The following is a 72,089-nucleotide window of genomic DNA, read 5'->3' on the forward strand; positions in this document are numbered from 1 at the left end:
CATGGTTTTGCTAGACTAAATTGTAGGTTTGTCTTTAATTAATTTTACAATAGTGCAATGTGTCATCTATGTAGTGGTATTATGTTATGCTATCCACTCAATTTGTGTCAATTTTATTTAGAAAGCATTATCTGGAATATAAAATTTATTTAGAACTGGTTTAGAAAATCATGACTCTAATTTTGTAATTTGAGAAATAATTTTTAAAATTAATTAAAGTCAATTAAACCCAATAAAATGAAAACGATAGTCAAACTACAATTTCACCTATTGATTCTCCTTGGAGTCCATATCTTTCTTCACTGAAATTCGATTCATCCACAAAATCTCGTTTATTATTGAACACGAGATCACAAACTGCATTTGGATGCCCGTCCAAGATTGGTGGTAATTTTTTTTATTAATCCTAAGTAAATTACTGCTTAGAACACTGCGATGTATCATTTTTTTGGTGGCACTATATTGCATTACCCACTCAACTCATATAAAGTTTATTTTAAATAAGTTAATACAAGTGTAAAACTTATTGGAACTGGATATATTGTTTCATAATGAAGTTTAAATGGTTATGAATGTTGCATTGCCAAGAAGTTGAAAAATGAAGTTCTTTATTGTGGTTTTGTTAGACTAGATTGTAGGTTTGATTTTAGTTGGATATATTATTTCATAATGAAGTTTAAATGTGTGAGTGTTTTTATTGTGGTTTTGCTAGACTAAATTGTGACTTTAATTAATTTTGTAGTAGTGCAATTGTCATTTATATGGTAGCCTATATTATGCCACCTGTTCAATTTGTGTCAGGAGTTGAAAAAACGAAGTTCTTTATTGCGGTTTTGCTAGACTAAAATGTAGGTTTGACTTTAATTAATTTTACAGAAGCGCAATTGTCATTTCTACGGTAGCTTATATTGTGCCACCTGCTCAATTTGTGTAAAATTTAAACACTATAAAAATCATGATTCTAATTTTGTAATTCGAAAAATATTTCTTTCTCAAATTGAAATTAGAATTTTATTACAACGATAAATTTTAATCTCACTCACTTTTTTAGTAAACTTTTGAATTTCAAAAGTGAGTTAAATTTAATTTTTGTGTGATTTTGACTATTTTTAGTCGATATAGAAAAATAATGACAAATCAATTCGAAATATAACATTATCATACCCATTTTAAAAACATATTATATGCGTTCTTAATTTAGTAAAGATACTATTACTTTTTTTTATTATTTCATACCTGTAATTTTGTTAGGTTTAGTAATTTATTTTTTGAAATGCATAGCTTTTTGTAAATTGCAATTATAGAAATTATTATCAATATGGTTTAAATTTTTAACAATATTAGATTTTATATGAAATTGTAATGCATAACCTAATGACATTTCATAGACTAATATTATTAGTTTTATATATATATAAGAAAAGTCTTCCCAACGTCTATAGGAGAAAATGAACAGTGATTTCGCTACCTTCATCATTGTCCAAAGTTCATCATACGGTCATGTGTACATTCGCTACCTTCATCATTGTCCAAATCGGAATGATCTGAAATTTGGAACGTGTGTACATCTTAGTGAGACGCATCTAATAAATAAATAAAAATTTACATAAAAAAAATTGATCAAAATACCCCCAAAAAAATTTACAATATATATATATATATATATATATATATATATATATATATATAACGACCCCTCAAAATACAAAGGTTCAACTTAGAAGGTGTATTTATCAAAACTATGATTATTTTTTTATTAAAAAATTATTTAAATAGATAACTTTACTATTAAGTAAGGGCAAATTCAAAATTTTCACAAAAGTACAATGGCATTTTGGAAGTTAGTGTCCTGAAACTTTATTTGTAAAGTGCCTTTGTCCTTTAGTTAAAATTTCAATTTAACCCCTTATGGAGATGACAAAAATACCTTTTGTCTTGTAGTAATATTTATAAATTTGCTCCACAAAAGTAAACTTTTTTTAAAAAATGGACAACAAAATTAAGAAATCCACCCTTTGACAACTCTTTCTATCTTGAACCTTTGTAATTTGAAGAGTTGTGAAGTTTAGAATATCCCCATATATATATATATAGAAGATACTACAAAACAACTATAAGTGAAAATGAACAGTGATTTCGCCTACCCTCACCACTGCCCAAAGTTCATCATCCGGTCATGATTGTCAAGTAGTGTTTCATTTTTCATTTTCTTTTCTACAAATCGGAATGATTTGAAATTTAGAGCATATGTACATCTTAGTGAGGTGCACCCAATAAATATATGAAAAAAATAATTCGTGTAATATAAATTGACCAAAATACCCCCATAAATTTTGAGGGTATTTTGGTTAATTTATATTATATGAATTATTTTTTTTATATTTTTATTGAGTGCACCTCACTAAGATATATACACGCTCTAGATTTCAAGTAATTTGGATTGTAGAAAAAAGATAAAAATTGAAACACTACCAAACAATTGTGATCGTGTGATGAAGTTTGGAGGGTGATGATGGTAGGTGAAATCACTATTCATTTTTGCCTATAGGCATTGGGAATAGTTTATATATATATATATATAGAAAAATCTTTCCCTATAGGCAAAATGAATAGTAATTTTGCCTACCCTCATCACCGCCTAAAGTTCATCGTACGGTCATGATTGATAGTGTTTCATTTTTCTTTTTACAGATCGAAATGATCTGAAATTTGGACATTGTGTACATGTTAGTGAGGCGTACCTAATAAAAATATAAAAAAATAATTCATAAAAAAATAATTGACCAAACTACCCGAAAACTTTTTGAGAGTATTTTTTTCAATTTATTTAATGTAAAATATTTTTTTGATATAGTTCGTAGATTCATCTATTTTTTATGAACACACGCTCGAAATTTCAGATCATTTCAATTTGTAGAAAAAAAAATAAAAAATGAAACACTACTAAACAATCGTGATCGTGCGATGAGCTTTGGACGGTGATAAGAGTAGGCGAAATCACTATTCATTTTTACCTATAGGCGTTTTGTAGTATATATATATATATATATATATATATATATATATATATATATATATACTATGGAGTAATTTATTATTGTACTCAACAAACTCTTATTTTGTACATGGTCTTTTGTTTTTTTTTTTAGCAACGGTATTTGTGGTCATTAAGAGGGGTATGACGTCATCTATATGGAGTCTGACAACACCCATATGGAACATTAAATGCGACTAGTATGAAAATGCTGGCGTAGGCCCACTAGTCGAAAACTACATACGAGCCCAACTGTCCAGATTTAATATGGGCTAATCTGACGGACACGACCTTATTTTGTATTTGAATTTTTTTTTTTTTTACATATCTAAATCACATTAAATTTTAAGCATCCATTCTTCTCATCAAGGAGTATGTAATAAAAATATTAAAAAAATAATTCATAAAATATAAATTGACCAAAATACCCCTAAAAAGTTTCAAGGGTATTTTGGTTAATTTATTTTATACAAAATATATTTTTGATACTTTTATCGGATTATCCTATTTTTATAGAATGCATGACCAAATTTCAAGTTATTTGGATTTAGCTAATAAAATTGAAATTCAAATACGAAATACATTTGTGATTATGAGATCGGCCCAAATTGAATATCGATCATTGGGCTCATATGTAGCTGTAGATTAGTGGGTCTACACCAGCATTTTCTCATATTTATATATATATTATTTTTATAGGTATATTTAAAGATAGATTCTTATTACATGACTCGATTTTTATTTTTCTTTTTCTTTTTTAAATATTGATGGTATAAATCAAAATTTTAACCGTCCATCTTTAAGAGATTTTTTTTTCATATTGTGAGTCCTGCAACGATTTACCGTCCATCTTCAATAGATTTTTTTTTATATTGTGTAGTCCTGCAACGATTTCTATTAATTTTTTTAACATTTTTGTTTTTAACTAGTTTTAATAATTTTTACTTTTGTCTCGGGCGTGTAACTAGGTTTAGGTCAGTGGTATGTTCTTTTGCTTAAGGTGATTATAAATATATCGAATAAAATAGATAAATAGCTATCAAAACCTTTTGTTAGAAAAGTATGGAAATTTTTTTCATTCATTTTAATAATGCTATTTTTTAAATTATTACTAATTATGGTTCAAAATAACAAGATTTTAATATTGTAATGTGAGAAATATTTGTTTCTCAAAGCCAAATTAGAATTTTATTACACTACATTATAAAATTTAATTTGTCATAGTTTTTAGTAAATTTTTAGTTTTAAAAGAATTAAATTACACTTTGATGCCATTTTGACTATTTAAATTAATATATAAAAATAATACAAAATTAATTTGAAAACCCATTAAAATGTCTATTTTAAACAAACTATTATGTACTTCTTTTATTATTAAAAAATACTTATAAATTGAAATTTGACTTTGTCAATTAATTAAATGTACTATTTAAATATAAATTTATTACATAATTATAATTTTGTTGAGTTTAATTACTATTTTTTAAAAAATTTGACCTTTTTCTTGAATATATGCTTATAAAAAGAAGTTCTTATTTATATACTTTAAATTTTCAAAAAAATAGTTATTTCACATAAAATCCAATTTGGTTGTGCTCCTTTTAATAATTTATAAAATTTATGAAATGTACTTTATTAAAATGGTAAAAGAGTACATTATTTTTAGTAAAACAATATTGTTTATTTTGAAAAAAGTAAAAAGTGTAATGTATGATTTTAGCAATTTATGATTTTTTACAGTGTGTGAGTTAAAATTATGGTTCATTGTGCTCCCTTGGAAGCATGTTGTATTTACAATCCTTCATGAAGTAAATGTAATAGCGTTTATGGATTTAAAAGAAATTTTAGACATGTATTTTTTTCTAAAAAAACCGAAGAAATTTTACACATGTCTGAATGTATGAGAACTTCAAAATAAAAATGTTAAAAATTATTTAAAAAAAATAAGATGAAATTTTAAGTTGAGGGATTATATAATATGTGAGTGGGGGTTAGTGACACATGTGAGATACAAAGAACGTGACATATTTCTTGTGTAACAGGTGTGCACTACCTCTTTCGTGTTTATATATACTAGCATAGTCTCTGCAAGTTGACTTGAATTCTTTTAAGGCAAATTAGAATATTTTTAATAAGATATAATTTGTATACCAACTTTAAGTAAAGTCGTTTAGAGTAGTGAAATGCTTTATGTTTGTCATGGCGATGTGTTGCGTTGCCATATCAAATTGTTTGATGGGCGTATATATCAACGCTAATACCTAGTGAAAAGCAATAGTGAAATTTTCTATTATAAGAACGAGTGAGAATAATCCATGTAACTTACATTGAATTAGAACAAATGAAACTTAAAAACTAAAATTTTATGATTTGACTGATAAATTAATATTATACTTATAAAGGTAAAAATAATTGATTAAGATTCAAAGTTAATATTCAATTAATATTAATATGAAGTGAACTACTATTTAAAACAATGAAACATGTCTTTTTCGTAGTGACATTACATTGTACTACCCGCTCAACTTATGTTAAAATCTCAATTAAACTATTGCCTAGATCAATTCATCGTTTTTGTGGTGCCATTATTTTGTACTATCCACAAATTTTTAAAGAAATTAACATAAATATAGAATTTATTTAAAAGTTTATATAGTGCCGAGGCTTTAAACAAGCAAATTAAAACCCACCTCAAAATTTCCTTCAAGAGGTTGTTTTGATGTTCAAATATCCTCAAATTAAACTATTGCCTAGAGCAATGTGTTGCTTTTGTAGTGCCATTATTCCCTACAACCCACAAATTTTTAAATAAATTAACATAATTATAAAATTTATTTAAACTGGACATTATTTTATAAAAAAGTTTATATAGAACCAATGCTCTAAACAATCAAATTAGAGCCCACATCAAAATTAGAGCCCTCAAAATTTCACTACAAGAGGTTGTTTTGATCTTCAAATATCCTCAAATTGATCATCTTGACATCTAAGTCCATGGACATGGAAAAAAAAATATCCTCAAATTTATCATCTTGACATCTAGGTGCAGGGACATGAAAAAAAACAAAAGATTTCAAGTTTTGGAAACAGTGAATCTTATAACGCATTTTTTGACAGTCAATTTTCAAGATTTTCATAGATCTGCTCAATCTAAGCTATTTTTGAAGCTTTAACTTTTACAACTAGAAACAAACATTTCTCGACTTTATTTGAAGGTTATCACAAAGATTTCCAATAGAGACGAACATTTCTCGACTATAAAATTTGTCTCCATAAAATTTTATAATTAGAGACAATTTTTTTAATAAAGTTATCACAAAGATTTTCAATAGTGAAACCACATTTCTCGACTCTATTTGAAGGTGCACTTTACTTTGGTTGTTTAGAGCTTCAGCCTTATACAAAACCGCACCCTTTATTTCAAATTTTTTTTTTGATTAAAGAGTTTAAATGGACATGTTTGCTGGATTGCCTGGAATTTAAATAATGGAATGGTAAACGTTGAATATTTAGGCCTTTTAAACCGTAGTTAGAATTTTAGGGACTAAAACATCTTGGTGAACAAAAAATCAGTTTCATTTAAAAAAGTTAGAGGAAAAAAACTGGGTCAAATATACAGAGAAGGTAAATTAAATCATAAACATTTCAAATTTGGCTAAAAAAAAAAATAGAGTGAAAAAAACCGAATATGTAAAAATGACATAATATAGGATTATGATTTACAGTTACTGAATAGATATATTAAAGCCATGAACAATAATTTTATGGCCTTAATTAGAGTAATACTTGACAAGGTATTGCCTAAATTTTAATAAATTTAACATCCAAAATGCTACGTTGCATATACCAATAAATAAAAAATAAAAACAAAAATATGAGATTAATCAAACTTCTCTATCCATAAAAGAAGCAACAACATATATGCTTACGAAATTCCACTTCCATACTAAATTTTGAGTAGCATAAATATTTAGGGCATGTTTGATTTACGTGGAAATATTCTCCAGATAATATTTTCATGTGAAAAAATTCTCCCTTACAGTTATGTGTAAAAATATTTTCACACTAATTAGCTGCAAATTAATGTGAAAAGATGCACTAAGAGCAATTGATGTGAAAATATTCCCATACTTAACCACGAACGTCTTTAAAGTGAAAATATTTCCCAAAAATTATTTTCATAAGAATCAAACATGTCCATAGTATCATTGAATCTCTCACTTGCCCTTTATAAGGGTGCTCCAAGTTTAAAGAAATTTTTTTTCTTATTTACTCTTCTCCTAACTTTGCCTATTATTTTGAGATATACGATTGTTTTAATAACTTACTTTTTGGAGAATATGTTGCATATATATGTTTTATATATCGTTAATCAAGATTCTTGATTTACTCCCACAATTAATGTGCTTATCTATAAACTAAAATTCAATAATATTAAGTTAATGAAGAAATTAAGTTATAGGGAAGAAGATTTTTCGAAAAGTTTTTTGAAAACAAATAAAATACGGATTTACATTGGTCTTATTATATATAAAAAAAGTGATTTCTTAAATTTTTTTTGAGAAACTCGGAGTTCTTAATGGATTTCAAAAAATAAAAGATTTTTTTGCAAAAAAGCGTGTTTTCAACATAGTTGCTAGCTATGTTCTAAACATGGGGGTCATTATTGCTTGAGCTTCTAGTATTTCTACTTACATCAAGGTGGTTTGGGCTGTAAGCTAAAATGTCTTTTTGAAACTCATAACCAAACGAAATTGTATACTTAAAGACCATTATTTTAGTTATAAAAAAGTTACAATTACTCCCAACCATTAGATGTCAAATTAAATGGCTTGTGTATGACACAAAGTTCAAAAAATTTCTTTGAACTTTGAGTCTAGTCAATGACACTCTTACAACAACCCGATTTGAAATCTAACAGACAAGAATGATTATGACCACCTTGTACCAAAAATGAAGGTCTCTTTATATATTTTTCCTTACAATATACCTCCACTAGTAAAAAAACGGTTGGGTATCTTTGGTAACAGGATTGCAATCACTTCTACCTTATCAAAGGGTTGAGATTTGGCTGTATCGTTTGTACTCTATGCACAGGTGCATGTCATTGCAGCTAAGGATGACTCTCCCAAACTTCACTTGCAAAACCATCCCATTAAACAGGTACTTCCAAGAACAAATAGAAAATGTAATGCCTCATGGGGCTCATCATCCACAAGCAAGGAAGGCTACACATCTTTCTTGCAATAGTCGGATTACATATTATAATAATAATAATAATAATAATGATAATGATAATGATAATGATAATGATAATGATAATGATAATAATAATAATAATAATAATAATAATAATAATAGAATTAAATCCTTTTATTCTTTTATTTTTTATATTTTATCAGAGAATACAATAGCATTAACTAAATTAGGAATATGTGAGAAAAATGAAATGAATGCACATACACTACTTGTTCTCTGAGGTCCATGGAAAAATCTCAAGCATATTCAAATATGGCACCTGTATGATTGAACCCACAAGATACATGTAATGCCTTGGCATTTTTCATGAAGTCCACTCTCGTCGGTTCAAAGTAATCAAAATCGTTTCCATGTCCCTGCCAATAGGAGGCAATCAATTGATATTATAACTGGCGCACAAGAAGGTTAAAACTATAGCCAGTGAACCAATAATGTTGCTTCTAGACCAAAATTCACACGAATAAAAATGAAGCAGCTTCTACAGAACCTTCAATATTTTGCAAATTACTAATGATAAAGATAAAGAGCATATGATCACTACAGAATAAGAAAATCGTCTCGATCAAGCTTAAAATTTACTGGCTAAACAGATTTTTGGTCTAACTGTGGGGCACTGGGTTTGAACAATAGCAGTCTACGGTATGAATCTCGTAGTAGAAATCGAGGTTACCAAAAAACAAAAACCCTCCAATTTCCTTCCTGTTTGGCATAAGTCATAATAGATAATTGTCACCATTTGGCTGGGAAAATGGTTCTGTACCTTATCTGTATCATCAGACAGGTGCTGATACAGCGCACTTGCATGTAACTCGGGTTTATGAACTTTGGGGTTGTTTTAGTATATTTTTGCATGGCACAACACTGGGAGTCAAGTGTGTCTGTATACGACATGCATTGTGTATGTAAGACACTGACGTCTAAACCATAAACACAGGTGTCTCAGAGACGTGTGTGTCCCAATCGTGAGACAGATGTTTAAGTTGGGAGACACATGTCTTTGGACAATAGCAGACATCTCAGCTGTAACACACATAGTCTCAGTTGTAATCAAGAGTTTAAATGTAATTTTTTAAATAATAGCAGTTTATAAACCAAATTCTGCTCTTCTTCATTTTGTTACTACTAATAAATAATTCTTATTTAGTAATACGTAAGTGATAACATATTTTACATTCCATTCGTAGAAAAGAAAGAAAGCAAATTAGTAATTTCCGCGCAAAGTTCACTAAATTTAATTGGAACAACCTAGGCGTAGAGCTGTTGGCCACCCGACAAATTTAGAGGAGTCTTTTAGTCCATCTGAAATCCCCGAGATCTGTATCCTTCAAGCAGCCCATCTCTCCTACAAGATTTTGACTAGCCATGAATTTCAGAATAAAGAAGTAAATCCAAATACAGGCCACGATCCGCCACAAGAGGGAGTTTGGGGGGATATGTTACAGACAGTAATCCACATTCTCTGGATCAAAAACAAGGGGATTAGCAACCGATGGTCAAGAGGACTACAAAATGCTGAAATAGAAAAGCCAATTCAAATTTTGGTTGATGAAGTCTCACACCCCAAAATATCAAAGCCGATGAAATTCACACAATTTCCACATTTAGTGGGAGTCAGAAGAGGCCCACCAAGAGCCAATTAGAATTTGCCAGCTCACACCACATCATAACTTCCTGCCACTGCAGCAATCTAATATCTCGCCCAGGGCCTTCTGGTTCCCCAAACTACCCCAGATAGATCCCTGCAACAAATTCAAATTTTCAAATTTCAAATGTCAAATGCACCAACTCTCCTAGATGTATTTTCTAGAAACATCCAAGAACCGCATCAGTTCTACATTTATGTAGCAAAATCATCTACTCGCACTGCTATTGATGCCAATCCTGGCCCAAGACAAACCTCTGCACCTGGGAACTCTACTTTTCTCACTCAATCCTCACAGAACCCCACCCGATGGATAGCATGGCTGCATCAGAAGTGTTCGATCCCCTATCCCCTAAAAATTCATCTGACGGTCGGGCTTGTGCACTGAACCTCCCACCTACCCTGGATCCCCAAATACGCATCCTTCAAATAGCACCATATACAACGTTTGTTACTTACCCCAAAAAAATCATATACTAAGTTTGTCCTTGGAGTGATGAATGAATCCTTTGAATCCGGTACCAACAGTTATCAACCCCCCAAAAGAACATTCTCTTTCAGGCCTTTCAATCAAATTCAAATGCAGAAGGCAAATGAATGGCCTCAAAAGGTCACAATGCGGTGCCTGCCCCTCAAAACAGTTGTCCATCAACCAAGCCCAGATCTGCGGTCCAGATGCAGCCTCCACACCGGCTTAACTCAAAACCAAGGCCCCCAATCCAACGGATCTCAAGGAATCTCCATTGTTGCATACCCATCCCAAGGTGTTGAAGACAACCATGCGGCTCCCCGCTTGCTCCCCTTCTACAGACTACCATCTCTGAACACCAGGATATTGTAATCCAAGAGGTACACATCAGAACCATCTAACTGTAGAGATAATCCCATGGTGGAGAACCCCATGTGTCCAGGAGCTGACTCCTTGAGCCCCCTTGTTTCTATGCAACCGTCCTCCAAAACCCTCTTTTACCCCATAAGGATCCACCACTGAACAGCACACTCCTAACTGCCAACCCTAGATCCAACAGTTAGTACAATCCCCCCTTGCCACCCTCAAATACCCTCTAATCACTTATTGAGTGTCCCGTGTTGTCCGTGAAGATCCCCACCCTGCCTAGCACATCAGCAGGATCAAGATTTCAGAGGGCAACACATCAGGTGGTGGTCCCTCCTTCTGGGCCTTACAAGCTCTGTGTAACCCTAGAAGCCAATCCTGGACCAACCCTGCCCTTCCTTTCAAGTGAAAGCAGCATCTTGTTCTTACAACCTGCCGCTTTGAAAATGTGCTCCGCTACACTTTGGTGCTCCAACTAGTCCCTTTTCAGCCACACCACCTTATTTGGACCAAGCTCCCACTCCTCTCTCTCTCTCTCTCTCTCTCTCTCTCTCTCTCTGTTCCTCTTCCCCATGTGGATCGAAGAAGATGAGCTACACTCCCACATACTTGAGTGGTATTCACCATTCTCAAAGGTGGGGTGGTCCAGTTTTAGACAAAAAAACTGCAGCTGCTGAAAAAGCCAAAGTAGAACAGTAAAGCTTCCACCAGTTCCCTAGTCCCAGGTGAATAAGGAGAGCCTTCTACAGGTAATCTCAACTCTGGACCAGGCTGAGGTCAGGGTTCTGTTCTACTCAAAAAGATCCTGAAGTATAGGAGTTAAGCAAAAATAGCTACACTGGTATCAGCATTCTAGAGACAAATGCCACATTTATTGCCAAGGTTCCATAGATGGAGGGGGCTGCAAAAATGAACGACTTACACCCTGTAAGCTCCGAAACAGCACTTGCAGGATAATTTCCAAAGTCTTGGCTAATAAGATTAAAGGAGTTTAGGCTCAGCAATACCTCCTAATCAGAGCACATTTTGAAAGATTGCCGAATCCTGGATGGTACCCTCATGGCACATGAGCTCATTCACCATAGACATCAATTGAAGTCCGTTATAGGTACCAAGACCGCACATGAGTGCATTCACTAAAGGCATTAATCGAAGTCCACTGGCCTCGTACTGAAATTGAATTTGGAGCAGGCCCACGACCATGTGGACTGTCAGGTCTTACACCATGTTCTTCAATTGATGAGGTTTGGGCATACGTGGAGAACCCGGATGCCAGTTCGCATATTTGCCATCTTTCTCTGTCTTAATCACCAAACCCTGAGGGTTACATCCATGTCTCAAAGGCCCTTTGTCAGGGTAACCCACTATCTCCCTTTTTGCTATAGTAGTGTTCGGGTATTAATTTTGACCTAACTTAAACTTTGTCATAGTACACTCATGAGAAACCCATTTTCTACTCAAGTCACTCACAGTAAGGACAAGATCCAGATTAAGTGTTGAATCTACATAAATTCAGTTCAATACTTTGGCATTCTTCTGAAAAGCCATGGATAACATCTAAAATGAACCCCTAGTCGGCATCTTTAACATTTAATAGTACTTTTGACCTTGATTTACCTTTTACGAGGCTCTCCGATGAATTTATCCATTATTTCTCCCATGCTCTGGTGCATAGAAAAACAAAATTCCCTTTTCTCATCTCAAGATTTGTTATTGACAAACATACCCTTTATTGTCCCCTTTATTGTCCTTTTCACGAGGTCCAGAGAACTGTGAACATGTTCCAAATGAAAACAGCTTTATACTTACTGAAGGAGCAAAATGGAAATATAAGCCCTTTCCTACAAGTCACTTATGATTGAAATAGTATACCCTTCTAGAACATTGTGTGGATAAGGTATGACACAACACACGTTCAAAGACTGGATGAACACTCTCGAAGAACAATAATTGTGCAAGGCCACGTGTCACTATGAAAACTAGACACGAAGACCACTATGCGCGCTACACCACAATTAATGGACACAATCACAACTGTCAAACAGAAGCGTTCGATGGTTATAAATAAGCAAAAAGAAAGATAACGAGATACACAGACAAACACACATGGTAGTGCAGAATATGCACAGTAGTAAGAAGAAACAGAAGAGCCTTGGCATACAAAGGACGTATCTTGTGTTGTATTTATCTGCAATCGATTAAATAGAGGTTTTCCGCATCTCCATTACATAAGAGAGTGAATGTAAGTTACAAGGTGGCCACATATACTTTGGAAATGCTTGACCTAGATACAAATAAAAAGCTTTGTACATGGATATACCCTATCAAAGTGATTGTTTGAAGTTTCCTTGAGTATTTTGTGCTTGCGATTCCACTGGGGAGTAGTTCACTGCTCTTCCTTTCTATCACCTGTTGAACAAGTCGAGGGAAAATGGATTCGACTGCTTCTTTCATGGTACGGACGATATGCTTCCTCTTAGTACCAAGGCTAGTCGTTCGGCTATAAGCCATACGGCTCCTTACTTACAAACTATCATCCACCAGTCTTGCAGTCCCGACCCGAAGCCTAATCGGGTGCCTAAAGGTGGCTTTGCTGCTGAAGACCTCACCATAGTGAGTGCACACATGATGACCCTTATAAGAGGTGATAAGGGCCAAGAAGCCCATATTATCACCTTCGGTGATAATAGGTTTCTCTCTCACCTTTCCCTCGACTACATAGTTGGATGGAAAGGAAAGGTTGTTAAGACGACACAGGCAGGGGGTATCTATCAACCTCTCTTGTCATCCAATTTTTAATTTGGAAGTGCATCATTAAAACCTTCATCCATGGTCAACGGCTTTTGGGACACCTTGATGGATCCTCTAAACCTCCTTTCAAACTTGTTACGGAAGAAGATGTTGATGATAATGGACAGATAATGAATGTGGTTTCTACAAACCCAATTATAAAAAATGGGTAGCTACCGACCAGAAACTCATTGGACGGCCCACTGCTATAGATTTATGGAATGTGATGCATTTTAGGTTGCAATACAGCAATGCAAGCAAGAGAAAATGATAGGTTATGAAATATTTTAAATTTTTAACAAGATCAAGGGTCTTTGCAATCAGCTGGCCATGATTCAGCAATCAGTGAATGACAAAGTATGCTATGTACTTGCTGGTTTGAGGAAAGAATACATGATTTTTTCAGTTTCCGCCGAGTATCCATTTGTGACTTTATACGAATTGCATCCTTTGCTACTTCAACATGAAACCCTCTTCTACAACAAATTAGCACCTAAAGCTGCCAAGAATTACGAACCTTATGATTGTGTTAGTCACGACCAGCAATCCTCCATCTTAAAATGGAGCAAGAGAAGGCTGTGGCCATGTTTGTGGCAATAAAGGCCGTGAAAGAAGAGGTGGAAGTTGTTCACTCCCACCTAACCAAGGGGGGTGTGGTCTTCTTCCTTCAGCTAATAAAATTTTCAATAAAATGTCACTTTTGGAAATAATGATGTGATGGTTCAAATTTGCGGTCACCAAAACCACATTGCCGTGGATTGCTACTACTGCTACAATCAAGGGGGAGATCTCGAACAATGGTGACAGTTGCTGCCCAAAAATATTGTCATTGACCTCATCTCACGATCAATTATGGATTGTTAACAGTTGGCTAGCGAACCATGTCACCGTTTATCTTGGTAAATTCTTCTCTCTTACCCCTCTTATTCTGATAATGGTTCCATAGTAACCGGAGATGAGTCCTCACTTCCTATCACCCAGGTAGAAAATGTCCTGGTAAATTCTACCAACAAGTCCAATTCTTCTAGATAATGCCTTTTTCAACCCCCAAAATCCAGCGGAACCTCATTTCTTTTTGTCCATTAACTAAGAAAAAAATGTCAAATTTCATATTTACAGTCTTTTATTTTCTTGAAGGATCCATTGTCGGGGACCATGTTCACTAGAGGGGATAGACAATGACATTTATATGTACTAGAGGATCAATTGAGAAAGATTCCATTACTTGATGTCAACGTTTTCCATCACTGTCTAGGGCATTTTAGCTATGCCAATCAATTATTATACAAAGAGGGTTCAGCCCCTCATTGCCAAAGAGTCAAACTTCATTCATTTGTCATGCTTGTCATTGGGGTAAGCATTACCAACTTCCTTTTTCTCATTCTAATAAATGAGCTTCCTCTCCTCTTGAGTTAATCCATTCCAAGGTATGGGGACCATCACCGCTTGCTTCATCTCACTCAAAATATTATGTGATAATTGTGGAGGACTTCTCATGATATACTTGGATTTACTCCTCCAAGAAAAATCTTTAGTATTTGAAACATTTTTCAATTCAAAAGATTTCTTGAAAATCATTTTTGAAACCACTGCTTTTTCCTAAAGTGTTGGAGGGGTTGAGTTCTCATCTCATGCTTTTACTTGTAGGAACTACTAAAAGAATAACAGAATAGGACAACAAATTTCGTGCCAACATACTCCACCACAAAAGGGAGTGGCAGAACGAAAATATCGGCATATTGGTGAGGTTTCCCTTGTTGTTTGAGGAGTACCAATGTAGTTATGGACTGATGGTTTTAAAAATCGCAGTCTATGTCACAAACTAGCTGCCCATAGACGTTTCGTGCCCACAGACGTTTCGAATGGCCAAAGTCCTTATGATATGTTTTCTGGTGACAATGTAGACTAAACTATTCTTTGATCTTTTGGATCCTCTTCTTGTATCCAAATAGAAAAAAGTCAAAGAAAAAAAAGCAGAAATGTCCATCTTTGGGGGGTATGACGATGGCTATAAGGGCTGCTATTATTATAGTTCTAGACTTAAATGCGCCCTCATTTCACGGTATGTTACTTTTGATGGAGGATGAGTAATCCACCTAGGGCATGTTATCTCAAGAAGAAAATTCCAACAAAGGTACAATTCAAAACACTCAAGAATCTATAATAACAAATGAATGAGCCATCTTGTTTGGATGTGCTCCTAAAATACTCATCAGCGTAACACCATTTATGAGAGTGCTTTATCACATTGGTGAAGATTTTGGGCACAGCATCCTAATGCTGTGTCCAAAGAGGCAATCGACCATTGGTACAAAACCGATGAGTAGCCCAACATTGCACCTAAGAAGGTGATTGTATATCATAGACTAAAAATAAGACATCATGATGAAAACATAGCTAGCAAGTTGGCTGAAATAGAATGAGAAAATTATGCTCATGTATACTTTGATTTACGTTATCATAGAATTCCCCTAAAATTTTAATCTATAACGCTAGTAATCTTTTTTACATATTTTTTTTTTTTTTTTCAAAATACCCCAAAATTCTTGATTTCAGATCTTCAAGATCCAAAGTCAAGACTTAAAAGTCTTTACTTAAGACCTTCCCAAGTCAAGACTAAGTCTTGACTTCGGACCATCAAGATCTGAAGCGAAGACATAAATCTCAATTTTAGATCTCGAAGATCCAATGTCAAGATACCAAGTTCTGTCAACATGAATTTGGACCTTCAAAATCCAAAGTCCACAAAACTTGACTTCGGAGGTCCAAAGTCAGAGAAAAAGAAATTGTTTACGACTACTTTCCAAAACCATTCACTTCGGCCCTCGAAGGTCCGATGTGGGGAGACTTTGGGAAAAATAATAAAAAATTTAGAAAAGGGGTACGAATGTAAAAAACAAAAATTGGGGATTCTTATAATAACATTACTTAGGTGGACATGAGTGTAAATTTCTCAAATAGAAGAGAAGCAAGATTAAAATACACCGTGTTTTTTTTTTTTGGGGGGGGTTGGGCGGTTGGTTGGCAAGTTGATGAACACAAGAAATATGGGCATTGAGTCTGGAGGACAGCACACTTACATGGAAAAGCTGCCAAGTCAATGACGATAGTGCAACATATCTAGGCATTTGCCAATCCACACATATCCGTCACTCTATCATTGATGGATAAACTATGAAAGCTTCGCACCTGGTTGTCAAGAACTTATATATGAAGCATTCAAACTAAATGACCATAGCAACTTTCATGGGATGAAGAAGAACCTGAAACAGGTTGAAGTTATGGCTTAAGAAATAAAAGCCACGTTCTTGAACAAGATGTGGGAGATTGGAAAGAGGCCAATTGAAAAGAATGTTGTGGACAACAAGCGTATATATAAGATAAAGTACAAGATGGATGGAAGTATCAAGCAATTCAAAGCTATATTAGTAGCAAAAGGTTTCAATAAACAACATGGACTAGATCGTGTTGAAACTTCCAGACTGGTTGTGAAAATCATGCCTATTCAAGTAGTTCTAGCCCTTGCTTTAACATATGATGGGCTTCTTTTCCAACTTGACATGAAGAATGCCTTTCTTCGTGGAGTTAAAAGAAGACGCATACATGAAGCAGCCCCCAAGTTTCAATGAAAAGGATCCTTCAGAGTATGTTTGTAAGTTAGGGATCCATCTATGTATTGAAGCAGGCTTCTTAATTTGGCATCTATGGATTTTTTGAAGCAGGCTTCTTAACTTGGTTTTAAAGGTCATATATTCAAGAGGACAAACAGCGGATCATTCTCTTTTCATCCATAGGAGGACCAAATATATTGTAATTATATTCCAATGACATCATCATTACAAGAAGTTCTTCAGATCGTATCGCCTACATCAAGAAATTCCTTCATGATAGATTTCAGATGAAAGACTTCAGACAATTACGGTACTTTCTGGGGGACAGAAGTGGATCACGCTCAGGATGAACTCCGAACATAAATATGCACTTGACTTAATTGAGCTTACTAACCATTAGCCACTCAATCAGCACTCAACAGAAGATTGCGAGTGAATGAAGGAAAATTACTTGAAGAACCAGAGAAGTACCGAAGCATGGAAGGCAGTTCAGTACCTCAAACTCACTCAACCCGACATCGCCTTTGCAGTAAAATAGATATGCCAGCCTATGCATGCATCCAATGATGTACACAGCAAGGCATTAAAATGCATAATCCAATATGTGAAAGGGACCATTAATCAAGACATTAGACTCCTGAAAAATCACATAGATGATGTGCATGTTGCTTTCATTTTAGGCTACTTCGGAGCTGATTGGGTAGGAGATCTTGATTCATGAAAGTCAATAACAGGATATTCCATTATTTAGATACAAATTTGATACCTTGGAGGAATAAGAAGCAAAAATCTGTGGCATGATCAAGCATGGAGGCTGAATATAGAGCATTGGCAAAACACTCTGGTAGAGATTTCTTGGAGATGAAAACTGATTGTATCACTTGGTTATGAAATAAAATAGTCAACATCTATTGTGATAATCAGTGTACCGGTTATTGCAGCTAAATCGTATTCTCCGTGACCGCACTACGCACATAGACATTGATTGTCATATTGTGAGCAAGAAGATGGAAACATAGGTGATCCGAATTGATTATATTGGCACTAAAAATCAGATTGCACACATTTTCACCAAAGGGCTCACTAGTGAATGGCATCACTCTCCAAAGACAAACTGTACATGGTTAAGCATGATGTACAATTCGCGGGTGGTGTTAGACTATAATTATGATAGTGTGTCATGTATAAGGACCATTGTTGTCATTAGTATTTGTGATTTTGTTTCACAAACAATATCACTAGATGTTAATGGAATTTATGCATTTGCACAAACCCTAACATTAGTCATGTAATACCGAATCACATGATGAAGATGTAACTCAAACATACTGATTTGGGGATCAAGGGCCCTCTCTCTTGCTCTTTTTTTATGTCTCTCTGTTTCTTCCAGGTGGCAAAAATCAAACTCACTTCAGTCTCATGTCGATTATGTACAACCTTAATGCCTCTCTACTAGCAATTTTGTATATTCCACATACTGTCAAGCAGCCACTTTCTGCAAATTTATTTTTTTCTGCCCCTTGTTTGGCCTGATTTGTCGTGTGTTTTTGTTCATAAATCAGTAGTCATGTGACACTCACCTTTGTATTAATACAATAATTGCAGTCAACTTCATCCCAAAGAAAAAAAAAAAGACAAACCCTAAAAATCTTTTCAAACAATTTTTTATAAATGTTATTTTTATGAAAATATAATATAAAGAGAAAATACCAAAAGATGCCAAATAATTAACTGGGCATATAATCCAATAACCTAAGTAACCATCTGATCAATACTCCCAATTGCCCAAAATTTTTAACTTTGGTTTTGCAATTTGAGGGCTGAGTAAGAAGCTTACCAGTTGTCCTCCTGATGAGTGACCATCTTCTGAAAAGGTACCATGAGAACCTCCCCACCCCCAAGTGAAAATATTCCCACCTGAAAATCAACATAAGAATGTATCAAGTATAAATTTCCAACCACAAATTAAAAGTTCAAAATTTAGCAGACAAGTTTAAAATGCTCTGTAACATTAATGTAAAATTATTAATACAAATCCAACAAGCAATGGAATACTAAGACATGGTACTTGTATTTCTATGTCACACACTGACACCTTTTTCAGAACGCAAACCTCCACAGTGGCCATTCTGAAGAGACACATCCATATTGAGGGAGAGTCATAAGGAATTTAATCAACTTCTAGGTAAATTATAAGCAAAATCCAGAAAAAAAGGGTAAGCAACAGTTTTTCAGTTTCTCTATTCATGTGTCTCATCTCCTTGCCGATATATGCTCAGAATCATGGGCATGCACATCCATGTTACATAGCCTCGAACAAAGGACAATGCACTTCAGAAGTACCAAACTATTAATTTTCCTCATTTGTATTAAAATTAAAGTGATGATAAATCAAACATAAAATAGCACAAGCTTCATGTTTAAAATGGACGGTATATTACTACTTTTTTTTTAAGGGTAAAATGAATGACATATAATTGCATGATGTGTACAACAAGTAGTGTTCAAAAAACCGGCTGGTCGGAACTGGAACCGGCCGATTAGCTCGCTACCGATGGGGTGGCGATTCCAGTTAGGATCGGTTTTAGTGTACTACTAAAAAACCACAGCGTCCTGAAAAAAATCGGCTAAAAAACCGGTCGGTTTGGCATTGAATCGACGACATTTTGAGAAACCGGCCGATTCTGTAAAAACCGGTCCGGTCTGGCGTTATATCGCCTGATATAACGAAATAACGGTGCACAGCAAATAACGACCGTTATTTGTAATAGTGCCCGTTATTTGAGCAGAACTCGTGATCCGCCATTTTTTGCAACTTTTTGATGCTTTTTTCTGCCGTTTTTTTTGTTTGTTTGGGCTCAATTATTGTACTATGCCTTCAAATATTTTATAAATCTATCAATATTGAATAAAAAACTCTAAGATTAGATCGATTTTGGTGATTTTTGATGCGTTCTTGAGTTTTTTTATGAAAAATCCGCCATTCCTTTAATTTTGGCTTGTTTTTTTAGTTTTTTTCAATAAAAAGTTGGGGATTTTGAAGATCACAGAGATACATATACTTCAAGACTCCTTATTTCATCGAAATAGAGAGATTTGGGGCTTGATTTTGAGATTGAAGCGGATAAGGTAAGTCTGAACCCAAATTTTTTTCTTAATTTTGCAGCTTTTTTAGGTTTTTTCAGACAATATTTGACTAGTATTATTTATTGCAATAAATAAAAGAATGATTTTTGAGCAACAAAAAAAACATTTGGAGCTCGATTTTAGGAATTAGGGTTTTTTTGTTTTTAATGTTATATATAATATATATATATATATAAATATATATATATATATATATATTTATTTATTTATAAAATATGTTTTTTGTGATGAATATGACAATATATATATAATACAATATTTGTGTGAGATTATTGATTGCATAAAATAAATGAACGCATTTTAGAACAAAAACAAAAATTTGGAGGTCAATTTTGGGAATTTCGGGGCTTTTAGGGATTTTCGGGTTTTTCGGGTTTATTGAATGAAAAATAAAATTGATATTTTTTTGTGACGATTGTTTTTAATGTTATATAATATATATATTTATAAAAATATTTTTTTGTGATGAATATGAGAATATATATAAACAATATTTGTGTGAGATTATTGATTGCATAAAATAATGAACGAATTTTAGAACAAAAACAAAAATTTGGAGGTCGATTTTAGGGTTTATTGAATGAAAAATAAAATTGATATTTTTTTTGTGAGGATCGTTTTTAATGTTATATAATATATATATATTTATAAAAATATGTTTTTTGTGATGAATATGAGAATATATATACACAATATTTGTGTGAGATTATTGATTGAGTAAAATAAATGAACGAATTTTAGAAGAAAAACAAAAATTTGGAGGTCAATTTTGGGGATTTTCAGGTTTATTGAATGAAAAATAAAATTGATATTTCTTTTGTGAGGATTGTTTTTTAATGTTATGTAATATATATATTTATAAAAATATTTTTTTGTGATGAATATGAGAATATATATAAACAATATTTGTGTGAGATTATTGATTGCATAAAATAAATGAACAAATTTTAGAACAAAAACAAAAATTTGGAGGTCGATTTTAGCGATTTTCGGGATTTTAGGGTTTATTGAATGAAAAATAAAATTGATATTTTTTTGTGAGGATTGTTTTTATTGTTATATAATATTTATATTTATAAAAATATTTTTTTGTGATGAATATGAGAATATATATAAACAATATTTTTATGAGATTATTGATTGCATAAAATAAATGAAGAACAAAAACAAAAATTTGGAGGTCGATTTTGGGGATTTTAGGGTTTATTGAATGAAAAATAAAATTGATAATTTTTTTTTGAGGATTGTTTTTAATGTTATATAATATATATATTTATAAAAATATGTTTTTTGTGATGAATATGAGAATATATATATATATATTCAATAAAACTGTTTTTGTATTCCCAATATTCTTTAAATTTTAGGAAGACATTTTTTATGAATGATTTGATTTTGTGGAGTCATTTTGATTCAAGAAACACTCAGTATTCCAAGTATTCTTTAAGTATCGGACTACCTGTTGGCTATACTTCATTATGCAATTGTGTCATAAAGCCTTAAGATTTTATATCTTTATGTCTGCAGCAATTAAGATTTTATATCTTTATGCATGCAACAATGTTATGAAAAAGGGATATATTTAGTTGTTCAACTTTAATTGTGTTTAAAGCTCATTTTTATAGAGGTTTCAGTTTTGGCAGCATATCTTATCAGATCTTCAGTTTTGATCAACATATAGAATTGATCTATTGTACTAGCTTGTAGAACTCTTTGGAGCAATGCATGCTTTATGGTTTACACTTATAGCAAGGAGTGTATTAAATTCCACTTTTGGAAAGTGGATGTATTTTTCCCTTCTAATGCATCCATTTCGAACCTTTTGAGAAATACTTTTTACCTTGAATATATATTCATGGCAAGTGTCACTATCACATGAAATGCAAACTGCTCATCAGGAATTGAGGTATCTTTATATGGATTACTTCTTGTTTAATAGGGGTTGCTGCTCTTATTCAATTTCATGGTGTACATGTGCTTTGGAAAAGGTTTGGGCACTTATTTTTCTTCATATTCCCCATTGAAGGATTTACTTGACCTTAGCCCTCTAGAAACATATTTCACCACATTTCTTAATGCATTCCCCTCATGCATGGCTTTTTCAGCTTTCATTGTCTAGAGGCACGCATGCATGTTTTTTATTGAGAAATATTAATTTAATGGCATGGTGATTCATGGTCATCTTAATTATAATTTTTTTTTCTATTGGATGTTATTGTAACTTGTTCATTTTCATGAGAAAGTAGGGCTTAAATATCCATGCTTACAAGGTCCCCTTGGTAGAGTGATTTTCCCAAATAAATATGTTTTTAATGAACTTTTATGTTCAGGAAAATTTACAATAAAATAATAAGATGAGAAGGGGAGATGTGACATGGCAGTATGGTACAAAAGTGAATGACAAAGGAAAAGTTCGATGTAATTTTTGTAACAAGGAAATGGGTGGTGGTATTTATCGCCTAAAAGAACATCTTGCTTGGGTAAAAGGTAATGTCAACGGTTTTAAAGAAGTGCCACCAGAAGTAAAACAACAAATGATAAAAAAAATTATAGAAGGAAAAAGAAAAAAAATGCAGAGAGAAAGGGATGTAGAGGAGATAGGGAGGGGGTACGAAAGTCCAATAGATGAGGAAGATGACGAAGAGGCAGAATTTGAGGCGCAAATGGAACAAGCAAGGATTGCCAGTATTCAAGAGCTTAATTATAGACAAATAGAAATTCAAGAGATGTATGGGAGAAGGGATAGTGCATCTAGTAACCGTCAACCTCAAGAACATGTAGTACTGGGTAGGGGAGGATGTGGGCCTTTGGTTAGATTCACATCTAGTATATTGAGATGTAGTTTCTCTAGTCGCCCATCCTCTTATAGTCAGTCATCTACTACTCAACGACATGAACCCATAGATGTGCCATCAATGACCCGCGAACCTTATGGACTTGATCCCCACAAGTCACAATATCATAAAAAAAAATTAAAATTTTCGTCAGCAAGTGTATTAATTGAAAAAGCGAGAAAGATGATTAGCATGTTCTGGTATGCTAATGCACTGCCATTTAATTCTGGAAGTTCAGACTTCTACCCCACAAATGGTAGCTTCTATAGCTGAGGCAGGATTAGGTGTTAGAGGTCTAATTTCGAAGGAGCTTGCAGGCCCATGTTTAGAAGCTGTTGTTCATGATGTTGATAAGCATATTGCACAGTTCAAGGTCTGCTGCCTAGGTACAGGAGTGACCATCATGACTGACGGTTGGAAGGACAAGTCCCATAGGTATCTTGTCAATTTTTTAATAGGATGCCCTAGGGGCATGGGCATTGTTTACCACTGTCGCATTGATTTATCAAAAAAGAGACATACTGGGAGACTGATATGCGCACACCTAGATAAAATTGTAGATGAGGTTGGGCCTGAAAATGTGGTCCAAGTAGTGACTGCTAATGTTGCGAATTACAAAAAAGCAGGCTTGTTGCTAATAGAGAGAAGACCCAATCTTTATTGGACTCCTTGTGCTGCCCATTGTATTAATTTGATGGTCAAGGAAATAGGGAAGCTGAAGAGGGTTAAATATTGTATTTTGAAGAGCAAGTTGAATACAAGGTTCATATACAATCACACGTATCTTCATACTTTGATGAGGGAGTATTGCATGCCAGAGATTGTTAGGGAGTCCACTACTAGATTCGCTACAACGTTCCTTACGATACAATCGATATTGGTAAACAAGGCAGAATTGAGGTCAATGATACACTCTAATGAATGGCAGACTGATAGGGCAGCAATGAGTCAACTTGGAAGGCAGGTTGAAACCACCCTTCTCGATTGGAGGTTCTGGGCTCGATGTAACCATGTTGTTTCTGTAACGGAACCTTAGTACGGGTGTTGAGGTTAAGTGACTCTGATGATAAACCCGCAATGGGGTTTCTGTTCAATACAATGAGACGTGCAAGGGAAGCTATATTTGAGAATAACATATGGAATGAAGAGATATTGGAGATCGTAGGTGCAGAGACCAACTGCACCAGGATATCCATGCAGCAGGTAATTTATGATTCACTGTTGCAATTCATGACTCTTTCTCAACTCTGAAAAAAGTTACCGTAATTAATGATATAGCAAACCATGTGTAGGGTTAATCGACAAAATTTGTACTCCAATGCCACTTTAGATGATGCAGATATCATGGAGGGGGTAAGAAACTGCATCTACATGCATGAACTTGATCTTGAAACTCAGATGGAGTGTCTGCAACAGGTAGACCTTAATCAAAATGTGCATGTAATAAACTTTCAATTTACAATAACGAATTGCATTTCTATGTAATAGTAATTTCTTGTATACGCATCTTGTTATTTCTAGCTTATCATATACATGGAAAAAAATGGGGAACTTGCATACAACAATGCCAAAAAAGCAACTGTAAAATTGCAACCAGGTTAGTTTTAAGTTAAAACTTGCAATAGTTTAGTACACTACTATTTGTGGGTTTTTTTAAATCAATTTATTTTCTATTGTTAATTATTTCTATGTTTGTCTGTGTCAGCACAATGGTGGACGATACACGAAATTCGAACAAAGCAAGTGCAAGAGTTTGCCGTTAGAATTTTGAGTCAAACCTGTGCTACCTCGGGCTGTGAGAGAAACTAGAGTACATTTCAATGGATATACGCCCCGAGACGGAATAGGTTAAAGACACAAACGCTGCACAACTTGGTGTACGTTCATTATAATTTGAAATTGAGAGAGAAACATATAAGGAGGCCACAGACTACACGCCGATCAACCTTGATTACATCTTCCGGAGGGACCTCGCCGATGAGTGGGTGTCACTAAGGACCCCACTACTAGACAAAGATTTTCTTAGTGGGGTAGTTGCCGATATGGATGATAATGTGAATGTTGCAGCATCCAATGAAGGAGACATGACAATGGACATGGATGATGATTATACACAGGATAAAGATGAGGCACAAGCTGATGAAACAGATGGGACAATGGAAAACAATTGGCAAAGAACCAGTCATCCAGGAATGTGAAGAGGCGCAACATGATGCAGTGCCTGATGAACAAGAAGATTTAATGAGATTGGCTGGGGAGGAAGTCCAAGCATTGAGGCATAGGAGTTACTCAACAAGGGAGAGACGAAGCCGTACCCGTCACCGTAACCTGGTTATTCATGATGATGACAATATTGAAGATGTTGAGGGCCATAACACAGAACAGGGTGGGGGTAACACGGAACAAGGTGGGGGTAACATAGAACAGGGTGTAGGTAACACAGAACAGGGTGGGAGAGAGTATGAAGGCTAGACGAGTCTAGGAGACTTTGGCCAAGGAGGAGAGTATGAAGGCTGGACGAGTCTAGGAGACTTTGGCCAAGGGGGTACCACAAGAAATATTCCTGACTGACAAGGGGGCACAACTGCGGCATTACAGACTCCACCAAGCCTTACTCAGATTTTTCGCCCCGTAAATCCTGATAGTGAAACACAACAATATCATGATCCCCCTCGCCACTCTCATTACTACACTCAATCTAAGCTTTTCAATTTTTTTTTAAATTTTTTTGGACGTTGTTTACCTTTTTTTTTTAAAAGAGAACTACTTGACCTGTTAAAACGGTTAACCGCCTCGGTTAGTCCAGTTCCGGTTCAAACCGCTCCCAGCCCCAAAACCGGTTAACCATTCCGGTTCGATTTTGCAAACATTGACAACAACTAAACTGATTGTTGGAAAAATCAAATAAAATAGATTTAAATGTAATAGAAAATGCTCATGATTTAGAAATAACAAGTCCCAAATATTCAACATAGACAATCTTTGAATAACGTTTTGACCAAGTGTCACAAAAAAATAGTATGGGCTCAAGACTTGGGTTAGCCTGAGCCTCAGAATTATGAACCTTTAATCAAATGTCCTTTATTTTCCAAGTTATCTAGATAAGGGTTTGAAACATTGAAGTCTTAGCAAAGGCCTGATGACTCAATCAGGAGTAACAAGAAATGGCATGTCAAAACCTGAGTCTTTCCCTACAATGTTTTATCCTATTTTCAAAACTACACTGGTGTTGGTTTGAGCCCACCAAGTGCATTCCAAGTACCTCACGTTTTTTAACGTAGATTTCAGTCATGCCGTATACCATAGAGATCAAATATAAGCAATTAAAACCCTTGGGGTTTGCAATGACTTCATTTCATATTTTGATTGTAGGTAGGTTAATAAACTTAGGGATGAGTAGATTGTAGTTGACAGATCTACAATAAATCACAAAAAATGCACAATGAAATAAGTGCAATAACCAAAAGGAGTCCTACCACTAGGCAAAGGAATGTACATAAGTTGGAATATCCTTTCATTAAGAGCTGAGTACACTAAATTTAAAGCAAGTATAAGCTCCTCTAAACAGTAACTAATATAACCACCATCGTCATCATCATTAGAGCTTTTTTCCAGCTATTTTGGGATCGGCTACACAAATCCTGATCCGTCATTCTACTCTTTCAAGGGCCACACCCTCAGTAAGGCCATAAGTCCCCATATTTTTCTCACTATTTCCAACCATGTCCTTTTGCCCTTTTTGAACCTTCCACTTGAACTAACTCGCACCTCCTAACAGGTGCTACACTGGGTCTATATTACACCTGCCCAACCCACTTAAGTCTACTTTCTCTCATCGTATCACTTATTGCAGCCACATCTAAGTTCTCTCGAATGTATTAATTTTGAATTCTATATCTTCTTGTCTTGCCACTCATCCATCTTAACATCCTCATCTCAGCTACACATATTAAAAAAAAAAAAAGGTCGCCAATATGGCCATCCAATGTAGCATCATATTGATTCAAATCCAACATCCATACATTAATAATAATCCAATGTTAATATGTTCCTTTATATCCAGTAGGAAGATGTGCGATTTGGAAAAGAAAACATATTTCAAAAGAGAACATACAAACGCACGGGTGACACACACGAACACACATACATTCAGATATGACACAAACATTGAAACAATTAGTATGGATATCATTCCAATCACAATGGATGCCAAAAGGTAACTTTGTTTACCTGAAATAGCTGCTGTATGCTTCCAGCCACATGAGACCTGCAGCAAGCTCGTAACTTCAAAACCATAAGATTGCAGTCGACATACTTCTCCATGAACAATAGTGATCCATGTTTCTCAGATACAAATTTCACATAAAAAGCAAGACTGCAGCTTAAAAGTTATGCAAAGGCATTGAAACAACCTCTGATGTGGGAAGTCCCAGCAAAGGTCCTTCGACTCGTGTTGGAGAGTAAACAGGATTTGGGTTGCTATGGTCATTGAAAATGCTTCCATTAGTTGTGACTAGAAGCACATGAAACTTGAAACAGAAAAGTTTGCAGATATAACTAATGTATACAAGAACAAACGAGAACATTCCAAAGTAAATCCTTTTCGGAAGCATACCCAAGGCCAAGGCAACCATTTTCATTTGTACCCCATGTATAAACTTCCCCACCACCTGAATGCATAGTTATAGGAAACTGTAAATATTATGCTTATCAGTATCAATAAGCCATGAAACAAAGACTTTTCTCTCGCATGGAGTTATGAGAATAATGTTCATTATACAATATGCAACTAGAATAAACAAAGATGATTCAAAATTATGAAACACTTTGGCAACTGATAAGAAGTTTACATGCAATCCCAAAAGAAAAGATGACATTTAAAAGTTTAGGGTACCAACTTGCTTGCTGAGAATCAGTCTTTTCAAAAAGAACTACAGCATTTTCTGAGAATCACGAGATGGAAAGTTGTCATATGAATGCATCTGGTGGAATTGAATATTTGTTAAGCTTGAAAAACCAACCTACAGTGTGAATCAAATGTCTACATGAGAATTTATGTCGACTTAAGAACCCTTCGTCCTTGTGCTTTACTCAACACAGGGCTGATGTGTTGACAGCAAAACCATCCTTTCCTATATTGATTTTGGTGATAAAAAGAAGTTAATGAGCACTGAGAACCTTTGGATCTGCAGAGGGTTCAAATGCTACTGCTTGATTTAAGCTTAGCGTGTTCGGTCCTACATAACTATATTTTCCTCACCTGAAAGTGAATTCAATACTTTCCAGTATTTCATGGGCCATTTGAGCATGAGTTAGCAGAGTAATCCTAGTCTGTAAATCATGTGTCAGGTAAGATGCAACTTATCAAGCCTTCAAAGTGCTTCATGTCAAATGTAAGTAGAAGAATTAAATCAGAAAGACATAAAATTTGTATATTGTAAATATATATATCGTTAATGAAGAGTGATTTCCAAAGAGTAAATAGGAAGTACTTGTTACAACACACGTATGATAACCACCACATGCCAGATCCTGAGAACATGGAATTTCATTGATCCTCGAGGGTGATGTTGAGTTTTTTTTATCTCCAAAACCCTGGCATTTCACCAAGAATGAAGAAATCAGTGCAAGTGATACTCTTTATTTATATAAAACGGCTAAGATTTTGCAACAAGGGAGTTTTAAACAAAACAAAAAATATTCCTTTGCACCTACAAGTTTATCAGATGCTTCCTCCCCAAACGTATAAACCGTGCCATTTTCTGCAGCAAGATTAAAGGGATAAGGGTATCAAAGTTTTCTTCTTCTTGTCCTTGTTCTTCTTCTTTTGCTTTCTCAAATAAGGCATCAAAGTAGTATAAACTTCATTGAAACAACACAATATAATGAGGGAACTACTTAAGAGCAGATGACTGACCATCGATGCAAGCAGAGTGCAGCAAACCAGCAGCAATTCTCTTAATCTACCGGCCAAAAATGTAATTCATGTCAGATTTTTTAAGAAACAAATAAGGAAAAGCTCATTATTCAACAACAACATCAACTACTACATCCATCATTATAAGCAGTAATCTAAAACCCTAGTCGCAATAAAGACCTTGGTTCCCTCAAATGTTTTTATGAGCCTGGGTGTATATTCACTGCAAAAGACGAATCCCATTAGCAATTTTGTCGGATTTATAGAAAAATTTTAAATACACCAAAAGAAGAAAACAAGAAAATGTTAAATACAAAATCAAGTTGTAAACCACATGACTACGTATAAATATTCCCAGGTCATTTTTTAAAAAAGGTAGTCACGACTTCATATCAAAGAGTACTGTTGGCATTGGCAGAGTCCTTTACTGACAACTAACATTTTTCTCTTTGGGAGGACAATTAAAGTTCATCAAAATCATCTCTTCCAGACAATCTATAAAACTTTCCACCATTGGAGTTCTTACATACACCCTCAGTGCATCATCATGCTCTGCAGTGGCAAATTTGCATGTAGCAATGTAGACGATTGCCATGACTGATCTTAACTTACCATTACTGACTTCAGGTGCCATGACTGATCTATGCATGTCATAGTTTTCTAATCCATCAATTTTGATGATAACAGACTACATTAAGGGCTGACAGGATCAATTATAGTCATCATCACTATCTTCAATATCAAATGTACTGTAAATGAAATACATATAATACTGTTCAACATAAGAAAGGAATACCACTAATGTACTTGCAAGTTCAAAATGCTACCAAGCAGTCTAGAACGACCCTAAAGGTCGCTCAAATGCACATCGAGATCCAGGAAACCTAATGCTTTCTTGATGGCTTCATAAGATACATCATTTGAAATCAATAAGACGCAGTGAATCCCACAAATGGAGTTGGGCAATAGAACACTTAGAAAACCTTCATCGAATGGGCCAAATAGAAGCTAATCATTGGATCAGTAAAGCCTCATGTATTCATATCCATACTCCACAAATAAAGAGAAACTAAGAAGTACACGGAAAAAAATAGAAGCAAAAATAAAGAACCAAATATAAGGTAGATAATTAGTAGAAGACAACAAAGACTGATATTCAACAATAGAGTAAAGAGACAAGAGACCTTCCATTGGGAGGGTCAACCTCTCCCAATTGAGGCACATTGTGATGCGTTTGAGTGGTCTTCACTAAACAATTGACAGATATGACATTGGCAACCAGGACACTTAAGAAGATACTTCGTAAGTGTGGCCAACCTAGACAACACAAGGAATTTGAAACTGTTTAAAAGGAAATTTTTATTTCAATATTGGGAAATATTTAGGCTGCAGATACAAAAATCGTCAAACAAATCAAAGAAGGGTGGGTTAGTGTGATATGTTTTTTTGAGATACATTTCAAGGTTTAAACTGTCGACCTCATATGAAATCGGATGTCTAAGGACCACTCACGTATTCTGTTTCAAGAAATAAGTCCATTTGGACTTCAGAATATCCAGCTAGGGCCCTAGCAATACCTCATGACCCAAAGATCAATGAAAATGTTTCTCAACGACAAGATAGGAAATTAGAAGGGTTTCAATTGCTAACTCAAAAGCTTCTGAGTTTTATTTGAGATATAGGACTTTGTCCCTTGGTGAACTTGTTTAGTTTTGAATGACTGGGCTTGCTTTATAAATGACTCTCCAAGGCCTTGGACCACAATGGAAAATGGGATCTCATCACCTTTTCAACTAGGGTGACTCATATTAGGTGCAAGTTTCACAAAGTCAAGCCTTGTCAATTGGAATCATCATAAGGCCAAGATTCATTTTTGGAGCAAGTTACATGCTTATATTTGTGGACACCTAGATCAGGAGTGATAAAAAGGAAGTTTTTATAGCTTGATTCTAGTTTTATCAATAATAGTTGTAATACAGTCTAATAGGGCATTTTGTCATATGCATAATATTTGTTGTAATTGTCTAGTCCAGTGGGGTTAGAGCTGCCAATGAGACGGGTGGCCTGGCCCTAAAAAACTAGGGCATGGGCTGGCCCGGTCCAGGCTCGACCTATTGCCAGCCCTTAGTGGGGCATTAAGTCATAGAACTTATGCCCTTTGCCTCATGGCAACCATTTTTTAGCCTGATTGGGGTCACCAAGAATTGATTTATCCTCTCCTAGTTTGCAACCAAAGTTTTTCAGAAATGGCAGGAGACTAATGTCAGCAGAGATTGACTATGATGTAGCTAGGGTTTTTTTATTTTTTTAATTTATTATTTTTTAGGAGACTGAAATTGAGTTTGAGTGATTAGGTTTTCTAGCTTTTCTCTTTACTTTTTTAGGGTGCTTATGTCCTTTTGTTGTAGAGAATTAAGGGGTAGAAGTGGAAAGTTAATTTTGAGAAGTTGAAGAGTGAAGATATAATAGTGGTTAGGGCTTGTTATGGGGCAAGTTTGGATCTATGGTTGCTGTTATTAATACATAAGTGCTGGTCAATAGAGAAGAAGAATAAATTTTGGTCTTCTGAAAAGATCTTAGGGTGGATTCTTTTGAAGACCTGGAGGGTGGGTATGTCTATTGGGGTATGTGGCCTTTGAAGGCCTTGAGAGCATGTAGCAATCATGGCTATAGTGTTGTACTCTAGTGGGAGTGTGGTCCATGTGGGACCAGAGAGACATGCTTCATAGTGTCCATTGACTCAGCCAGGTTGGGTGGTCTAGACTCGGGACTGGAGTCCAAAATACTTTAGCCTGAGCAAGACACAACTGTGCAGGATTTGCAGGATTAACCCTTGTTGAAGTTGGAGAGATGCCCATGGAGGTTGCTTAAGAGGTTACCGGCCTCCTATCTATGGTTGGCGCGTGAAAGGGACAGGGTCAAATCCTCAATATTACCATCGCGTGGTGTGTACATATGATAGCCATATCTATGGGAAGTGACCTGTTGGAGTAGGATGTGTGCAATGTCCGAATAAAAGCCCCTTGAACCATTTTGATAGCGTGCACATGTCGATGTGAGACATGACTTACTCTTGGGAGGAGCATATAATCCACATACTAGACCAATGTTCCCTCTATTTATTGGCCATCTTTTATAGATCAAATATTCGACCACGATAGTTAGCATACATGGAGTGCCTTAGTAATTTCACATATTCCTGACCCGATGAATTCAATTGTCTTTTAAGTAGTGATTTTTAAGTTTTAAAAAAAAATTTATAATCAAGAAAATGAATTTTTAGAGTACATTACATATTTTATTTTTGCATCATAAATTTTTAATACAAAAATAAATGTATTTTTCAACATAAAAATTTGTGGTTCATTTTAAAAATAGGAGATTAAAAAGTTATTTTGGGCATTAAAAATATATGTAACCCACGTTAACCCACGTGGGGCCCAATGGCCAAGGGCCCACATGTGGGAGGCTCACTTGGTGTGGGGTGTGGGGCCCACTATGGCTCTTAAGCCCACACACCCCTCTCCTTCCTCTCTCTTTCCAATGGATTGACCAAGTAAAGCTTGGTGGTCTCTTTCCTGATTTGTGATAAGATTGGGTAAGATCTTTTGGATATGATATTTATCCTTTGGATTCAAAGAGAATAAACTAAGGACACTGAGGGGTAAGGGCTCTAGATCCTTCCTTCTATCATGATGGCTGATTTAGGGAATGAAATGATGATATTAAAAGCCATTCTTCACCCCACAGATCATCAGAGATCGATCCAATTGAATCTCAATAAGATGGCAAACCCTAATTGGAGACACCATTATAAGTAGGGGTCTTACTTAACAAAAATTTTGTTTCATCCAGAAGAGCCTCTCTCTCTCTTTCTACCATAAGCCATCACTACTCTCTCTCTAGCCCACAAGGGGTTGCCATGCCCTACAGTAGAGAGCCTAGAATGGCATGCCCCATAGACCCCTATCTTGATCATTTTGACTTATAGTGTGAGCCATATTGTGTTGTGGTGTTCCTTTTGCAGCACATGCGTGGTCTCACAGCCCTTGTCTTCTCAGTTTGTCATAAGCTTCCCTTCTTAAGGAGATTCAGCAGGGACAGTGATTAGTAAGCCAACGGTCTAGGTGATCTAGAGTGGGGTATAGTAGTCCTTGAGAGGTGCTGTGGGGCATTTTGTTTACAGTAATTACTTCCCATGGTTCTTGCTGCTTTTCTCCTTATTGTAATTTTCTGATTTAAGATGAATGAATTGAGGTTGTTACATGGCAGTAAATGAGGTTCCTAGATTTATAATAGCTTATTTTATTGGTTTCGCAATTTAAGTGGCTCTTGTAAGTAGACTCGCCGGTATAGTTGTCAAAAAATTTTGATTACATATACCATGCATGATCTCCATCGGCACTTTTCAAGGTTAAGTAACCTTTGTTTTTATTTCTATTTTTCTGGCTTAGTTTATTTTCTTTCACAGTATCAAATCCTCAAAAGATACATTCATAAGAATGCCACCAAAACCCCCTCTAGTGATCGAGGATATACTACCACAGATCATGCAGACTGTGACTCAACAAATTAAAGAGAACATAAATCAATTCGATGGAAGATTTTTGGGCCCACATTGGTGAAATAAATCAACAATTCAATGATTAAAAAGTATTGATTGCCAAGAAGAGGTTGTTCATAATCCACTAGATCCAACACCAAATCTCAACCTCGAGCTTAATTGCACTCCACAGCTGACTTCAGAGGCTGATACATAAACATTTAGCAAGTTTTGAGGCAAGAACTACGACCTTTGGAGCATCCACATGATCTAGGTATCAACCTCATTCTCCTTGAGTTTCAAGGTAAAGTTTTATTGGATGGATAGGTTTAGTAGAATTTTTTTTTAATGGAATAAATTAAGCGAGAAGCTTGAAAGATAAACCAAGATAATGCTCGATATCCTAGAATTCCACCACAAGTTGCACATGAAGTGTTTTATTAATTGGTCCATTGAAGTGGGAAAAGTACCGAGTGGGACTCAATCACCAACTAACCAAAAGGCCCAAGAAGGATGTCTTGAATCTCCAAGCTTGAGGTTTGGCTTCTCCCAACCTCAAGAGCATGAAACAACTAGGGTTTTCTATTTTTTATTTTAATATTTTTCTAGGTGACTGAAATTGGAATTGTGGTGATTTGGTTGTTTAGTTATTAAGTGTTTGTTGCCATCTTCTTTTTTTTTTTGGTTTTTTTTAAAGAATCTAGGGGTAGAATTGAGAATTTAATTTTGAGAAGATGAAGGGCTACAATATAATCGTGACTAGGATTTCTTATGAGACAAGTTAGGAATTTAAGGTTACCAATATAAATATGTCAGTGTTGGTCAAGGAAAACATAAAGGCGAAGAATTGATTTTTTGACCCTGTGGAAAGATCTTTTGGGGTGGACACTCGCAGACCGAGGGAGAAGGTATATTATCTCAAATTTTTATTTTTTACTTTTATTTTTCTTTTCTTGTTTCTTTTATTGCTCACTCTTTCCAACATCAGACTGAGATACAAGTCAAATTGGTGCAGAAGGAATCTTCATTTTATAAAATTTATTCATGACTGTACATAGTGTTGGTACGCAGATGTGTGTGAATGCATAGATACATGCATGCACATAACATGCATATGTGTGTCTGTGCATGTATCACAAATAATGTAATGCACGCTTTCCAACCTCATGTTTCCGAAGAAACCTAACATGCTTGGCTGATGCCTATGTCCAAGTCTTCCAGATCCCCCAGCTCCCCAACTCAATACATGACCATCATCTGCATACATAAGAAAAGAAGATAAAATGGTTAATTGCAAAAAAAAAAAGGGGGAGATATTAAGAAAAAGACTATTGTCACTTCTTCACACATTTATGGTAGAGGACCACTAGACTATTTAGCTCCCACAAGGCCAAACAATTTGCTCAACTCACTTAACAAAGAAACAATATATGGCTGAGACCTTATCCAGTTCTATGTATGCTTTTTAATAAATACATCACTCAAAGGAATTTTCAAGGCTTTATTTCCAAACCTGTGATTGCAACCGAGTGTTCTGAGCCTAGAGAAATCTTTCTGATGTTGAACCCAATCAATCTTTCAACCCTTGTTGGGGTAGAAATTATATTCATTGCCTCTGCAAAACAATTCCAATATTTTGCAAATAATGATACTGACATTTCATTGTAGCAATTGAAAACATGCTTGACTGTGAGATAAGTTAAAGAAGGATGGTATTAGGCTACACTTATTGGAGATAACTTTTCTTGGTTTGTGCTTTTTTCCTTCTGTCCCTTTTTGTAGACAACTTTTTGTAATTCTGTGCAACAGGGATTTCTGAAACCCATTGCTACACTTATTGGAGATAACTTTTCTTGGTTTCTGCTTAATTCCTTCTTTTCCCTTTGTAGACAACTTTGTGTAATTCTGTGCAACAGAGATTTCTGCAACCCCTGTTAGTTCGTTCTTTTTCTTTCTTCTTCATGGACAACTTTTTGTAATTCTATGTAAGAGGGATTTCTGAAACCCATCCTATGTATGTAGGAAACTGCATGTTAAGGTTGAGGACAACTCTGGACCATTTAGTACAGTTTCCATAAATGGTGAGCTTCAAAGTACAATTCGAAACCTCAATTAAAATATGCTTCCTATTGAGAGATTGGAATCTGGATCTTTGCCAAGGCCTTGGACACCTAGACCATTCAATGAAATAGCAAACCAATGCAGTTGACGAAGATACATTCAGTCCAATTAGATGGATCGAGCCAGAGACTCTTGTTCATTTTTCAACATCCTTTCTGTTTTCTTTGCCTCAGTAAAAAATATCTATTCAAATCCGTTAGAGATGATTACTGTAAAAAAAATTTAAAAAAATAAAATGGACCCCCGTATTTCACATACCACAGTGCAAGAACAGTGGGAAATGTAGTGAAAGCCAAATGCCCTCCATTTCTAAAACTCTTCTGCACATATATTGATATTGTCATTTATCCTTTCCTTATTGGGTTTTAAGTCCTCCTCAGAAACCTTATTTATTAATAACTATAGAGAATACAGTAACAAAGAAAAATTACTGTTTCAAATGCCACAATAATAAAAGCATCTGGCCGCCAACAAGTATTGTGGTATACTATGCTATGATGTTTGTAAAAGTTGAGAATGTTACTTTTTCCAAGGCCAAGCTGCCCACTAGAATTATTTCCCCACATGTAGACTGCTCCATCAACTGCCAAAGAAATTTCAAAGCAAGAAAAAGAACGTAAAAATTCGCAACATTCCACTGCAAATATGGGTTAGGCTAATCAAGATCGTACGATGATATTTTTCTATCTCATAATATATTAAACAGGAATATACATTCATTTTTGGATCCCCATAATACTGAAACCCATGTGTGGTTATTGAAACTCAAAGCAGCATTCTTAAATGTGAAAAGTCAATCAACAGAGTTTGGCATGATGAATATCAAAGTCACATATTCTAACAATATTTGTATGTACAGAAGGTCACAATTGCTCTTTTCAACGCATTTTTGCATGTGAAGTTGTCATAATCTTTTATTACTAATACAAGCAGGTTCCTCTATATACCAACAGATGTGCCCTTCAAAGAGACTCCATGACATTAATTAAAGTCTTTTTTTTTCCTCAAATACCCAGGAGCAAGGCTGTTCATTCAAACAAATACAACGGGCTAACAGGTATCATCATCTTAAAGACTATTTTACATGGTTAATTCTTTCTCCATGTAATATGGAAGGACATTTCAAGGAATGTGTGCAATGCCAAATGTGGAAGCCCATTTACCCAAAGAAAGGTAAGAAACTAGGAAGTCAACAAAGACTACAAGCAATAATTCGCTCGAATGTAAAATGGAATTTGTCTTAAGATAGGGGAAATAAAAAAAAAACATGCCTTAGGTGAGAACAGTTGATGAGTATATGTGCAACCATTGATCTTATGTTCCTTAGTAACCCTGTATGCAAACGAGTCATTTTGGAGTGTTTCTCTATAGTGTAGAAAAAAAACATGTCCATGACAAAAATCTCTCGCTCCCTCCTTTCCCAATATTGGCTTTGTTTTCCTTAGTTCAAGTTGCCAATTCTCTATCGTATTGGCTCACCCTTTTCCTCCAATCAATTATGCAGCACCATTGACCTCAGACTCCAACACAAGGTGACAAACTTCCAATATGTGACCCTCATTATTCCTGGAAGCAGGTCATTTTTTCCTCTCTGAAGCATGTTAAATCCCAGACAAAGTCTGAGGGTCATGTGACCATCTAGAATAACATATTTATGCTTTAATGGGAAAACTTTCTAGAAATGCCTAAGTACATTAAAAACAGATTTTCTTTGGACAACCAAATTCAAATTAGTGAATTGATTAATGACACTAAGAATCATAAACACAACAAATACAGATGTCCTAGACACTACCACCCTATCAAGAATTGCATTTATCTAATGCAGTGTTTCAAAAAACACTAGGCAGTACCTAGACGGTCGGGGGAGTCCAGGCCGTCCAGCGCCTAGGCCGGCGCCCAAAACCTGGGCGGCCCAGTAAATTTTTTTTTTTTGGGGTTTTTTGAATTTTTTTTTTTTGGGGTTTTTTGCTCTCTAAAATAGTCTCTAATGGGTTTTAGGTTCATTTGAAACCTAAAACCCACAGTTTTGCCCCTTTAGTATTAAAAAAAAAGACCTAAAAATGGCCTCAACGAGAGACAGTTCCGCCCTTGGGCGGGTTCAGGAGACCCGCCTAAGCGGGCGCCCGAGGATACCAACCTAGGCCTGGGCGATGCGCCCAGGCCTTCTGGACCGCCTAGGTGGCGGTCCGCTGTTTGAAACACTGATCTCATAACCATGCAAGATAATGTGAACTTCAAGATGAGCAATGACTCAAGTGATTCCAAGAATGTGCCATACTATCACCATAATGATTCATATAGCCACTACACTATATGACATAATTCAAGAGCACACCAGAATACTTGTCACCATTTATGGGATCAGTGTTTTGCATGGCCCTTTCACAGTGCAACTTGGTTTAGACAAAAGTTCTCGAGTTGATATTGTGTCATGTTTTGAAGGATTTAGGATGAAGATTTATCAAATAATCTAGGCTTATAAAAGGCAAGGAGATTAGAACCTAGAAATTGAAATTTCTTTTTGATTTTGGGTTTGATATCGAAATAAAAAACAGTTCTTTGGGCAAGTTTCATTGTCTAATACTTTTTTAAGAACAATCTCTTCATTTTTTTCGAGTAACAATAATCTGGCACAAAAATATGCAAAATTCCCCAACACTAAAGATCGACAGAGTGGTTTTTGTACACTTTGTGGAAAACCTATTCCGTGGATATCTAGCAAAAAGGAACATCTTGTTGGTGTTCCAGGGAATGTAGGGGCACAAAAGTTCAAGCCCTGACCTATTTTGCAAAAGGCCCTCACGGTGAACCTTCTCCAGCATTGAGGGGTTCCTATCCCCAATCGCTGCGCAATGCGCCTCATGGATGAAGAAACCAACTCCCACCTTTTCATCCACTGTAAACTTGCTCACAATTTGTGGGATTCTCTGCTTCAACTCTTCGGCCTCAATTGGGTTAGTCCTCCCTCCATCCCGGCCCTTTACGTTCTCTCCATTGACATCCCGTGGCCCAAAGTAGGCAAGCCTTGTGAAAGGAGTTCATAGCAGCATTGATTTGGGTCATTTGGGTGGGGTCAAAACCGAGGTTCCTTCCCTCTTCCATAAGATAACTGCTGGAGTCATGTTCTGGGCTACAAACCACAAGCATTTCAAAGGAACCCCCTCCACGAATTTCTTGCTCCAATGGAAAAACCATATCTACAACCGCTCCCCTAACGGTTCTCGGTCTTGTGTCTGGACCCCTCCCCCTAAGGGATAGACCAAACTCAATTTCGACAGGTGCTCACTCGGTAACCCCTGGCCCGGCAAGTGTGGGTGGAACTTTTCAAGACCACCTCAAGAATATTCTCTCTTCCTTCTCCAGGACCATTGGTCACGCAGACTAACAGCTAGCTGAGTCTAAGGCACTCCTATCTGGACTCAGACTTTTCGATCCCTCTTGGGGTCAACCCCTGATCATCGAAAGAGATGCTCAAAACATCATCACTTGGGCCTCCGGCTCCTCACCTTGCCCCTGGTACCTCGCAACGATTTTTGACGAGATTACTCACATTTGCCGAGATATAGCCATTTCATGGAGGCATACCCGGAGGGAGTCCAACATCCTTGCGGATCAGCAGGCTACAGATGGAGCACTCTCAACTATCTCGTGACCCAGTGTGATTGGGATTTTTTATATGGCTTCTTTTATTATGATAGGGTTTTTGTACTTGCACTAGCCCATTTTTTGTATAGGATTACCATCTCAGTAAGTCTATTTTTTGGCAAGAGGCATGGTCAAGGGGTTTCCTCTTCAACATGATGTACTTTCTTCTTCTCCATACAATTAACATTATAAATAAAAAATGAAATTAAAAGAGAAGTCAGACTCTTTAGTATTTGGAATTTTTGCTATGTGCTACAATGTGCTTAGCTGCTAGAAGCTAATTTATTTTTTAAGTGCTTGGTGACCCTCACTTACCCAAAAAAAAGTGCTTGGTTGGCCTCATACATATTCTTTTGTGTTTGATTTAATGAATGAGTAGATTTAATTTATTTTACAAGTTATTTACATTAGAGTATAGAGACAGTAAATGTCCCAAAAGCTTTAGAGTACACTCTCTCTACATCATAACCAGTCCTCTTCTTCCTCCCCCTTCCTTTCTCCTTCCCCACGTACCATCCTTTCTTCAGCTAGTCACGCTCACCACAACTTCCCCAACCCAATCAGCTTCATTCCCCCCTCTCCTTATGGAGAGAAGGAGGTCAACCAAACCCCCTCCCTTTGTCCATCCCCAAATGAAATTTTCTCCTACTGGTTTAATCTGTCACAGAGCAGCCCTATTAATGGCAGTAACAGAAACTCAATATAATAATCGTCTTATATGGTGCCTACAACCACCACCACTTTATTACAACCACACCCATTTAATTAATCCTCGAGCCCCAGAGAAACCCACTTCATATTTCTCCGTAGCCTCCCTTCAACCCATCCATAACTACCTCGTGATGACAAAACTCTTCAAGACAGCCAAACCTAAAAAACATATACCAGAATGGAGGGGGTTCTCACATTCCAAAACAGGAGCCAGGCCACCTTTTGAGTTACGAACTCATTCAGGGGCACACTTTTACAAGCAGGAGCCAACAAAGCTGAGATCTGATTGGGCCAGAACACAGAGCTAGAAGAACGCCGGTCCTCTCTGCAGAACTGTTTGTTGGTCAAGGTCTAGTCCCAAAGAAACAACCTTAAGGGCATAAAAAAATGGCAGGAGTTCAAGCTTCAATCAGGGCCCATCCACTGTAGACCTCTACAAAATGGCAGATTTCTACTCTCATTCCCTTCCATTGGAATAGACCATTGGAGATCCTTTGGCATTCAAACCATAAATTCAATTACCATTCTAATCGAGTCCTCAAACCCCTCAAACATACCTGCCTCCAATATAATCCATTCCAGAGGCTTTGCTTTCAAAATAGAGTTATTCATGCAGTAGGAGAGAACAAACAATGTTAGCTGCCATGAGAGAGACACTACAGATCACAAAATCTCAAAAGGCGTAACCCTGGACCATAATAGAGATTAGGTATGGTGATCAGTAAGAAAACAAGAGCAATGGACAGAGACAAAACGGTCTTCAGGAGTGCACACAAGTTTTGCTCCACATTCCCAGACTTGGAGAGCCTGCACACTCCTGAGCATGCGAATAGACCCTCTTGGGCAAACCCCCACGTTCCTCAAGGTTCTAGCTCCCACTCATCATCAAAGCTTTTTCCGAACTATATAGGCTCTATCAAGGCTCTAGCTCCTACTCATCAATGCCGATCTCGAATGGGACCCATCATAATTGCAGCCCTGAGTCCTGACACCATTGAGGTAAACATAACAGAAGCCCTGCCATCCTTAATTGACGATTTGACAGCTTCTGCCCATCACCATCCCTCTTAAATGACAATTGTACCCGCAATACCCAAGCCACATCCTCCCAAACCTGATCGAAAACAATGCCCAACACCCCATCGCTACTAATTGCACTGCCTGTCCTCCTAAAAGCTTCAATACACCACCTCCTTTCTCACCATCAACTGAAAGGGCCCCCCATGAGAAAAGAGAGACAAACCCATGGGAAGTGAAGATGACGACACGCCGCCAGTCCGCATGAGCCATGTTGTACTTGGTGCCCAGTTCAAAGAGCCTTCATTAACGGGCATAGTTAATACTGAAGCATGCTTAAACCCAAAGCTAGATCCCTTCGTTCAAGCCAACCATGACCTACAATGCGAAATGGATGGATAGGATCTCCTCGACATGTTAACTCAAAAACCTTCATAAAAGGAACCCTCTTTAAATCTTTTCTCTAGCCACCATCTCATTTTTTCACACCCCGACCCTTGCCCAACCCAATCATAGATAATCTGCAGCATAGGAAGTAGGGACCATGTGAGACCTTCAGAGCAGAACCTAAGTCACCCGGATATGCTGCGTAGGCACTGCTTTAAACCTCTCATCCACGTCGATCCCGCTCCAATCCAATCGTTCCCAAACCAAACTACCAGATCAACTGCACCTGGAATCCCCCCACTTTATTGTTCTTCCCCCACTCCAGGCCCCAAGCTCAATTGCAAGTTCTTCCATTCTTCCACCCTCCCCTTCTTTTCCCTTCAATATCCCAACCTCTTTCCTTTGTCCAAATTACAGACCACCTCTCCCTATTCATGTCATACCACCGCTGCCCCTCCTAAAAGTTCCATTCTTCCACTACCCCTTACATCCAAGACCTTTACGGGCTCCAGTTCCCCCTTATTCCTTTCCCTATCTCTCTCCTGTAGTTGCTGGAAACGCTTGTGATTCTAATTCGCTTCAGGAATCAAAAGCGCAGAATCACGTGTGCCAGATGAATCTTAATCTTGGAATCGCCGCCCGTATAATGAAAATCACTAGGGGTGTGATTCTCAATAATCAGAATAACAATCCAATAAAATAGAAACCGTGATTCCCATCGGCAGGAATCGGCATCCCATCATGTTGGGATTGAGTTTCCTACCTTTTAAGAATCGCATATGACCCCACACCATTCAATGGCTTACGAAATCGCGATCCGATCAAATAGGAATCGTGATTCCTACATTATTGGAATTGTTGTCCCCATTGGTTTGGATTCAAAATTCACACCATTCATGAATCCTACACCAATCCCTTCTGGTATATGAGAGAAGTATTTTGCGAGAAAAGATTTAACTTTTTACATTTTTTACAAGCTTGAAATCTGGAGTCCGCATTTTTAGTACAATTATCAAGGGCAACCATATTATGCGGATTGACATTTTTGTTAGCGCTCCTAGATGTTTGGGCTGCCGCCCAAACATATAACCTTGAGATGGGGTTGCCACCTACTACGTGATTTATAGATTGATAAATTTATTAGGTAACTTAGCAAAGATTATTGTACATGGATTCATCTCAAAAGTTTATTAAGGCTTTTTGGCTCTCACATCACAATCCCGAAACCTAAATCATGGGTATTTAACCTTGTACAAAAATATAATATCATATGAAACGGTCCCTAAAACTCCTATAGTAACATAGAATGGACTCTTGGAGCTCCTCCGGCAACGTACAATATGTGAATGTATTTTATTCAACATTTACATTTGAATCTTGATTATGTGCCATTGGAGCTTGATTTGATGTCGATTGGAACATTGTTTAGTGCATCTACGAACCATGCCTTTTGACAATATGGATCGAGCTTCCCAAAAACATGGATTCACGATTCTTAGGAAATTGGAATCAACGTCTCGCACATGTTGAATCGCATTTTGGTGCAACTATGAATCGCAAATTCTGCAATATGGAATCTAAATTCCAAGCTTCTAGGAATCAAGATTCAAAAAATAATCTGAAATGTATATCAAGGAACTTCGAATTCCTATCTTCCAGAGTCGTGTTTCATCATGGGAACTAGGGAATCACCATTCCGAACCAGAATAACAACCTCAATATACAATTCGAGTAACTATAGCCTCTCCCTCTCTTTTTTTCTCTGATACTTCATTCCCCTTACACAAGACCAGCCTTACTTTGCCACTCTGCTGCTGCCCATGACAAAATCAGAGTATCATGCAGTCGGATCTTGATGTCCTAGTCCCCCTCCTATACAACTGAGAATGGCTCTCAATACCTTCCACCCCTCAAGTGGGGCTCTTCCCCCCTGGTTACTCGCATGCAACGCATGCCACCTGCTCCTACTCTTCCAGCCCCACCGCAGGATCAATATGTGCCTCCATGCTCCAGACAGCATAACAAACAAGATCACTGGATTCCAAAGCCTCCCAACTCAAAAAATCTAGAAGAGGACTTGAAATCTAATGAAAAGTCCTTCTTCTTAGAGAATTCTGTAGAGCTCACAAGAGGGGAGAGAGGATTACCCACTATCGATGTTATGCTTAAGTCCAGGGCTTCGTCTGCAAAGGCGAAGCAACTGATCTGAATGCAGCCTTTAGAGAGAAAGTTGGTTTTCCAGCACAGGTAATTAACAAACAAAGATTTAAAGTTAATAGGAAACTAGTTAACTTTCGTGTGATGTCAACTAATTGAAAATCTGGCTCTTTAGATAACCCCTCCCATTCTAATAGACAACCATGTAGGTCTACCCCCAAAATCTTTCTACCTGTAAGCACAAAATCCAATGACGATCATCATTTGGAATATTAGAGGTCTTTGTCACCAAACAAAAAGAAACGTGTCGGAGCCTTGGGGGTCTCCAACATCACGGTGGACATGAACTCCCAATACGAAACCAAAAACAAGGGATCAGGAGGCACGAGAGGAGCTCGCTTTCTTCGAAACGTTAAACGCCCCCATCTCAGTAAAATTTCGAGGTACAAACGAGTTCTGATGAGTACACTCTCAGGATACAGCCAGATCGAAAATAAATTCTTGAGTCCCTAAGTTGCACACTCAGAAGACCCATACAAACCGCAGTTACAAATTGCTGATGTATCTTTCCAATTGGTATGATGTTATAAACATCAATTGAAAATAAACATCCCTCTCACTACAAAATCATCATCCAATTGGTATAATTAAACATCGATTGGGTAATGAAGCACATGCATGACCATCTCGTGCCAAAATAAATAAATATAACAGAAAATGGTGCCTGAAACTTAAGCGAGGCTAGTTCTTCACTATCTCTTACTAGAGAGAGAATATGAACCTTATGAGAGACAAAACGTTCACTGTTTTCATCAAAAACCTAAAGCCTTACCCACACTTTCATTTCTGTCCTATCGTTTCTCTCACCCGTATGTCTCCTGCATCCCATTGATCTCATCACTTTCTATCTCATCCTAAAGGCCCTTTTATAAGGGAAAATGAATATTTTAATATCATGCAAGTGATGTGGCAAGAGGAGAGAGAGAAAGAGAGGCACTTGATAAGAGAGAGAGGCCAAGTGGGAAGTTACGTGGCTCAAAAGGGGAGGCTTGTGGTTAGGGTAATGTCAACATGACAAAAGGTGTAATAAATGCAAGAGAAATGTGGTGTAAAAGTTAGGTGAAAAGTGGGTGTGGTCTAACAGGACCACAAAGAACCATATATGACAACAGCCGAATAATGTTGTTTTGAAACACATTTTTAGCAAAAAGCTAACAATCCCCCACCTGTTTTAAAACAACAGATCTCTCTCACAAACATATCAAGAAAGACGAATGCATAAGTGAAGGTGTCTTTTGGACTTGAACCTTCACGTAGTATTATGCGAAACATATCTCAGAACAATGAGTGGACACACCTTGAACTGTGTTCTTTATTGATAGGCCTCCCACATACCACACATTCTCTTTAAAAAACTGTGGTTTTCTAAAGGGCTTGCGCTTTTAAGGCCCTGCGCCAATCCTGTTTTCATGAGTGCTCTAGAGAATGCCCAATTCCCATAGAAAGCGGCCTCCACTTCCACACTCATATAGGTGAATCCATGAAAGATGTCCAGCAGTGCGACACGCCATCCTAGGCCTTACATCATTCAGGCAAATGGAATCATTAAGAGTGAAGCTCAACCTCTCGATTCATTGCAGTAAATATACCACACAGCTAGGGATGGGGTAGAAATTTTATAAATTTCCATAATATAAAAATTTTGTGGAGCCCACAACCATCAGACATCACACGAGCGACTTGTTTTCCCCTTGAACCTTGGACTTGGGATCTCCTTATCCTAGGTAGGATTCCCATCATCCTGTAGCAAAAATTCATTTGGGATTAATCCCATCCCTCTAGCTTTCTTCCAGACTTGGTTCTTTGCAAGGTTTTTCTCAAAATTCTACCCAGTACTAGGTATCGCTGATATGGAGTACAACTATGACTCCATTTCAAGCATAAGTCTCAACTGATTGTGCCTCAAGTGAGTATAATTGGATTTCTCGAAGTAAATCCCTAACCATTCGCTTTGTATATAAAACTTCACAGTCACACCGTATGAGACTGCAGGCCTGGGCCATGAACAGGTGGTACGTCTACCAACAAGGTCCTTAGCCACTTAGCCTTCACACAATGGGTTCCAAGGCAATTTTCTCCAATCATTTGGAGATACAAGTCTTCCTCTTAGAATCCATAAAATACACCCCAACCACAAGTGGAGGTACACCTGAAAGTCACAGATTCATAAGAATCCTGAAAACATCACTGTACCTTCCAATACAGCGGGTTCATCCACATAATGTAGGCCATAGTTTATGGTTCCTTTGAGATAACTTAATACCCTATAGACAGCATTCCAATGATCTTGACTGCATTCCAATGATCTTGACCTGGGTTACTCGTATATCTACCCAATTTACCCACAGTAAAGGCTATATCTGGTCTAATGCATGACATTGTATACATTATACATCCAATGACTCTGGTATAGTGAAATTAGGATATAGGACCTTCACAATTCTTTCTAAGTTTAATGTGAGCATAATAAAGTGATGAAACTGGCTTGGAATCAAAGTGATCAAAGCTTTTGAGCACTTCCTCTATCTAGTGGCTCTGAGTTAAAACATAGCCAGTCGGATGTCTCACTATTTTAATTCCAAGTATCACATCTGTTAGCCCCATGTTTTTCACATTAAATTCAGAAGATAATAAGTTCTTTGTGTCCTTGATGCATGTAATATTGCTGCCTAGTATGAGAATATCATCTACACATTGGCAAATTATAACTACTGCACTATCACAAACCCTAGTGTACACACACGTATCAGCATCACTAATCTGAAATCCGTGTGATAAAATAATTCTATTTAATTTTTATGCCATTGCTTGGGTGCTTACTTCAAACGGTATAGGGATTTCACAAGTTTGCAAACTTGTGCTCTTGTTCCTTAAGGACAAACCCCTTAGGTTGATCAACATAAATTTCTTCATCTAATTCACCATGAAGAAAAAAAGTTTTGACATGGAATACAGAGTTCAAGATAAGGAGAACTCGAATGGTAGAATACAAGCAACAAGTGCATAGGTATCAAAAAGATCAACACCTGCCTTTGTTTAAACCCTTTCGCAAACAATCTTGCTTTACATGTTCAATGGTACCATCCACCTTTATTTTCCTTTTGAAAAACCATTTACAATCTAAGGGCTTAGCACCATGAGGTAAATATGTCAATATCCAAGTATCATTCTCCAATATTGATTTCATCTCATCGTTGACTACCTTCCTTCATAAAGGAGCGTCACCAAGGACATGGCCTTTTGAAAGTTTTAGGATCTTCTTCCAAAAGGTACAACTGGAAATCAGGACCAAAAACGTTGGCTTCCTGATACTCTAGCCTCTCCTGAGTTCTAAGTGCTTAGGGTTTTCACGCTCACCAACTTTACATTTACATTGTCGAGCTTCTTATTCATTATCCTGCTCACGAATGAATGTGTGTTCAGAAAATTCTGCATCCTTGGACTCTATTACCACGTTTGACTCCAGGTCCAGAAGTCTATATGCATTGTTGTGCTCAGCATAGCCCACAAAAACACACATAAGAGAACTAGGTCCAAGTTTGGGCCTCTTAAAGTTAGGAAGCCTTACTAGAAATCTAGTACCAAACATGTCTTCTAAGGCGTAAACGCAATTAAAAAAATATCTCTTGATATCGAGGGCATAAGGACCTCACCGGACGTGAATTTAATTCAATGTCCCTATGCCAAAAGTCTTAACAGTGATGGGGTAGTCCTTGTATAAGACAATGTCACCCCCACCATTCTATAGGTCCCAAAAACAAGCTTCAAAATTGAACATGTTTGGCAGCTCTTCAGATCATCCCCTACAACACGGACTTTGGAGATCATAACAAACGATATACATCAGTCACTTAAGCATAAGGCCTTTGCTTCTTTCGAAGTCTACAAAAAATCATCCAATTTATAAATAAATTGGAACCTCTGCTACCATCTTAAATGACTTGCATCTTCAGAACTGATCTGACCTTACAAAATCCTGGGTTATTACTTTTAATGATTTTCCAACAGTCATCTCGTGGATCAATACTTCAAAATTGATATGCTTAGAGATGGTGGATAACCTGACAAATGATGAATAGCCTAACAAACGGTTGATAGCCTCACTAACGATCGATGGCCAGACTGACGATCGATAGCTTAACTGATGATCAATAGCTTAACTGACGGTTGATGGCCTAACTGACGATCGATACCTTCACTGACGGTTGATAGCCTAACTGACAGTCGATAGCCTTACTGACCGTCGATGGCCTAACTGACGGTCGATAACTTGATTAACAATTGATAACCTGACTTATAATCCAAAATCTGACTTACAGTCGATAGTCTGACTTATTGTCCATAACCTGACTTATTGCCCATAATCTGACTTACAGTCGATAGTTTGACTTACGGTCGATAATCTGACTTACAGTCGATTGTCTGACCTACACTCGATAGTCTGACCTACAATTGATAGTGTGACTTTCAATCCATAGAATCTGACTTACAATCGATAAATAGCCTGAGATAAATAAGCTTAACGCACAGTCAACAATCCTCAATGCAGACTCAATAAGCCTTGATGCACAGTCAATAATCCTTGACGCATAATAGATAATTCGACACACGGTCATAATTCTAACTGATGCCCGATAAGCTAACTTACGCTTGATAGGCCTTACTTACACTTGATGAGCCTGACAGACACTTTATAAGCTTTACTTACGCTTGATGAGCCTGACTGTTGCTCCATAAGCCTTCGTTACGCTTGATGAGCCTAACAGACGCTCGATAAGCCTTACATACGCTTGATGAGCATGACCGACACTCCATAAGCCTTATTTACGCTTGATGAGCCTGACTGACGCTTGATGAGCCTGACAAACGTTCCATAAACCTTACATACGCTTGATGAGCTTGACTGTCGCTCCATAAGCCTTACATACACCTTACATACACTTAATGAGCCTGATTGTCACTTCATAAGCCTTACATACGCTTGATGAGCCTGACTGTCACTTCATAAGCCTTACATATGCTTGATGAGCCTGACTGTCGCTTTATAAGCCTTACTTATGTTTAATGAGCCTTATTGTCAGTGAATAAATCTTCACTTTCTCAATACCCGAAAAATTTATGCAGCACCTCCATTAGTCCGGGATAGTGCAAGGAAAAGAACCAAAACCTTCCTAATACAATTTAGACTCCCATAGGAATCAGAGCATGTTTCAGAGGTTATATCTGGAAACCGAAACACTCTTAGTACCGGTTTGATTCCCGTAGGAATCGGAGTAGGATTCAGAGGTAATACAAAGTGACAGTGCAAATCCAGAATCTAGTCTTACACAATCCTGGTCCTCATAATTAACGAGTCATCAATAGATATCTCCAAAAAAACTTCCGTTTAACACTTTGAAATTGTTAATAAGGGGGCCCCACCGTGGTTTACCATATGAACTCTCAATACGGAACCAAAAAACGGGGCATCTGGAGGCACGAGAGGAGCTCGTTTTCTTCGAAGTGTTAAACACCCCCGTCTCGATAAAATTCCGAGGTACAAATGGATTCCGGCGAGTATACTCCCAGTATACAACCGGATCGAAAATAAATTCTTGAGTCCTTGAGTTGCATACTCAAAAGACCTGTACAAAACCACAGTTACAAAATACTGATGTCTTTCTAACTGGTATGATACTATAAACATCAATTGAAAATAAACATCTCTCACTACAAAATCATCATCCAATCGGTATAATTAAACATTGATTGGGTAATGAAGTACATGCATGATCATCCCGCACCAAAATAAATCATAAATATAATAGAAAATGTTACCTTAAATTTACGTGAAGTTGGTGCTTCACTATCTCTTACTAGAGAGAGAATATGAACCTTATAAAAGAGAAAACATTCACTGTTTTCATCAAAAACCCAAAGCCTTACCTACACATTCATTTCTCTCCTATTGTTTCTCTCACCCATACCTCTCCTGCATCAGAATGAGAATTCATTGAAGGAAACTTGCCATTTATAGTCATTTTTAATGGTATCAACTCTACTTAGACACGGGGCCGAAGCTACCATCTAATCAAACTTTTGTGAACTACTTGTAAATGTGAGCAGCATCTTGCTGATCTCATTTAACTGTTTTCAATCAATTAAAGCTCGTTAAGGAGTGAGAGAGACATCTATTTCTTTTGAATAAGGAGAAGGTGGAGAACAACACACAGAAACTGTATTCTATCACATAGCCTACATAGAATGAAACACTTATTGCTAAGAAATTGAAGCACCACTCTAAACAATTTTCTTAGAAACCATTTACAGCAAAATAAAATGGCAATCCTCATCAAAAGTTATCGAATTTCTCCAAACGAATAAAGAGAGAATGAAGCAAATATTAGAGAGCACCAAATCTTACCTGTGATGGCAGCAGAATGATGAGAACCGGCTGATACTTGGACAGCTTTCTCAGGAATACTAACAACTTCAAGAGGTTCCTGTGCATATATAGCCAGTTCAATAAAATCTTAAAAAAGTAATTCGGACAAGCAAACCAACCACCAATTTGATAAGTGACAAAAGAAAAAGAACTATTAGACGGAAGTCAAGTTATTGGATAGGTCAACTGATAACTAGTTTGATAAGTGACAAAAGAAAAAGAAATATTAAGCTAATGCCAGCATGCAGCATAAAAATGTGTTGCAACAGCTCTAGTCAATACTTACCCAAAAAAAAAAAGAAGCTCTAGTCGATGATGTTACTATAATTAAGCACTAAGCAGGCTTGTGTAAACAGTGAACTTTCTACGACACTTGCAAGAGAGAATGTCTACTAGTACATTGCCCATGCTGGTCTGTGATTTTTTCAAATTGAAAGCTAAAGCGATATTGAACATTCAAGAATAGTTAGCAACCAAGGGTTCTAGTTCTAGGCCTACACAACTTAATTTCCGAATAAATTTTCTCCTGGTGATGATCCAAATTAGTACAAACAAACATAAAAATGCGAAGGTACAGAAAGAAAAAGCTTGCAGGATACATTTTCATAGTTATTGGTGATCCCTGAATCTTAGAAAGCCATATATCCCATATCCAGCCAATGTTTCCACACAATATTACTCAATGCAGCAGAAAACAATGATTTTTTACAATATTGCCAATGCAATTCAAAATATAAGCATATTAGGAATTGAGACCAACAATTCCTCCTTTTTTACTTCTCAAGCCAACAACATCTCTTCATTAAATCTAACTCGTGATAGAATACTTGATTCGTTGAGATGACATGTTACTCATGAGGTCAAAATATTCCCAGACATCGACATTGAGCAAACCAACATGCTGTCCTCACAAAATGAGATGTTCCTTATAGTGACACACTTAAGATACTAATAAAACAAAATGAGATATTCTTACTTATACTGGCACTCAAGACACAAATAAAACTAAGGGACGTCATCTCCAGTAAAGTTAGATCCAGCATAGTGGGCTGCAAAGGATTATTATTGCACGAAAAGGAATATTGCTGCATGAAACTAAAATGAGATACCACCAATCAAGGAGAAGCATAAACGTACAAGAGCATGGCTCACAGCCGCGGATATTCCCAACTGTCCAAAATCATTCAAACCAGTAGCAAAAACGCGCCCTGTGTCTGTTCAAGAGGGAAGATATAGCTCATAGCCTGTCCACTTTACAGAACTCAAAACAAAACCATATGCAGTGATATAGCCAGAGATACCATCTTAATGAAATCACATTGCAGCTGAATTCATGACAAAAACAAAATAAGGAACAAAATAAATCAACCAAGCATAATTTGGTTAAATTCATCCACCTATCATTCAAAAAGTGTGGAAATATCATAACAATAATAGAATGACACCATATGAGCAACTAAATAATGATGTCTAAAAGCATCTTGCTGGACCTGGACATGCCCAGTCCAGTAGTCCCCTCATTGGTGAAATCAAATACTCAATGTCAAAAGAATAAAAATATCAGTTAAAATGAGATGCCTACCTTAAAACATTCAACAATGAGACCACAATTCACATCCTAAATCAAGAATTCAGACTCCTATGGTGATCTCACTAAGCACACTAAAAACTACAAATCCTGACAAGAAAACCATCTGGTGACGCATTTTGATGGACTAGAAAAGAGAGAGAGATACCAGTTAAGAACAGAGTATGAGCCCCACCACAAGCAATAGCACATGGGTTCTCTCTTTCTAAAGCTTTGCACACAGTGGGAACCCATTGAGACATCAGAGAGCCTAAACCCAGTCTCCCATAGTCTCCATTTCCCCAAAGAGCTGCAAATCTAAGTGAATTACTAGAAAACCATCTCTTGCAATACCCAGAACCATTGAGGCGAAAACCCAATATGGGTCGCCTCAGTTTTAAGCAGCACCTCCACATTTTCGCTCAGGGTGCATGAAAATCTTCATGAGAGAGAAACCCACTTAACCAAAACTATGGAAGAGAGAAAAAAACATGGAAACCAACTTATTTATGAGCATGCTCCATTTTCCAGAAGTCTGGTTTCTTTTGAACCGTGGTTCCCCAACAAGGCTGTGTTCCTTGAAAATTTGCTGTCAAAATTATGCCCACCCCGTTCCTTCGTGTTCTTTGATGACTTTGTAGTTGGAAGCGAAATTTCGGTACAGTGTTTCGGTGAAATTCGTCCGGTTTAGCAAGAGAACCAGAAAATCTTTGATGAACGTTGCTAACGTTCGAGGGCATTCGTGCGGGACATTTAGACTTTAGAAGAAGCGGAAAGATTTGCAGCACCTCGGGGAGCATATTGTCAAGAAAAGAATTAATTTTGAGGTTTCACTTTGACATCGGGGTGGCAATGGTCCCAGGCCCGACCCGGAACCCATGGGGTTTACCCGACATGGGTTTGGGTATGGGTCCAACATTTAGACCTGGCGGGGCGGATCCGTCAAAAACCAAGACTCAAATACTATTTGGGTTTGGGTCCGATTGGACCTGGGCCATACCCTTAAACTGTTGGAGATAGAATACTTCAAATCCTATTTATTTGAATGTATTAAGGATTGTATACAATAAGAATTCGTAGTCACCTTTAGCTATTAAACAACAAATCAGATGTTTTGAAATATAATGGCGAGTGATTGTGATCTTGTTCCCAATAATATTGGTATATGATTGTAAAAAAAAAGCAAAAAAAAGAAAAAAGAAGCTCATAGTGAGGGTGGCAATAGACTCGACTAGACCTAAGACCTAACGAGTATGGGTATGGACCCAACTTTTGGACTCGAATACTATTCGGGTCTGGGTCCGAGTCAGACCCGAACTGTACCCGACCTGCTGCCACCCCTACTTTGACTTGTAAATTGCAGATAAAGCATGTATCCACCATCATCAAGCTTAACCAAGATTCTTACTCTTGGTTGCGTCAAGGTTTACCTATTTCTTCTCGTTGATGGACAGTAGAGATCATGCCTTCAAGTGTTCCATGAGTTTAAAAATCGGGGTAGCATGGGTGAACTAGCCATCTAGGAAATTAGACTGTTCGGGAAATTAGTCTGGATCTAGTAAATCAATTTGGATCAACGTACAGAGTGAATTCACCAATTAAAAATAAAAATAATAATATGGGAATTGGGGAATTCAGTTAAGCTCGATCACCTAATTCCTTGACAAAACTGGCTGGTTCTGTCAAAAAACCAGCAAGTTCTGTAGGGAGGCAGTAGATTCTTGATTTCAACCAAGAACCAGATTAATTCCACCAATTCTCTATTTTGACCAAGAACTTGATCAATTCCACTGATCTTCAATCTGGATCAGCCTAATCCAATTCAAACCAAGATCAATGTTTTTTCAAACATTAGTTCCATGCAAAGACATGGCAACATTGGCCATAGTGACTTTTTGATAAGCAAAGGGAAAATATCATTCGAGGATTCAAAATCTCTTAAAAAATCATTAGGGTCAAAAGATTAATATTAGAAATCCTTTTTCAATCATGCACTTCTTCAAAAATATTTTAAAATATCTAAATAGCCCTTGTTTATGGTTGGGAACTTTGAGCAAGTAGGTGATTATTTGAGTAAGTACCTCGAGTGAAATAAAAACTTAAAATGTAAACCCACTTATATTAATTGGAATGTCTTCATCCCCTTAATGATTCTGAAAGGGGTTGTGACCCCATATATGACATTTTCCTTTAAGACAAAAAGCCACGCCAGATCATTAGGGTTTTTAACTAAACCTTGACTCCCGCACCCAAATTGATATGATGCTTTTATCACCAAAACAAGGCTTAAAAGATAGATTATCCCTGATCATTATCTTCAAAACTCTATTGGATACTTTGCTGAAGAAATAATTAGTTGTCAACCTGGTTCAAGCAATTAAAATAAGTTGTCTCAACAATTTGACAACCAGTCTTAGAAAAGGGATAAGACCATTTACTTTTGTTACAAGAAGCCATAGTTATCCCCAACCAATAGATATAGAAATGTACATTGATCACATTAAAAGTTTAGAAAATTTATTTTTTGAATTTTGTTCATAGAAATGAGAAGCCTCGACAATTCAACTTTACAAATTACGGCTTGGGTGTGAAAGAGAAACCATATTTTTTGTATTGAACTTGTGGGAAAAGACCCTATATATGTATACAGAGATTAGGGGTGGCAATAGGTCGGGTATGGGTAGGGTCCGGCTGGACCCGAGCCAAACCCAAATAGATTTAGGTCCAGGTTAAGGACCCGGACCCTTTGGGTTAAAAAATTGGACCCATACCCATAAGGTCTCGGATCTACCCCGTCAGGTCTTGGGTCCATTGTCACCCTCATTATGAGCTTCTTCTTCTTCTTCTTTTTTCCCTTTTTTTTTTTTTACCATCATATACCCGCATTATTGGCAATAATATCACAATCACCCACTGTTAGATTTCAAGCAGTGTGATTTGTCCTTTAATAGCTAAAGGTGACTACTAGTTCTAATTATATACGATCGTTAATACACCCAAATGAATAGCGCTTAAAATAAACTATTTTACCTCTAGCAGTTTATGGGTACGGGTCGGATCTAGTCGGACCCGGACTCGGACCCGAACCTAAATAGTGTTGGGGTCCAAGTTTTGGATCCCGATCTGACCCGCCGTGTCCAAATGCTAGACACATACCCAACTCATGTCAAGTATACCCTGCAGGTCTCGGGTCAGGTCCAGGTCCATTGCCACCCCTAACAAAGATGGTATACAAAAAAGGGAAAGAAAATTATACAGCTGCATGATATACAAAAAAAAAGGTAAAAAAAATATATACAATTCCACAGTCCCCCTCAAACTCATGATGGTTAGAAGCGAATGATTGAGAGTTTGGAAACAAGGCTTAATAAACGATGAGCATTATGAGACTTCATAAAGAAGTCAACAAGTTATGCGGAAGATGAAATATATGGCAGAAAGATTGTCGCAGCTAAATATTCTTGTCGAACAAAATGATAATCTACTTTAATATGCTTGGTGTGCTCATGAAATTCTGGATTCTTAGTAATATAAATGACACTTTTATCAGCACAATATAAGGGAGTGGAAGTAGAATGTTTTACACCCAAGTCAGCTAATAACCAGCAAAACCAAACAATCTTTGTCGTTGTTTGAACCATGGCTCGGTACTTAGTTTCAGTTGTGGACTAGGTAATACGTTTTTGCTTCTTACTCTTCCAAAAAATAAGAGTCACCAAGAAAAATACAAAAACCTGATGTGGACTTCTGATCGGTAGTGCCCCACAAAATCAGAATCAATCAAGAATGGAAGATAAAGAGAACAACATAACACGATCAAGCATGTCTCAAATATAACGAATAATATGTAAAACGATTACCAAGTGTACAAAGTGAGAGGCACTCAATGTCTGATCGGGAAATAGTCAAATAAATCAAGCTTCGAATAAGTTGCTTTGCAAAATGTAGGATCAGGAAGGAGTTCACCATCTTATAATGGAGTTTGATATTCAGCTCAGTAGATATATCAACATACTTTGTGTCATTAGCTAGACGTGCTCGAGAAACAAAATTTATGGCATATTTAAGTTGAGAAAGTAAATATCCACTAGGAGAATAAGAAACTTCCAGGCCAAAAAATATTTTAAGAATCCCAAATCGTTCATCTAAAAAAGCTTGACTAACTTGGGACTTGATTAGATAAATGGTATAGGAGAATTTCACGTCCTCTAGGTGTGATTGAGATAAACATAGCAGTGTCATGATGGCTCTGTCGAAAACCTGCAAAGACAATATCATAACTAAATTTTTCAGACCAAGTACGAAGAGCTTGTTAAAGTCTATAGAGTGCGCGTCATAGTCAATAGACTCTATTGTCAGGATCGGAAATCCCAAGAGGCAGCTTCATATAAACTTCTTCTACAAGATCATCATTAAGAAATGCATTTTTTACATCAAGTTGATATAGAGATCATTGGCCAATAATAGCCACATAAATCAGAGTATGAACTGTAGTCATGTGGGCAACAAGAGCAAAGGTTCTAGCAAAATCAATCCCAAATTGTTGATTATAACCTTTAGCCACAAGTCGTACCAGCTTTAGTTTTGATTTTGTACACAACCAATGGCACTTTTGTCTTTGGGAAGATGAACAAGATCCCAAGCATGCATTATGTCAAGGTCATTCAATTTTTCTACCATAATATGTTGCCACTCAGGCTGTTTGATAGCTTCCTCATAAGTTTGTGGCTCAAAGTAAGAGTGAACATAAGCAAGAAATGTTCGATGCTTAGGCAAAAGGGTTCCATAATCAACAAAACGAGCAGGCAAGACAGGTACACGAGTATTGTGGCAGACATAAGGCACATTTACAGGAGCAGCAGGTGCAGGTGCCTGACTTGGTTCATTAACAGCAATTGAATGTTCTACAATCAAACCATCTGTAGGAGGTATGGGTAAACATTTAGACAAAGGAGAAACATCCTCAAAGAAAGGGACAAGAAAAAGAGTCAGTAGTAGGTGGAGGGGAATAAAAATGGATATGATCTGAAAATACCACTTGTTAGGATACATAAAGCTCCTTAGTCACGTGGTCATAACATCTATATCCCTTTTGGTGGTCAAGATAGCCCAAGAAACAACATTTAATTGCTTTGGTTGAAGATTTATTTCGTTCATATATTGACAACAGAGCAAAGCAAGTGCAACAAAAAACACAAAGAATATAATAGTCTAGGGGTTGAGCAAATAGTTTTTCAAAAGGGGGATATCCAGACAAGATAGCAGAAGGCATAATATGATCAGATAAATAGTTGCGTGAATAACTTCTGCCCAGAAAACCTTTAGAACCGAGGCTGACAAGAGAAGAGCTCATGCAATTTCTAAGATGTATTGATTTTTTCGTTCAGTAGTACCATTGTGTTCACGAGTATATTACAAGATCTTTGCCGTTGAATATTTTTGTCAAAAAAGAAATTTTAAAACATCCCACTAATATACTCCCCACCAGAATCTAATCATAAGGCTTTGCTTTTAGTAGAAAACTGAGTTTCAATGTACGAATAAAATTGGACAAAGATGTCATATAGTTTACTGCGGTTATTCATAAAGAAAACTTAAGTATATCTGGTGTGATCATCAATAAAAATTACATAATACCGTGATCCCCTCTTTGATGCAAGAGGAGCTGGTCCCCATACATCAGTCTTCACCAAATCAAATATAGAAGCATAAATTGAATTTATGCAGTTGAATGACAATACATGCATTTTAGAGAGTTTGCACGACTTACACTCTTTAGCAATAGAAAAGAAATAAAGTCAATGGCACTACGAGAAAATAAAAATTTAAACCAAGAGGTAGAGATATAACCCAGACGTTGATGCCACATAGATCCTTTATCAGGTATTTCAGCATAGCAGAGGTTTCAATGGGAGTTTTTAATTGAAGATGGTCCAAAAAGTAGAGAGCACCAACTTTATGCCCATTTCCAATCAGTTTTCTTGACTGTCGATCCTGCACATGACATCCAAAGGGAGTGAAAATAACGTTACAATTGGAGCGGGTAATCTGACCAACATAAAGCAGGCTCATAGCAATAGAAAGAAGATAATAAACACTAGAAACATTTAATTTACCATAAGGATAAGAGAATGTAGTAATTGAGCCAACTTTAGAAACTTTTATAACAGTACCATTAGGGGTGCAAATAATATCAAAACATGGTTTACAATCAACAAGAATTAGTTGTCATATGGCGAGAAGCATTAGAGTCTATTAACTAGGAAGTGAGAAGCACCAGAGTCTATTAACTAGGAAGTTAAAACAATATTAGTTGAAAAAGCAGGTATAGATTCTTTGAGCAATCGGGATTGTGAGAGAAGCCATCGAAGATTCCATTGTCGGAGTAATTGATGAAGAAGAAGTAACCAATAACTGATGGTGTTATACCAATTGCTTGAGTTCCAAGAGTTATGACAGATAGTTCGGGGCTGATTTGACTAGGCAGTTTATGTACTTTTTTTTTTGTTAACAAAAAGGGGAACTTGTTACTAACAACAAGATGGGTTGTCACTCCACCAAAGGCGGTCTGTCATTACATGGAGTTCCTTCACTTATAAAAAAAAACGTACTACCATTCCACCTTTGTGTAAAAGAAGAGGTACAGGTAGCAACTAAAAGAGGAGGAAACAAAAAAAAAAAAAAAAAAAGGAGATAGCAAGACCCATCAGAAAGAAGAAAAAAAAAAAGAAAACGTAGAGAGCGAAAAGAAGAGAGCCGAAGAAAAAAGGAGACAACAAAACGCAGAGACATAAAAGAAGAACAAAGCTGAGGATGCACAGACCGAGAAGCTTTAGATTAGAACTAGGAGCTTCAGATCCAGAGGTGGGTGAAGAACATCAGAGATTCAGAGCAAATTTCAGAGCGATTTTTTTTTGATCGGTTGTTTCAGATATTTTAGAGATAGAGTAAGCTTCAGAATCATCGGGTTTAGAGCGTTTTCCTATTTTTAGGGGCAGTTTTGGTGGTGGTTTTTATAGTGTTCCTTTTCAATAGGTGGTTTTGAGGCTCAAGGCAAGGATAGGCAAAGGGTTTGACCCGTCAGGTTTCAATAGATGGTTTTGAGGCTCACACAATGACGGGTGGAGGGTTCGATCCGTTAATAGAAAGGGTACATGTAAGAGACGATGGTTGATATTTGCAAATGGTTTATAATAGCATGAAGGGTTTGCAAATACGTTGGTATGCGCAATGGGGGATTTGAATGGTGCACAACGATTAATCAATTGACGGTAGAAAGTTATAAATGGTAAACAAACGTGAAATGATAGTCATAAGTTTTATCAGATGATCGTAAGGATGCCAACGAAGGGAGAGTAGTAGGAAAACCATAGAATAAACATGGTATTCCTCATAAAAAAGAGTGACGATTTAAACGAAGAAACTGTGATCGCCTGAAAAAGTTACAAGACTGATGATCGACATTGTTTTGATACCATGCGAAAGAGAAATTGTATTTTTTTGTATTAAACTTGTGGGAGAAAATCCCATATATATATATATATATATATATATATATACATACATATATGAACTAAAAAGAGAAGAGTAGTAGAAAAATGTGAAGAGAATAATAATAAATGAAATAACAGAGATATCTACTAATATCCAAGTGGTATAAGTATTATTTAATAATTTAACACAAATATTAATTTAAACTGCATGACAGTAATATAAACAATTTTTATTGATATTGCTTCAAACAGAGTACAGACAGACTGAATACAGATGCTATAGATACAGATTCAAACAAAGTACTGTAAACAGTACAGCAAACAGATACAAATTACAAACTAAATACAGACGGTGTATAACTTACAGGTTACAAAGGCAGAAACTTAAAAAGTGTTGCCATTCGTCAGGACAGAACGATGGTAACTTATGTATATTACAATCACACATTGCAAATAAAATAAAGACTAATGGAAAGATCTTACTTGCGAAAGGCTTGCCTGAAAAGTTTGTAGGGATTGGGTAAATAGGATAGAGAGCACTGAAGCTTTAGAGAGAGAGAGAGAGAGCACGCAGAGCTTTTCAGAGCAGAGAGGGAGAAGGTGAGAATTCCCGATGGCTCAACTGAAGGAGAAGAGGGGTATTTATAGGCAGGAGCGAGCATGCAAATGTGTCGAGCTGGCACTTTGATGATCGGACTTAAAGTGAAGAGAAGACAAAAATGAATCTTATCGGCGGAGTGGTGAACTGGCATTGCACTCACAGAGGTAAGCTGGCAAGATGGATAAGACAGAAAGGAAAGGGTGAGCTGGCATCGCACTAACAGAGGTAAGCTCGCAGAGGTGAGCTGGCCAGGAATCTTTAAAGATAAAGGAGATAGGACACGACTTGACGCAACCAAAAGCAAAAGAAAAAGTAACCTTTTACATGACATGACTTAAAGCAAAAGCAAAAATATTTTTTGTCGGCCATATAGTGCGGAGAGCATCTTCTGTTGTATGGTAGATGCCATCTGTCTTCCTCTTTATTTCTTTTATCTTTTTGTAGAATCTTCTAGATAGCTGTACAGGTGGCATTCAGGATGGATATACAGCTGGCTTTACATACAATAGGAGGATGTGACAAGCTTTTTGCTGGGCTGAGCTGGGCTATTCGGGGTCTTTGGCTGAAATCCTCATCAGGCTCGGATGGAGAGGAGGTAGCTTCAGAAGAGCCGTTCAAGTCGTTCAAGATACCAGAGGTTAAATAGAGTCATTATCCTACCGATAAATGGAGAATTTTATTAAAACCTTATCTAATAAAGCACTATCATCTTCTAAAAATACTCTTAGGGTAAAAAATAAAGAAGAAGTAGTCATTGAAAATGTTGAACAACATATTCAAAATTGGAACATACCAAAGGTCTCAATAACAGACGTATATAAAAAAGGAAACTTTAATCTAAAAATTGGATACGCCACAAAAACGGTCGAACAACGTCTACCTGTTCAAAAAGAACAAGAAAATCTTCAACTCTTAACAAATAAAATTATACAATCTCATAAAAATAAAGAATACCAATATCTTCACATAGGATTAATTCAAGTAGTCGTCAAGCCTTTGACAAGACTAGGATTAAATACTTCAATTCTACTATGTCTACAACATGAAAGACATAATAATTTCTCAGATTCACTTTTAGGAATAATTGAATCCAGTTTATGCAATGGACCAATTTATTTTAATTGCTTTCCTAATTATGTTATATCATTTCATGATCTTAATTTACTTAAAGTACTTACTTTAAATATTAAAACACAAGGATTTGATATGTTTCACGGATCCCAAAATATAACTATTATCTATCGAATATATTATAAGGTAATGACCACTTTATGTCCAAATGTTATACAAATAGATACAAAAGGACAAACTACTTTCTTTCAAACAAATATTGTTCTGAAGATTCAGGTTTATCTAATATTCTATTATTAGTAATTAGTTCATCAAATTCTATTTCTTCATCTTCAGATGGATTTTCAGTTAATTCATTAGTTAATTCTAATAATTTAACGCTATTTTTCAAATTATTAAGTTCAGATTTTACCTCATTCACTTCGTGCTTTAGTTCAGCAATAGTAGGTTCTTTATGATTGTTACCTTGTTGAATAATTCGTTTAAGTATTTCAGAGAAGCTATATTCTACCGGTGGTTTTATTAAGGGAGTTGGTTTATTTCTAGCTTTTGCTATTTGAATATATTGACTGATTATTGTTCGTTTATCTTCAGTATTAGGTATTTTATCTATAATTTCTATAATTAAATTGTCTTCTTTAGTAAGAGATCTACTGCCTCTTGAACCAAAACCGGAAACTTACGCAATACAATTATTCAATATGAATATCAATAATAGTAATAAAGGAAAATTGCCTATGGAAATTTTCCCGACTATATCTGACTCTCCCCTAAACTCTTATCCGCCTTTATCTCCAGCAAGATTAATCAATTACCATGAATATTCATCTCAACCGAAATCCACTCCAGTTTTCACCCCTGCATCTAGTCCCAATAAATCCAGGAACCCAAATAAATCAGTATTTGAAGAAACTGCTTTCTTGGTAGATGTTACCATTGATGACAAGCATATACATATAGACCCAAATAAACTAGCCCCTCTATGTTTACAAAACCATCTCTATCCTTCAAACGACAACAAGACCAGAGAATGGTACGAAGTTGTTCTGTTAGAAACATGATCTATTTCAATAGTTCATTTCTTCAATCCCCATACAAAAATAATTGGATATTCGAAAATACAGATTAGAAAATTATTGTCATATGATGATTGGGGATGCAGTCAATCTCAGGGCTGCAAACTTCAAGCCCATGAATTTCAATATAAATCATATCGATATACTGAATATATAGAAGCATGACATAAAGTATTTGCATATCAAAACCTAAATAATTCTCATACATAGTTTATTCAGATAAAAATGACTGTTTTTTAAATATTCCCGAGTTCGTTCCGTTACTGGTTTCTAATCTGGGGATTAGGAACTCAGATATTGCCAGATCCATTTAGAAAAGCACAAACAACATTTGCTGAATACAATGGAGTTGATGATGATATTGACTATCATCTTTATTTTATTGTTATATACCAGATACCCTGGAGAGTAAAGTGGGAATATGGGTTAAATGAGAATATTCATAATAATTTTAAATATATACCCCGTTTGGGAAAGAGAATATCGATGGTGGGATGTTTTTAGCATGGATCCAAATATGATAAAACCCAAACGAATACCTCCTGCTACTCATGACTGTCAGAATACTCCTAAATTTGATCCAAATACTTTCGCCGAATATATAAGACAAATGCGAAGACAAAACCCTAGAGCAACCAAAGATGAATTGGAAAATCAGCTATTAAAGATTATACAGGAAGAAACATTTGAAGCTACCTCCTCTCCTTCTGAGCCTGATGAGGATTTCTGCCAAAGACCCAAATAGCCCGGCTCAGCCCAGCAAAAAGCCTGTCACGTCCGCCCAATGTATGTCAAGCCAGCTGTATATCGATCTAGAATGCCACTTATACAGCTATCCAGAAGATTCTACAAAAAGACAAAAGAAATAAAGAGGAAGACAGATGACATCTGCCGAACAACAGAAGATGCTCTCCGTTCTATATGGCCGACAAAAAATATTTTTTCTTTTGCTTTAAGTCATGTCATGTAAAAGGTTGCTTTTTCTTTTGCTTTTGGTCGCGTCAAGTCGTGTCCTGTCTCCTTTATCTTTATAGATTCCTTGCCAGCTCACCTCTACGAGCTTACCTCTGTGAGTGCGATGCCAGCTCACCCTTTCCTTTCTGTCTTATACATCTTGCCAGCTTACCTCTATGAGGGCAATGCTAGTTCACCACTCCACCGATAAGATTCCTTTCTGTCTTCTCTTCACTTTAAGTCCGATCATCAAAGTGCCAGCTCGACACATTTTCTTGCTCGCTTCTGTTATAAATACCCCTCTTCTCCTTCAATTGAAGCATCGGGAATTCTCACCTTCTCCCTCTCTTCTCTGAAAAACTCTGCCTGCTCTCTCTCTCTCTAAAGCTTCAATGCTCTCTATCCTATTTACCCGATCCTTACAAACTTTCCAGGCAAGCCTTTCGCAAGTAAGATCTTTCCATTAGTCTTTATTTTATTTGCAATGTGTGACTATAATATACATAAGTTACCATCGTTCTGTCCAGATGAATGGCAACACTTTTCAAGTTTCTGCCTTTGTAATCTGTAGTTATACACCGTCTGTATTTAGTTTATAATTTGTATCAGTTTGCTGTACTGTTTACAGTACTTTGTTTGAATCTGTATCTATAGCGTCTGTATTCAGTCTGTCTCTACTCTGTTTGAAGCAATATCAATAAAAATTGTTTATATTACTGTCATGCAGTTTAAATTAATATTTAGTGTTAAATTATTAAATAATAGTTATACCACTTGGATATTAGTAGATATCTCTGTTATTTCTTTTATTATTATTCTTTTCACATTTTTCTACTACCGTTTTCTTTTTAGTTCATTATTAAACTATAGTACCATGTTCTCAATGTTATTATGATAATAGGAAATTTAAGAATTTGATAAAATTTAGATCTTGGAGCTTTTTTGTATCAAAGCCATAAGAAATTCTTAAAAGTTTACTGTTAGACTATTTTTAGCTGATTATAGTATTTATGAGATAAGATTATAATAAAATTAGCTATTTATACGGTAGTCCGAGAGTTAAGACTCATTGTCGCCCAGTCATTATAGACCATTTAGGCCAAGAAGAGCCGTTCAGGTCGTTCAAGACCTAAGAGGTTGACTAGAGTCATTATCCGTACCGATAAATGGAGAATTTTATTAAAACTTTATCTAATAAAGCACTATCATCTTCTAAAAATACTCTTAGGGTAAAAAATAAAGAAGAAGTAGTCATTGACAATGTTGAACAACATATTCAAAATTGGAACATACCAAAGGTCCCAATAACAGACGTATATAAAAAAGGAAGCTTTAATCTAAAAATTCGATACGCCATAAAAGCGGTAGAAAGTATACCTGTTCAAAATGAACAAGAAAATCTTCAACTCTTAATAAATAAAATTATACAATCTCATAAAAATAAAGAATACCAATATCTTCACATAGGATTAATTCAAGTAGCCGTCAAGCCTTTGACAAGACTAGGATTAAATACTTCAATTCTACTATGTCTACGAGATGAAAGACATAATAGTTTCTCAGATTCAGTTTTAGGAATAATTGAATCCAGTTTATGCAATGGACCAATTTATTTTAATTGCTTTCCTAATTATGCTATATCATTACATGATCCTAATTTACTTAAAGTACTTACTTTAAATATTAAAACACAAGGATTTGATATGTTACACGGATCCCAAAATATAGCTATTATCTATTGAATATATTATAAGGTAATGACCACTTTATGTCCAAATGTTATACAAATAGATACAAAAGGACAAACTACTTTCTTTCAAACAAATACTGAAAGATCAAATGTTATTATCCCTAAAACAATACCATGGTCACAGATACAACTCCCACAAGAATGGAAAATTCAGACTTCAAATCCAGCAATTAAAACCCCTCAAAATAATATTCCAAATCAAATAATTGAAAATATAGATGGAAAAGTAAAAATATTATTTAATACAAGAACTCCTTCTTTAAAAATAAAAGACGATAATTATCTTCCCTTATCAAAGAACTCAGCTAATTTCTTATGATCTAGAAGATCTGTATCTAGTATATCCAGACTTGCAACTGCATCATCTTCAGAACCTGAAATACAAGGATTAGTTAGAACTCAGGATAATATACACAAACCCATATATCACCCAATAAGTACTAATACTCCAGATCAAGATTTTCAATTATTAACATTACAAAAGGAAAATAAAATCAATAAAGATTATATAAAAAATGATTACTTAAGCGAACATAATAAAGACTTTCGAAATTGGTACCTATCTACATTCTCAAAAGAATTACTACAAATGGCTCATAAAAGATATAATAGATTCTTGAAAAAAGAAAAAATAAACTTAGGATTTTTTGAATGGCTTAAAACGACATTACTTTTAAAAGGAATAAAAACCAGTTTTGACTTTTCTCACCCGTGAATTTTTGCATGGGGGGAAGAGTTCTACTGCCTCTTCAACCAAAACCGGAAACTTACGCAATACAATTATTCAATATGAATATCAATAATAGAAATAAAGGAAAATTGCCTATGGAAATTTTCCCGACTATATCTGACTCTCCCCTAAACTCTTATTCGCCTTTATCTCTAGCAAGATCAATCAATTACCCAGAAATATTCATCTCAACCGAAATCCACTCCAGTTTTCACCCCTGCATCTAGTCCCAATAAATCCAGTAACCCAAATAAATTAGTGTTTGAAGAAATTGCCTTCTTGGTAGATGTTACCATTGATGACAAGCATATACATATAGACCCAAATAAACTAGCCCCTCAATATTTACAAAACCACCTCTATCCTTCAAACGGCAACAAAACTAGAGAATGGTACGAAGCTGTTCTTTTAGAAACAACATCTATTTCAATAGTTCATTTCTTCAATCCCAATACAAAAATAATTGGATATTCGAAAATACAAATCAGAAAATTATTGTCATATGATCATTGGGGATGCAGTCTATCTCAAGGACGGAAACTTCAAGCCCATGAATTTCAATATAAATCATATCGATATACTGAATATATAGATGCATGGCATAAAGTATTTGCATATCAAAACCTAAATAATTCTCATACATGGTTTATTCAGATAAAAATGCCTGTTTTTGAAAGATTCCCTAGTTGGTTCCGTTACTGATTTCTAATCTAGGGATCAAGAACTCAGATATTGCCAGATCCATTTAAAAAAGCTCAAACAGCAGAATACAATCGAGTTGATGATGATATTGACTATCCTCTTTATTTTCTGGCTATATACTAGATACCATGAATAGTAAGTGGGAATATGGGTTAAATGAGAATATTCATAATAATTTTAAATATATACCCTGTTTGGGAAAAAAAATATCGATTCAATGGTGGGATGTTTTTAGCATGGTCCCAAATATGATAAAACACAAACGAATACCTCCTGCTACTCATGACTGTCAGAATACTCTTAAATTTGATTAAATACTTTCGTTGAATATATAAAACAAATGCGAAGACAAAACCCTGGAGCAACCAAAGATGAACTGGCAAATCAGCTATTAAAGATTATACAGGAAGAAACATCTGAAACTACCTCCTCTCCATCCGAGTCCGATGAGGATTTCAGCCATTTCCTATTATCTTAATAACATTGAGAACATGGTACTATAGTTTAATAATGAACTAAAAAGAGAAGAGTAGTAGAAAAATGTGAAAAGAATAATAATAAAGGAAATAACAGAGATATCTACTAATATCCAAGTGGTATAAGTATTATTTAATAATTTAACACTAAATATTAATTTAAACTGCATGCTAGCAATATAAACAATTTTTATTGATATTGCTTCAAACAGAGTATAGACAGACTGAATACAGACGCTATAGATACAGATTCAAACAAAGTACTGTAAATAGTACAACAAACTGATACAAATTACAAACTAAATATAGACGGTGTATAACTTACAGATTACAAAGGCAGAAACTTGAAAAGTGTTGCCATTCGTCCGGACAGAACGATGGTAACTTATGTATATTACAGTCACTTATTGCAAATAAAATAAAGACTAATGGAAAGATTTTACTTGCGAAAGGCTTGCCTGAAAAGTTTGTTGGGATCGGGTAAATAGGATAGAGAGCACTAAAGCTTTAGGGAGAGAGAGAGCAGGCAGAGCTTTTCAGAGAAGAGAGGGAGAAGGTGAGAATTCCCGATGATTCAACTGAAGGAGAAGAGGGGTATTTATAAGCAAGAGCGAGCAAGCAAATGTTTCGAGCTGGCACTTTGATGATCAGACTTAAAGTGAAGAGAAGACAGAAAGGAATCTTATCGGTGGAGTGGTGAACTGGCATTGCACTCACAGAGGTAAGCTGGCAAGATGGATAAGACAAAAAGGAAAAGGTGAGCTGGCATCGCACTCACAGAGGTAAGCTCGCAGAGGTGAGCTGGCAAGGAATCTTTAAAGATAAAGGAGATAGGAAACGACTTGACGCGACCAAAAGCAAAAGAAATAGTAACCTTTTACATGACATGACTTAAAGCAATAGCAAAAATATTTTTTGTCGGCCATATAGTACGGAGAGCATCTTCTGTTGTACGGCAGATGCCATCTGTCTTAGTCGTTATTTCTTTTGTTTTTTTGTAGAATCTTCTAAATAGCTGTACAGGTGGTATTCTGGATAGATATACAGCTGGCTTTACATACAGTAGGAGGATGTGACAGGCTTTTTGCTGGGCTGAGCTGGGCTATTCGGGTCTTTGGCTGAAATCCTTATCAGGCTCGGAAGGAGAGGAGGTAGCTTCAGATGTTTCTTTTTGTATAATCTTTAATAGCTGATTTTTCAGTTCATCTTTAGTTGCTCTAGGGTTTTATCTTCGCATTTGTCTTATATATTCGGCGAAAGTATTTGGGTCAAATTTAGGAGTATTCTTACAGTCATGAGTAGCAGGAGGTATTCGTTTGAGTTTTATCATATTTGGGTCCATGCTTAAATATTTTTAATAAAACCTCCTATAAATTTGATTGTTATGACATTAAAATATTTTTTAAAAATATTTTTATCCTAAAAAATAGAAGATAAAGATATCAAAATTCAAAAAATAAAAAAAATGCCTCTCAACAACACGCCTAGTAGATACAAAAAGATAAATAAATAATATGATAACAAAAATGTGAGGAAGTTTTAAACTTCTTTCAAATATTAAGTATAAATATAAATGATAGATTTACGAATGTATTTTTTAGACAATTATGATTAGGTTTCAAAATTTTAAATTTTAGTTTGTATTTAAGGTTTTTCAAAATTTGGCATTCAAAAGTAAATAAATGATAGAATATTATTACATTTGAGACAACTATGTTACTAATGATATTTTATTTATATTTTTAGATATTATTTTCATCCAAATAAAATAGTAACCTCCAAGGAGGTTGTTTGTAATCCTATATATATTTATAGGGTTTATTTATCTAAAGTTAACAACCCCTCAAAATATAAAGGTTAAAGTTAGAAGAGGTTGTGATGATTGTATTAATAAAAAAGATCATTATTATTTGTTTAACAAAATATTTTAATAGGTAATTTAACCATTAAATAAAAGCAAATTTGAAATTTTTACAAAAGTACATTGTTATTTTGGAAGTTAATGTTCTGAAACTTTATTTGCAGAGTGCTTTTGTCTTTTAATAAAAAGTTTAGTTTTACCCCTTATGGAGATGACAAAAGTACCCCTTGTAGTAATCTTTACAAAATTACCCTTACTTAATGATGAAGATATCACAAAAAATAATTTTTTTTTAAAAATAGACTACAAAGTTAGTAAATCCACCCCTCACAACTCTATCTATCATTAACCTTTGTAATTTGAAGGGTTGTGAAGTTTAGATTATCCCATATTTATATAGAGAGAGAGTGAGCAAGGTGAGAGAGAGACCCCAATGGGGGTGTGCGAGGGAGAGAAACGGACATGCAATGGGAGGGAAATTTTGTACTTTTATTTTATAAATTATAGAAAAAATAAGTATTATTAATTTTAAAAAAATAAAATTTATTTGATACACTATTTCATTTTTGTAGACCTTGTATAAGCAAGAGAGAGATTATTCAAATAAATTATAAATTGGCCATTAATCCAAAAAAAACTCTCCAATCCCCCACATTTAACCCAAACCGTAGTGCAATGACCAATAGGGAACATGGGACAGATATGAAGATAATGCTCCTTCCTGGGGCTTGAGGGTTCAGCTCCAGCATGAGCCAGCTAGGCTCGTGGTGAAGATGGATAGCCCATAAAGGGTCTCTACCTCCCCAAGGCGGTTAGAACCCCCTATGGTCTATAAATAGACCCTCTCTATCGATTTTGGGGACTCTGACCTGATAATCTGCCTTTACACAAATTACCCTTTCATGCCTTAAACCCTAGGAACCCTAGTGCACTAGACCCTGCCCTAAGCTCAATAGAACCCCTGCAACTCCAACAAGCTTGATCTACCTCTCTAACCCTTAGATAAACGCTAAAGAACCTTAAAAGATTTGGCTATAGATCACCGTAGGTGCAACTTTAGACCACAATGTTCCCCACTCACCTCGAAAGGTTCTTCAACTCCCATACAACTTTACAATAGAGCATCTCCAGTTCATCACTTTGCAAGCCAATAGGATCAATCTACTCATGACAATATTACTCTAGCTCAAGCTTTAACTCCAGGTGTCAGCTCTGTGGGCCCGACTTACAAGCCGGCCCATAATGCTTTTTCCACTTTTTTCTCCTTGTTTCTTTGCCTATTTGCTTATTTTATTTCGTTCTCTTTCAAACCTCTGTCAAGATCTCCTTCCTATTTTCCAAAGTATTTCCTAAGCTTTCTTTACCAGATTTTGGTGACTTTTAACTATTTTGTACTACTCTGTGGAGTCATGAGTACTCAGGCTCGCCAGGGTGGTGAGCCCGAGTTTCACAAGCTGGATGCACCACTTGGGGCTATTACAAAATTCAAAAAAATATAAAAATATAAAAATTTAAAGAATTTATTTTGATAAATTTTTTCATGTTTTCTATCTTTTTGGTAAAGATTGAAATGGTAATGAATACTTATTTTTACATTTTCCTATCTTTTTTAGATTATTTTGAAAATATACCCAATCACAAGTTGATTTTTTAAAAATCTATTTTTATTACTACTTTTTTAATCTCATTTCATTGCGTTTTACATTTTCTATTTTTTGGATTTTTTATAAATTTTTTAACCCCCTTTTTTTTATTGCTACATTACTCAGCCCTACTCAGGCTGAGTTATTCGGACACGGGCCACGTAATCGGATCGAGCATGGGTCAAGTACTTGCCCCGAGTAGCGGTTTCGAACACTACCTTTAACAAGTGCAGCAGGTGGACCCAAAAAGAGGAGATCGAACCTTTCATGGTCTATAATTTGACAAAACGTTTTTATCTACCTCTAATAATGCAGTTGCAGCAACCAAGCAGATTGGTCTCGTGTCCTCTCGCCCCCCGTTTTGCATGTAACAGGTGAATGGTGATAGCTCCAAGAATCAATCCTGAAACCAGATTTTGTACAAGTTTCATGTTTCTTCTGTGGCTGGTCATTAAAGGTAGGAAAAAGACTTATTAAGTGGGACAATCAGACTTTCTACAGGCATGAAATGAAGAAGGTAATTCATCACAATGTGGCTGAATGTGCAATGTATGTGAACAAAATAGAGGTGAACATATAGTTATACGCGTCTATTGCAACCATTGCCATCAACTAGAGTCTGGACTGGATATTTCCGTGGATTTCATCGGAGGATTAATATTATCTCAAGGGGAAAACAGCTCCTTCATCATTGTGGACAGGCTATCTAAATGCCACCTATTTTGATTGTGGACAGGCTATCTAAATGCCACCTATTTTGTAGTACTACTCTCACATCCATATCCTCTGGTTGCAGTAACTGAGGCTTTTAATGGTGATGGAGTATTTATAGTATTTTCACTTTTTGATTAGGTGATTTCATATGGATTATCATTATCCACTAGCTGTGTAGGTTAATTATGGCTTATCCGTTGTGCAAACTCTTAACTGTGCGAGTCATGAGTTCTGGTCTCTTCTCCTATACGTAGAGAGAAAGTGAGCAATATTACCTTTTATTTGAAAAGTATTAATGGATTGAACAAAAAGTACCTCGCAGGAGCACAACCAAGACTTGAAGGGCTAAGGCCTTTCTCTTTATTTTAAGCAATGACCTAGGTCTAATCTATCAGATTTCACATCGAATAGTTAGGGGTAATTGTAATTTTTTTGTATCAAAGGTAAATGGTCTCATTGTATACAATCTTTTTATAAAATATAATAACAAGAATCAATAGAAACATTAATAATCCGATGCATTCCATTGGTAAACAAAAACCAACAAAAACGTTACATAAACCTTCATTCACTACCTCCTATACAAGTCTCTTTCTTGAAGGAAATGACTTATGAAAGACGGTGTTAACAATTCTTATTTGAAATTAATGCGTGCTATTTTTATTAAAGAAAAGCATTGCTCATGCCACATCCCAGGATCAGGAATTGAGTGATTCCTATTTCTTTTTCAGTTTTGCTAAGTTAATTTAATTTAGTTTCTGCTATAGAAAATCAGCTTTGCAATCTTTTTCATACAGGTGTGAGGCATGAAATATACGAGATAAACCCGACAAAGTGCATGCGCAAAGTCAGTACCTTCCCTTTTTCCATGAGATCCGAAAGGTTTGCTAATGGTACCAAAAAATATTGGTATCATAAAGTGCTTTAGGAACGATTATGTAGCTTTGAACACATTATTCTACGAAAGCGCAACAGCTAAGTGCTTACTTGGTTTGCTTGTACCGAGTGGTCTGTTGGGTGGCTAAGAAGCGAGTTATAAGCTTCTTTTGCAACTTATTAGCTGGTGTTTTTGCACCAAAATGATAGTTTCCCTTCCTCCGTCGAATCGTTTTCGCTTCTCACTAGGTGGAGAACCAGGAATCAAGCTCATTTCGATCAAGATATGTTGGCAATGTGACTCACCAAAGCCTTTGTTTTATTTGGCTAGCGACACTTGTTCAGACAACTCAGGAGATGTTTGGGCCAGCTCTGATATTGCTCTTTAGAGCCCCCACCTGGTCGCTTTTCAATCCATTCCTATTTTAGGAGGTCCTC

The 72,089-nt window shown here is 36.1% G+C and overlaps 1 protein-coding gene across 14 annotated transcripts; it reads right to left on the minus strand.

Moving 5' to 3' along the window:
- Positions 1–8,394: 8,394 nt before the first annotated feature.
- Positions 8,395–52,295, minus strand: RUG1 (Regulator of chromosome condensation (RCC1) family protein). 14 transcript variants are annotated; one of them, XR_016054531.1, is made up of 17 exons: positions 51,874–52,295; positions 51,275–51,351; positions 50,117–50,195; positions 36,257–36,316; positions 35,126–35,227; positions 34,776–34,869; positions 29,250–29,292; positions 29,070–29,115; positions 28,868–28,914; positions 28,645–28,747; positions 28,051–28,095; positions 27,768–27,822; positions 27,565–27,631; positions 27,383–27,419; positions 19,009–19,088; positions 9,853–10,032; positions 9,377–9,752 (listed from the first exon to the last, which is right to left on the minus strand). XR_016054531.1 is itself a non-coding variant. In XM_088865300.1 (17 exons), the coding sequence occupies exons 1-16, from the start codon at positions 52,118–52,120 to the stop codon at positions 9,955–9,957; spliced, it is 1,260 nt and encodes a 419-aa protein (XP_088721426.1). In that variant the 5' UTR covers positions 52,121–52,295; the 3' UTR covers positions 9,716–9,752; positions 9,920–9,954. The 14 variants fall into 14 exon arrangements, 6 of the variants coding, with proteins under 6 accessions (XP_088721424.1, XP_006856653.1, XP_088721426.1 ...); XM_088865300.1 differs by having other exon boundaries at positions 9,716–9,752; positions 9,920–10,032; XR_016054532.1 differs by lacking the exons at positions 9,377–9,752; positions 9,853–10,032 and adding an exon at positions 8,395–8,649 and having other exon boundaries at positions 28,051–28,173.
- Between the last annotated feature and the right edge of the window lie 19,794 nt (positions 52,296–72,089).

This window comes from Amborella trichopoda, chromosome 4 (assembly GCF_054954075.1).
Source record: "Amborella trichopoda isolate Santa Cruz 75 chromosome 4, AtrichopodaSantaCruz75HAP2 v2.0, whole genome shotgun sequence".
Lineage (NCBI taxonomy): Eukaryota > Viridiplantae > Streptophyta > Magnoliopsida > Amborellales > Amborellaceae > Amborella > Amborella trichopoda.

Excerpts from the sequence above, each read along its gene's own strand:
- RUG1 (XM_088865298.1), bottom strand. The coding sequence starts at position 52,120 with ATGTGGAGGTGCTGCTTAAAACTGAGGCGACCCATATTGGGTTTTCGC. Across the intron at positions 29,116-29,249 it reads AAACATTTGAGGGAACCAAG|ATTAAGAGAATTGCTGCTGG; the intron begins GTCTTTATTGCG and ends TTTGGCCGGTAG. Across the intron at positions 27,632-27,767 it reads AATGGTTGCCTTGGCCTTGG|CAACCCAAATCCTGTTTACT; the intron begins GTATGCTTCCGA and ends CAATGACCATAG.